Here is a 70,645-nt window from a genome sequence, read left to right as displayed (position 1 = left end):
TGATCCGAGGACTGACACTTAAAGGAGCTTTCAGCGGGATAAAGTTCCTCTTCACACCAGATGTATGTTTCAGATTTCTATTGCATAAAAAACCTCTAAAAACAAACCTTCATAAATACCATCATGCAATGCCATAACATAATATGTATCTCACTTTTCCAGTTGGATGAGTTGATGAAACCAACAACTTGGTTGGATGCAGGTGCCCAAGTCTTTTATGCTTTTAGCTTAGCATGGGGAGGCCTCATCTCCTTCTCAAGCTACAACCCTGTTCAGTAAGAGACATTTAAAATCCTGTTCAACATAATATTGAACTCACTTCCATTATAAAGAAAAGATATGAGTGACTCTCAGACATTACATTTTGTCAATCTTTTTTCTTCCTTCAAGCAACAACTGCCAACAAGATGCTGTCATCCTGTCTGCTATAACTGGCCTCACCTCCATCTATGCTGCCACAGTCACCTACACCATCATTGGCTTCAGGGCCACGGAGAAATATGACACCTGTATCAGTGAGTGAGTAGTCACGGAGCAGTCCTGTATATTTCTCTTTACTTTGCATTTGAGGACATTTTTTTCGCAGTTTGGATCTAAACAAAGAGGAAACGTCAACACCAGACCTCAAAACACAGATTTAAAGAAATATGAAAAGTTTTCTAATCCTGCCTTAGATATGCCAATATCTGTAATAACTTATATTCTCTAACTGTGTGCATATTACCAAAACAATTTATTGGATTTGACTTCATTAATTTAATCTTATATTTTCTCCCCAGTAACATCATGACATTATCAAATGCATTTGGGCTTCCTGAAGAGAGCATCACTGCAAGCAACTACGATGCAGCTTTCAATCATTTGAACAGCTCCTATCCTGATGCTGTTCTTGGACTGGACATCAAAATCTGTGACATGCAGAAGCTTCTCAGTGAGGTGAGGTGGTTTTGATGGAGATGCATCAGTTTCTCGTATTATTCTAGCTTCTCTCTCTAATCAGTGTTGTGTTTGTTCAGGGAGTGGAGGGGACAGGTCTGGCCTTCATTGTTTTCACAGAGGCCATCACCAAGATGCCCGGATCCCCGGCCTGGTCCGTCCTCTTTTTCATTATGCTTCTCTGCTTGGGACTCTCAACCTTGTTTGGTAACATTGAAGGAGTGGTGGTCCCTTTGAAAGACCTAAATTTGTTACCTAAAAAATGGCCCCAAGAAGCACTGACCGGTATTCTTCTTTGTAACTACAGCAACATTCAGATCAGCTTTGCAACCTCGAAAGAATTTATGGATCGTGTTTTAACACATGCTCCTTTGTCTTTGTGCATGTGTGTTTCAGGAGTAACTTGTGCTATTGCATTCGTCATCTCCCTACTGTTTGCACAGCATTCAGGACTTTATTGGGTCACTCTCTTTGACAACTTTGCTGGGTCGGTTCCACTCCTGAGCATTGGATTCTTTGAGATGATAGCTGTTGTTTACATCTATGGCATTGACAGGTTAGTGCACACAGCCTCTGTATTTGCTTAATATGCTATTGTTCGATATTGTGCAGCCTACTGAAAAATCACTCTATAAAGCAGCCACACATCTGTTAATGAGCCGAGTTTGCTATTACAGCCTGCAATAATTGAAATCAAGGGTGCTCACTGTGGCTGCTTCTTTTCCCCCCATTACTCCCTGCAGTATCTCAAACTGATCGGTTGCCAGGAAATACCAAACATTAACAAAACCTTATTTGGTAGACGTTATTGATGAAGGATAGTAGTTAACTGCTATCCTCTCTAACAATACATTGCATGTCCTGTGGATACTTTCATAATAAAGTCAGATCTCAGAAATGATTGGTTTATGGCTTAGTCGCCATCTCACTCTGCAATAGATAGTGACTAAACATTTAATATGTTTTGTAACCGAACCTCTGTGTTCTGTCTTCTGTCTCTGTGCTTCTGCTATTTTAGCCATAACACCTCGCCTCACTGGTACTATGATTAAATAAAGTTTTATGCTATACTTACCATACTTTAAAATCTCTTGCGTGGCAGGTTCAATGAGGACATCAAGTTCATGATCGGACATAAGCCCTCCATCTTCTGGCAGGTTTCATGGAGACTTGTCAGTCCTCTAATCGTCTTCGTTATCTTAGTTTTCTACCTGGTGACTCAAGCCCAACAGAAGCTCACATATTTAGTCTGGGACCCGAACTCTGTAAGCGCCCAAACATATATCAAATGTTATTATAGTAAAAGGTAACTTGTAGGTACTCATTTCACTGTTTTATTGTTTCCAGGAAATGTTCCCGGCTCTGGCATCAGTACCTTACCCTTCATGGATCAATGCAGTCATCTTTCTTTTGGCAGGAGTCCCCAGTTTGGCAGTGCCAGTGTATGCACTATGTAGGCTGATCTTCGTGAGCTGCAAGAAAAAGACAGAAAACAGTGAAAAAATTAGCCAGATTTCTTAAATCTTTTATTATGTAATAAAATGCAGGGTTATTTAATTTGTTGTGCTGTCTAATGTCAATGAAAACACCAGAGTGAAGCAACATTTTTGTAATATGACGGACAGTTCTCTGAAGTCAGTTTGGTGTGTCTGGGTTTTGAATGGTCCTTACTGTAAGTGTTCAGGCAGAAGATATAGAGCATAAATTGATTGCACACTGACAGAACACAGAGTGGTAGTAAGAGCAAGTAAACCACATGCAAGCAAAGAAAAACTACCTGATAGAGGCAAGCAATTACCCAACATGCAAAAAAATAAATGTGTTAAACAAGCAAGATACAACCTATTAACAAGTAAAATATAGTGTCAACTGGAAAGCAACTGGAAAACGATAGCAGGCTTAAAATAAGGCTTTGAGTTCCACAAGTCACAGCCTGACAACTGTATTTGAGATGTTTATTTTTTTTTAACACAATAAAGTAAATTAAAAGTTTTGCATTTGACCACTGGTTCCCAGCTTCCTCTCATTTCCCAGCTCCCCCTCATTCATTTACTGCCAGCAATGAACTGGTGGAGATATGCTTGTGCAGCTGATGCTGAAAGTCAGCCTGCACTGAAGAGTGCTGCTGGTTCACAGCTGGAGCAGCAACAGCAACCCTGAAGACCCAGGGGAAAGTTTCAGGTGTCTCTGTGGATGATTATCTCTGGTTCTTTCCTGTAACACATGGAAGGTTGCTGTGAAATATCCAGCGGAAGAAGCCGCCGGAGAGAAAGAAAATCCCAGTGCTTCTGAGTTTAATCCATTGTCTTATCAAAGAACATGTCTTCACAATATGATGCTCCCACGGCGCTGCCAGTGTTTACCAGTGGCACAAACTCTACATTAAAACTTGAATCTTACATGGCTTTTTATCAGGTATAAGGTGGGAGCCACCATGCAACCATTGTTGTGTTGTATCTTTGGCACTGGTACCATAAATCAGTGTTTTTCAACCTTTTTTGAGCCAAGGTACATTTTTTTCATTGAAAAAATCACAAGGCACACCACCAACCGAAAATGTTCAAAAAATGAAAAATAGTCTGCATTCTTGTGTTTAAGTTTTGTTTGGAGATGGCGTTTAAGCTTACTTGGGACCATAGCACTGTTGGATAGCTTTTCACGACACACCAAGCACAACGGAGTCGGTGTCGTTGCATCCCCGGTGAAAGTAAATCCAAATGAAATATAGCTTTCGCTGTATTGCCTTGCACAAGAGACTTTGCTCGAGGTCACCGTCTTTGCTTTCTTTTGACACCCACTCATACACTAGCCACAATGTCACTGTCACTGCCACCTGTCACATCCACGCATCACTAATTTAAAGTAGCTTTAGCTATGTCGTGTGGGTTTGGCTCTAGCTAGCTAAATTGAACTTGACATTTCTCAGCATGAGGAGACCCTTCAGTAGGCATGTTTTGTTGTTTTGCACAATTATTTATCCATAATGGGATACAGCATCATACTTGCAAGTATGATGCTTACTCAAGTAATATCATCTAACCATGGTTAGATGATATTACTTGAGTCCTTTTTTATTATTCTAACCAGTGAATTTACCCGCTTGTGTTTCTTGTTTAACTACAGTACAGCAAGTGAAAAAAGGAAGGTTCATGATTTTTAGCCTTAAAATATTTGACTGTAAAATGTCGCAGACTTGTAGATACTCATACAGCCCATAAATCTTATAATATATATATATATATATATATATATATATATATATATAGATAGATATATTCTTTAAGGTTAATTCATTTAAATCTATGATTTGTAAGATTGAACTTTGTCTCCAGTAACATGATGACCTCCACTCAGTCTGATCTGTTTGCTGTCAGGATTCTGGACAAGCAGATCATAGCTAGCCAACCAGTTCTCACATTTTGTATTTTATACAATTTATAATCCGCAACATGTAAAACCTTCATAATGACCACTGTTTACATCACAGATATTGGCTACTATAGTAAATTAATATATCTTGAATATATTGATACAAGATGGGCAACATAATTGCTGCTTAACAAGAATATCAAATTTCTGTGATACTGTGAGTGAGTTTCGCACATTTTGCAAACTGTTCAGAAATGTCTTTTAAATGTATTTCTTCTTTTTTTTTCTTTCAAACTGTCAGTATTGTGACTTGTGAAGGGGGGGCTGCCAAAAATGTAAACCTTGTTTTTGAACCAAAGGGTTGATGCTTCCATTCCATTCATGTTTTAAGTGATAGCTGTTCATGGTTAAAAATCACTGGGAGTCACTTCTTAACACTAAGTAGGTTCTTAAGTAGGCTTAAGTAGGTTCAACACTCATTGATTGTGATGATTCCATTTAACACTTACAAAAACTGTTGTCAAATGTAAGTAACACTATGGGTGTTATTTTCTTGAAAATTCAACTGGTCATTATGGTCAGTGTCATTTTTACACTCTGTAAGTTAGGACCATATCTTCACTGACTTAGTGTTGAAATTGATTGACTCTGTAGGTGTTACTAGAACACTGCCAAATTTACTGTCAAAAGAGAACTCACATTGCTGGTGCTAGTCGTTTGGTGCTGGTCTGCAGGAGAGGTGACCACAAGCCAATGAAGGTCTTATCTGCAGAAATTATTGTAGAGGTTGAGGAATAAAAAAAGAAGACCAAGTTGTTCTCTTGTCTGCCAAACTGGCCAGATGGCATAAGTGCACAAACATTAACTCCATGCATCAAGAACATTCTCACATTGCCTTTATTTCTACACATTCCTTGTTGTATGTCATAATAGATTTTTTACTGTAGTGATCCCACACAGGGAAATTATTTTTCTGCATTTGACACATCCATTTTTTTCACACAGTAGTGTATATGCTTTAATAACTCATGTTTGAGTCTTTCCACATTTATCCATAGCATTTCAAAAGTTTATTTTTCATAACAGTGAATCACTGCAATCATTTGAGTACTAGAATGAGTGGGGACGTTGACGTTGGGTATGGCTTTGCAAAAGCATGGTCACACCAGCAGGTGGCAGAAAGGAACTACTTGGAATTGGAATGAGTTACTCCATCTTCAATTTTGATGTTAATGAGCAGGTAGACTTTGCAGTGCCCTTTCCTGTAAAATTAGTTTTGTCTGTCCACTTCAGTTTAATGTTCAGGTGAACAAATAGCATTTGTGTCCACTCATTGGATATTCGCCAATACGGGAAGCAAGTGTTTGACCAGCTCTTTTGTTCTTTTGCTTTCCCTGGCACCTTTCCACAAGGCCACAGATCACCTCTCTGTATGCCTTGACATCCTCATCTGTAGCGGGTGAAAAGGAAGGTAGCCAGGATGTTTCCCTCTGGGGCTCCTGTACAGCAGACACACGAGTCCTCACAAACTGCAGTCGATTGGTGAGGTAGTCCACTATCCATAATGTGAGGTGGTGATCCACTCATTGTGCTCCCAACCATTGTGCTCCAAGTGAGAGAGGCATCTAACCCCAGTGCCAGGTGGGTAGGCAACCTACCTTTATTCTTTAGATGGGACTATCCTGATGTAGCCAGACTAAAATCTTATGAGAATATGAGTCTGATAACACAACATTTGGATTTAATTGTGAGTCATGTTTCAATCTATTCAGAAAAAAAAAAAAAAAAAAAAAGGAACTCAATTTGATAGTTCTATGACCAATCAGAGCCACAGTGCTCAGATGATGTGGATGACTTTCTAACAGGCTAATATGGATCTTTATAAGGTGAGACCACCAGAGCCAACAGGCCGGGTTGGATCTTAGGCACTGGTACCATACATGACGTTTCTCCAGTTTCAGGCTCAGTTTGAAGATGTGCCCAGCAATCTCACAGAGTTGGTCTGTACAGGACTCAGAGCTGATACCATCCAGGCCTGCTACCTTTCTCACTTGAGAGCGAGGAAATCGTTCCTTTAAAGATGAGTTGATAAAAAATATGTATACTCGAAAGGATATTTAAAACACTGAAACTGATTTTAGCTGCTGTAAACTAAACTAAGTTAAAACTACATCATCACTTGAACATCACGAGGTTAGATCCTTTTTTCTCCCCTTCAGATTAAAATATGTATAAATATGCAGAAAGCAAACTCTAGCTAACATAAAGTACTGCAAAGTTTGCTCTTGGATAAAGGTTCAGCCTGGTCTCAATTAAAATACCACAATGTCTCTTTCACACACTGTGTTTGATCGATTCGCTGTAGGTCACACTGAAATGCTGGGTTATCCATTAATTCAAGGCTGAGCACACTCCCATTTTAAACAGGCAGGGAGGTTTGGCCACTAAATCATCACAGTCACTGTTTTCATTTCCTGGTGCCCTGAATTCTCCTTGAGAACTGATAAAATCTATATCCCTGACTCAAAGCTAAAACTGACAGGGCATAAAAAGACAACATACATAGGAGAGTGAAACAGAGGACGAGCGAGAGAGAGGAGCACTGGACATCAATTGGACCAAACAATCTGAGAGAGTATCAGACGGAGAAATCTGGATTAAATATTTATTTTTTCAATTATATTATATACATTCATACTGACTAGGATTAAGAGGTCCACATATTTGTAAGAATTGTATTAAGTCTTTTTCCGCCAGCTAAAGATGGGAAAAACAGAAGACTCTGGAGTGGAGGAGAGACCCAAATGGGACAACAAGGTTCAATATCTGCTGACATGTATCGGCTTTGCAGTAGGACTTGGAAATGTGTGGCGGTTTCCCTACTTATGCCAAATCTACGGAGGAGGTGAGATTGAATTATATTTTCACTTTACACCATAGCCCAGTGCTTACAGTAAGACATGTTAAACACTGTACCACACTTTTTCAGTTTAATAAGTCCTTATTAAATGAACTAGGCCATTCATTGAACACATTATCTGTGTTTGACTGATCGTGGGGTTGTTTCTGCACAGTGCATCAAACATCTGTGTTTACTTCTCCAGTCATCCCTGCGATATGTTTAGCCATAGTATCTTAAAGAACCCAGGTCAGGGTTAAAATGCGTAAACAGCTAATTCCTGAAACAATGTAGAACGGGCCTATCAACTTCACATATTGACTCTGAGATTTGAAGCACCTCAAACTCCACTGAGACTCTATTTGACCTCAGCTCAAAGACTCAAGTCACATTTGATTTTGGTTGCTTTTGCCATAGATTTGCACAGTGCCACTGTTTTTATTACAAACCATGCTCCTGTTTATGGCCACCAATATGTTTTTTGTGATCCCCTTGTGTCGCAGTGCTACCTGATATATCACTTATTTCTGCTCAAGCCAGATAATAATAAGTAATGTCATTACAATGAGATTCTGGCTACTATTCAAAAAACATATTAAAATTCTCTGCACAGTGATAAGTATAATGTAATATTGATATCTAACTGGGAGGTAAATGTTTACTTCAGGTGCATTCCTTATCCCGTACCTGATTGCCCTGGTGTTTGAGGGCATCCCCCTGCTCTACCTGGAGCTGGCTATAGGACAAAGGCTTCGCATGGGCAGCATCGGTGTCTGGAACTCCATCTCCCCACTGCTGGGCGGAGTCGGTGGGTAACCGAAAATAATTAGCAGAATTCTTTCCCATTTTTATATATTATGGAACTATATCTGTTCTGTTTTTGGCTTATTTAACAATTAATATTTAATGTCCTGACATAAATCTTTTTTTTTTTAAACCCAAAAAACCAACAAAACAAAATACAAATAGGAGACAGATTACATAATGTGTTTGGAGAATTATATTGCTGGAACTGGGTTTCAATTAACAATCAGAATCAGGAGAAATAACTGCTATCTCTATAAGTATCTCAAATAAGACGCAAATACAAAAAGCAATAAAAATTAAACAAAGGGAAATCATTCTGGCCCTGTGATGAACTGGAGACCTGTCCAGGGTGTACCCCTGCCTCTCGCCCGATGACAGCTGGGATAGGCTCCAGCAGACCCCCGCAACCCTTAACAGTAATAAGCGGGTATAGAAAATGAATGAATGAACGAAATCATTCTCAGATTTACTTTACTTAGGCAAGTAACCAAAGTAAATCGCTTTTGATCATTTACTTTGGTTAAATATTGCTCATGGTTTTGTTTATTTTGTGGCTTTGAACATTTACTTACAGGCGATTAATTTCCTGTGCATAGGTATCGCCTCCATGTTGGTATCTTTCCTGGTGGGCATTTTCTACAACACCATCCTGGCCTGGGTGCTCTGGTACTTCTTTCACTCTTTCCAAAACCCCCTGCCATGGAGCCAATGCCCACTCAATGATAACCGAACAGGTGAGAAGAAAACTCACCTCTCAGTAATTTTCACTACTGCTGATAGATTAATGTTTATACACTGACAGCGGAAATGCAAAAATGTGTTTTTTGGCATCACCCTGTACTTTACCTTCAACCTTTGATCCTTAAAATCTAACATGTTCATCCAGCCATATTACCTAGAGCCATTTCCTGAAATACAACTTTTACAGGAGTGGGGTGAGCGTGCATGCCTAAGGACAGACACACGGCATTTCGGGATTTAATGGCTAAAAGAATAGGATTGCTTTATTGCACACAGGGATATTGCACCATATTGTAAAATAAAAATACACTCTAGATAAGCAGATACAGAAAATAAATGAATGACTGAATGAATAAATGAAACAGAATGTTTTCCCTTTCGAGGTTTCAAGGTAAGTAATATGTCACAAAGGTCAAAGGGCAGAGATAGTCAGTGAAAATATCCAGTTAGGATGTCAGATGCATATTCTTCACATTTTAAAATGATTACAGACATGAGCAAAATTCCTTAAGAGCTTAGAAAAAACTAAAGCTTGTGTGTACGTCCATATAGGTTTTAATGTGGAGTGTGAGAAGAGCACACCGGTGAATTACTTCTGGTATCGGGAGACCCTCAACATCACACCTGACATAGACATCAGCGGCTCCCTGCAGTGGTGGATGGTCATCTGTCTGGCCACCGCCTGGTGTATCGTCTACATCTGCTTCATCAAAGGCATCGAGTCCGTGGGAAAGGTCCGTGAGCGCGGTGAAAAATATATGAACTTGTGTCAAAATTAGCCACTGCATCTTGCAAAGTTGCCTTCATTTGACCTTCTCAGGCTGTGTACGTGACAGCGACCTTTCCTTACCTGGTGCTGACTATTTTCCTGATCCGTGCCCTCACTCTGCCTGGAGCTACCGATGGACTGTTGTACCTCTTTACGCCTAATGTAAGTTGCTGCTACCATGGCAGAGGAAAGTTTATGTTTTAGATCCCTGTCTCACCTGACTTGTTATTTTTCTGCTTGTTGCAGTGGGACACGCTGAAGAACCCTCAGGTGTGGCTGGACGCTGCCACCCAGATCTTTTTCTCTCTTTCGTTGGCATTTGGAGGTCTCATAGCTTTCTCCAGTTATAATGCAGAGAGGTATATACTAAAACTCTGTTACCCATCCCTAGTAAAGTCACAGTGATCACAAAGTTTTTTCTTATTCTGCATCTTTTAGAAACAACTGTGAGAGAGATGCTGTTCTTGTAGGGGTTATAAACAGTGCTACATCTCTCTACGCCTCCATTCCCATTTTCTCCATCCTGGGATTTAAAGCTACCACTGCCTACAACTCCTGCCTAAAACAGTACGTAGGTACATTCTAAAACAGTGTTTTTCAACCTTTCTTGAGCCAAGGTACATTTTTTTCATTGAAAAAATCACAAGGCACACCACCAACCGAAAATGTTAAAAAAATGAAAGTCTGAGCCTATATTAACAATATAAAGTCATTCTTGTCAAATTGTCTTGAATAGGAATCAAATAAACACAAAGAAAAAAGTCTTATATATATATATATATACACAGACATTTTTATTTGCAGATAATAAGTAATTCGTTTTCAAAAAATGTTTTTTAGACCAATTAGGTGAAATTGGATTATTTCCCACGTCACAACTGACAATCTCTCACGGCACAGTGGTTGAAAAACACTGGTCTAAAACTTAGTTTGCTCGTTTCCCTCTAATGAAGTGAAATCCTGAGAAATTATTTCTTGAATCTCATCTGCAGAAACATCCTGTCTCTGACCAACCAATTTGAGCTTTCAGACCAGAACATGACACTGGAGAACTACAGCGAGTGGTATAAGTATCTTAACCAGACATATCCAACTGAAATCTCCAATTTGCAGCTGAAGGAGTGTCACCTCCAAGACTTCCTTGACCAGGTATTTTTAATTTGAAGACATCCTATCTTTTACATTGCATTATTTTGGTCTTTAATTTCTCTAACCTCCCTTTTCCTTAATTTGCGGTTGTATTCTGCCCATGCATTGCCCATCTTTTCCCCCATGTACAATTCCTAATGTGCCAATACAACATATTCCATTATGTCTTTTGTCTTCCTCCCCCAGAGTGCTTCAGGTACTGGCCTGGCTTTTATTGTGTTCACCGAAGCAGTTATAGAGATGCCGGGCTCGCAGGTATGGGCCATACTGTTCTTCGTCATGCTCTTCAGCTTAGGTCTCTCCTCTATGTTTGGCAACATAGAGGGCGTTCTAACACCCATCAAAGACCTCAAAATTGTGCCCAGCTGGATCCCTAACGAAGTCGTAACAGGTATTTCACATCAGATTAAGCTGTCAAACACTTTTGTTTCTTTGAATTTCCTCCCTGAAACAAATGTGTTCTCACCTCCTCAGGTATCATCTGCTTGATAGCCTTTTTGGTGGCCCTCATCTTCACCCAGGGTTCGGGCAACTACTGGATAGAGGTCTTTAACAACTATGTGGGCTCTGTTCCTCTGCTTATCATCGCCTTCTTTGAGATTATTGGAGTCGTTTATATTCACGGAATAAAAAAGTAATGTTTTCTCAACTTCTTTGAGTCGACCGTGTAATAGTCCAGCACGAATCTCAACATGCTAATGTTTTCTCCTGTCTTCTGTGTCATCCGGCAGTTTCAGTGAAGACATCTACTTTATGACTGGAAGGAAGCCCAACATCTACTGGAAGGCGTGCTGGTTGGTGATCAGTCCTGTAATGCTCCTGGTGGTGCTGGTTGCCTACGTGGTCATCCAAGCACAGACTCACCCCGTGTATCCCACATGGAACCCAGAATATGTAAGGACTCAAGAAAACCTTAAGAATGTACAAATGCTGTATCCAGTCATGAATCAATTATATGGAAACACACCACAAATACACATTACTGTAAATATCTTATGAGTTGTTTTCATTATACCAAGAGCAGGAAATGGAAAAACAACAACTGAACAAATCAATATTTTATTTTGACCCCGTTTTGCCTTAAAAGCACTACAAACACACCAAAATCTATAAACTTAAGTTTGCCATTCTATATGTTACAACGTTAACCTCTGCATTAACACCAGCCAGCACTGGAAGCAGGTGAAGCAGAGCTCTCTCTGTTACAGAAAATGACAACCAGAATCTCAAAATGTTAGTTAACATATTGTATATATTGTGTTACACAACCTGAAGATTAAAAACTCACAGTTTTCCAAGGAGTCACTATAAATTATTTCTCATATGGACCTGCCTTTATGGAAGTAAAGCTACGCTAATCACCAACTTGCTGTAGCTTCATGTAAGTTGCACATAGACAGGGTAGGCCTATAGATGATTTTGTCCAACTAACTAAGCAAGTGAAAGGTTGAGCTAAGCTAAACTAAATGCTAGCTGTCTGTAGCCTAATATGCAGTGCTGTTAATACCGTAGATCTTTTCATCTATGAGAAAATATTTATGTTCTTAACTATTTTGCAAATTAGGTTAAGGTAAGATTTGCTAAACACTTGCTGGCTGGTACGGTACAGATGTTTTGGCATGAAATTAAATTAGCATATTTCACTAAATCTTCTGTACTTTTAAAGCAATATTCTTTGCTTCATTTAAAACTAAACAAATGTCTTCATTTTTCCACATTTTGGTGCATGTGTCTTTCTCTACAGGACAAATTCCCCTTAACTGAAACTAAGCCATATCCAGACTGGGTGTTTGGCATCATCATCCTCCTGTCTGTGCTGCCTGTGGTTTCTATCCCTCTGGTAGCTCTCTACAATCTGATCTGCTGTAGAATCAAAAGGTCATCTGTTAATGTCAACTTAAATCCCTACGCCAATGAGGCCTTTGAGATTGAAACACAGGAACAGAAGATTTAGAGGGTTTAAGGAATGTAGCAAGTAAGCATCAGAACTGAACAAGACGCCCTGATGGTTTTCACCACTTCTCTTGTCGGCTGTCACCGTCACTGATTTATATTGATTCTAATGTTTACACTGTGAGAATTTTTTAAAGCCTGACTTGACAAAAGACAACTCCTGCTTGTTTTCTCAAGAACAAAACCAGATTTTTTCAGAAGTAAAATTATTTCCCTGTAAACAATGTGCAATATTACACACAATACTGAAACATTATGATTCCACATTTACACACCTATACATATTGACATAAATATAACTTATTATAATTCACAAAACATCACTGAAAGATGATTTTTTATTATCGTTGGTGTAACATACTACACTAGAGATGCATCACCCTGTACAAAAATGATTTGACTACACTTGGGTGGGTGAGGATACATATGTGTACTTACACCTAAATTATTTTTAAAGTGACATCATGTCTTCCTTGTGGAAAACTACCACCAAGTGTAAATCAAAGTCCAGAAAGAAACAGCCATGGGATGACAGCAGCTAAAAGCACAGTAGCTGGATGATTTTCAGTTATCCAGCTTTATGGATCTGGTTCTTATTGTTTTATAGGGTGTAGTTATGACTGACATTTATCACCTAAGTGCTTTACACAAGATGACTAAGGCCTGTTTTTCACTTTATGTGACATAAATGATTTGGCACACAGATGTGACGAACCTAAATGACTGATTTCAACACACGGCTCATCTCTAAGAAGTGCCTCCAAATGGATCTTGGAGACCACATATAAAAAAACTAACAAACATTAATGTTTCAGGGGAGCAGGACTGAATGGAGGCATTTTCATACCTTTCTGTATTCTATATTTCTGGTGCTAGAAACTGTTAGGGCTAGTTTACAGTCTATGTCTGGATGGCCAAGAAGTCGACCGGGGTCCTGGGGTTAGTGGCCTGTCGGACCCTGGCCAACCTCAGATCTCCTAGACGGCGTTCCAGACTCCGTTTCCCTGTTAAGAAGATGAAAGTAGAATGTTGTTTTCCCTTCTTTGACAAACAATTCATCCATTGGAACTATAACATCAAATTAAAAATGTCAATAAACTGATTTGTGCAGATGTAAAAATGCATATCTAGCTCTGGCAGACGCACACATAACATTTAATGTTATTATTGCGCATTCAGAGTAAAAAAGGCCTCATGTAACCACCTCAATCAGAACAGACTGGCTCCGGGTGGTGTGACCTGTTCATAATCCATTCAAGAGGTTTACACGAGTGCCTGATAGACACTTAACGCTTGATGTGTTCCACACAGGGTAAACATCAGGTGATGTGATGAGTTTCCAGGAGGTACATAAACAGGGCGGTAGCGAGAAAACAAGCTGTTCAAACAAGCAATGATGAATTAAGTGGTCCATGTAAATGTAGCCACTGAGTAATACATTGATCTGGCATCAATAATTCATCCAGTTTGACCAGTGAGCATCCTCCAGCAACTATTTAATACTGAATACTTTCTGTGTAAATATTGTAATACTTTAAGCTATAACACAACAGTGCGAAAATAAAATATAGGAATGATTACTAAATTAATTTAACTTCTATGCCCAGAAACAGTTTGGACACCAACAAAGTTAAATGTAAGAATTTGCATCTTCTGATTTTATGATTGTAAACCAAATATGTCAGAGTTCTGTATTGTGCTGTTTTTAATGTGTTTTTTTAAATGCTAAATTTAAAGAATAATGAAATTGTTAGATGCCATGCTAATATTAGACTAAACGTCTACTTAATTTATAAAGTTGTATCGTTCTTGTTTCTGTCTTTCTTTTATAATATATGTATATTTTTATGTTTTTGTGAAGCACATTGTAGTGTATTGTAGTATATTTTGTAGCCAAGTGAGCCATTTAAATAAATTTTAAATTCTGATATACCACATCGGCAGTGATCATGATCTTGGATATCCTCTTGGGAATATTATTGTGCGTGTTTCCTGACAGTACATACGTTTGTGCAGGTGTGGGAGCAGATCTTTATAGAGAGCACTGTGTTGTGACAGCACCAGCAAGAAGGAAAGGCAGAAAAGCAGCTCCACTGCTTCATACTGCACAATACCTGGCTGGGTCTTACTGCCTAATATCAGTCCTAGAGAAAAGGGGAAGAGAAGAGAAATTAATTTGGTAAAGTAGGTTTTTGACTTTTATTCAAATGTATGTACGGAGTGTAAATGTTGCCTTTGTTGCTGAGTCTGATGAGCTTATTGGCATATTGCGCCATGTCCCATATCATATCCAGGAAAAACACAGGATTCTTAGCAACTGTTTGACCAAAGGGCAGACTCTGGGCACACACATGGAACCTGCAGAGAAAATCACAAAAGACACAAAGGATATGGAAACAGGCCCCAGTCAGTTATTTACACTCCGAGATAAAAGGTTATTAATCTTCAGCTAATAACAACCTCTGAGCCTTTTTGAAACCAGTTTTATCTTCACAGGCTTATGTATTAGGTCAAGGCCGGAAAGCACATATACAAGTGCAAGGGATTTTATTAAGTTCCTGATTTGTGATAATCACTAGTGTATTTCAACACATCCAGTGCCAACAAATGACTCAGAACAGCCCTCTGTCATATTCAGTCTGACTGAGTAATAATAATACACACCGATATCAGAGACAAATGTAAACTATATATATATATATTTATGTGTGTGTGTGTGTGTGTGTGTGTGTGTGTTGGCCATGTTTATAATCACCGTCTTCACCTGCATGCATGCAGCAGCACCAGCTTGTAGATGTTCTTGTAGACGGCCTCGAGAGAACTGGTCTGAGAAGAAAAGTTAATCTATTATTTTAAGTACAAAATTATGAGAGAAGAAATTAGTCTAAATGAATTATGTTAAGTTTATACATGAAATAAATGTCCTGCTTACTAGCATGTTTTTATATTTATTCTATTTATCAGTTATGTGCGCAAGTCTAACGTCACCACTCATAAACTTAGTCATCGTGGAACTTTTACAGCTGCCAATGAGCATTGTGTTGTTTCAGGTCAACTTCCAGGTTAGAAATTTTTGACTTGTTGTAAAGCCACCCATGGTTTGTTGGAAGAACAGCAGGTTTAGCTCATTAGCTATGTTTCTGTTCATGATATTCATGAATGTCAACATTTAACCCCCTCCTTAACTCCTCAATCCAAATTGGTTGTTTCAACTCAGACCAGACAGTGTGAATCTCTTTGATGCAATATATGTAAATATTTTTTGTACATAACATATTTGTTGGCCGTATTCTATTTTTATTCTATTCTATTTTTTTGTATCTTCTGCATCTGGGGCGGCTGTGGCTCAGTAGGTAGAGCGGGTTGTCCATGAACCAGAGGGTTAGCAGTTCGATCCCAGGAATGTGCCGCATGCCGAAGTGTCCTTGAGCAAGACACTGAACCCCCAGTTGCTCCCAGTGCGTGGCACTGGTGTGTGAATGTGTGTGTGCTTGTGTGAGCGAATGGGTAGATGTGTCTGTGACTGTAAAGCGCTTTGAGCACCAATAGGTAGAAAAGCGCTATATAAAAGCAAGGCCATTTACCATCTCGCATTGTTGTTTCCTGCCGCTGTAACGCCCTAATTTCCCCACGGGGATGAATAAAGTCTTATCTTATCTTATCTTATCAGTCCTCTGATGCGTATCTTTATAGAATGTTTCTTTGCCTCATAATTGGTAGAGATACTGCATGTTTCTCATCATGCTGATCACTTAGCTACATTATATGAACATTCAGCCAAATAGGGTAAATCCAAAACGTGAACCTTGGTACAGAACCTGTTATGTGATTTTCAGTTAAAGGTTTTTTCTTTTCTTTTTTTTATAAAAAAGGTATAGGTTCACACATCCATCAGCCACAACATTAAAACGGTTGAATAACGCTGACCATCTTGTAACAATTTAATGTTCTGCTGAGAAACGTTAGGACCTGGTATTTGTGTGGATGTTACTCAGACATGTACCACCCACCTAGACCAGACCAGGCACCCCCACTCCAGCCTGACACAGGCACACACACAAAAACGCTTTAGGAACAACTAAAAAAAACATGAAAAAGAGCACAAGGTGTTGACCTGGGCTCCAAATTCACTAGATCCCAATCTTATCAAGTATCTGTGGGATGATCCACAGAGGCCCCTCCCCTCAACCCATAGGACCCAAAGGTCCCCACTAACAACATTCTGTTGCCAGACACCACAGGACACCCTCAGAAGGCCCATATCCATTCTCTGGTGAGAGCGTATGGAGAGTGCATGGAGAGCGTCACTTCTAGTGTGATTCAAATATTTTGCACTCAATATAAACATCCTCTTTGCTTATATATTCTTATAATATTGCTTGAGATGTCAAAGATTCCTAACATGTGGGACGGTCTAAAAGAGAGTTCAAAGATTTACAGAGACCACCTACTGAAACAACAAAACATAAAATGTTGAAGTTCTAAGGTTTTGGTAGCTGTGCCTGTCTGTAGCAACTTTCATTCACTGAGGAACCTTTTTCCCCAACCTTCAGGTCCAAGCACACGGCATGACACTTGAGTCTGAGGATAGCCATCAGTTTCCTCTTCATCTGCTGTCCAGCTGAGTGGAAAGAGCCCAGAGTAAGGCTGTAGCGCAGAGACAGGCCTGCATAGCTGTGAAAGGAGGAAAGTAAATAAACACTCCGACTACACAGATAATTAAGCATGAAAAAAAATACGTTAAGTGGTTATGCATTTAAAATATTCTGTGTTTTATGCTACAACAGTAATCATCCGTGCTAGACTGGGAGATGACTCATATTTATGAGAGGGTACAAAGTACAGGGGGCGTTCACTCAACTTACGAGAAAGAACCATAAAGACCAACAAAAAACACAATAACTTCTCATGCAAGACACACACTTCAGGCAATAACCCTTGCAGTAAAATTACCAGATCACCTAGAATAGTCTTTATGGACATCCAGTGAGTGGGTGTCCACCAGCAGTCCACACCAAGGGAAGAGGCAGCGAGGTGGCAGCAAACGAATGTCTGGACAAGAGCACATGTTTACTGGCACTGGAAAGTTGATCATCACCTTTTGGGGGTTGACCACCAGACCATACTGTGGTACTCCAGCCAGCAAGATCCTACACGCAACATACAAATGCGGTTACAGACTACTAAAAACTACAATAATGGAAATACAACAACAAATGTAATCCTAAAATGAATCCTAAAGTGAAATGCAGAACCAATAACAGTAACATAAGATAAAGCAATGTGTTTGAATTTCTTTTATGTTACTGTTATTGGTGCTGTGCTTCGTATTATGAAATCCATTTGATCTAATTTTTAAACTGGACTTTATAAATTGCTGATTTTATATTGTTGCATGTTATACAGTGTAAAAGAATCTGTAACTTGGGTTTTGAAAAATTATTATCATCAAAGCCTACCAATAACGATAATAATTGAATCTCACAGATATTTAAGCCAAGGGAACAGAGGGGAAAGATGGATTACAGGCTTAACTGCAGATACACTTAGGTGGAGATCTGCCAAATTGATTAAATCATACTGATTAAATCATAGTGCTCAAGGCACCTCAGCCATAGACACGGGTGGATGTGAGCCTGTGACCCTTCAGTCCCAAGCTCCTTCTCTAAACACTACGAGACAGCTCCCCCAAAAAAAGTCATGTGTTCATGGCCGGTTTTGATCCTTCACCCAAAGTGAGAGAAAAACCATAATTCTTGAATGCAACCTGCAGAGCTATACCAGCACATTCAATGCACTGTATTAACAACGACTTTGGTTACAGTGATGTGTGTGAAAATGTTGGTGTCCTACTTGAGAAAGGTTTGTGCTTCATGTTGGTCTGGGGTGATCAGTAGGAAGTCATCCACCAGTCTCATCAAACACCTAGAAAGAACCATACAGTCAAGAGCTGCAGTACAGAAAGTCTGCCCTCTTCTGCTGCTGCTGTGTTATGACAAGCTGATTGTGGCTGAAAAATTTCTGGTGTACCCTTTGTTTTTAGCAATGTCTTTGAACAAGACATTTTCCATGTGACCGTAGCACAAACAGCAGAGCAGACTGGACACGACTGATCCCTGAGGAATCCCTCGGCACTGACGGTACGTTCTGAAACACAGAGGGCCAAAGTCACGATAGCTGTACTTGACTAATCTTAAATGAAAATGATCACATTGGGTAATGAGGTATGCACATACTGGTGTGATCAATAGGATATGAACAATGTGGGTAATGCTTGAGCTTACTTCTTCCCATGCTGAACAACACTGTCAGTTAGCATTTGGGTAAAGAACTGCAGCATATCTCTGCACTGAAGATCTGAGCAGAAATACTGTAACAAAGAAAAGCAATGAAATGTGTGTTGAGCACTTTAAGGTGAATAATTTAAATGATCTATACCTAAAAGAAACCACATGTCATTATCACCTGCTCTACCAGGATGGCCTGATGAATTCTGCCTTTCCTCTGCTGTGACATTAAAAACCCCTTCATGTTGGTGGCGTCCATGTTATCCTTCAGGAAATCTCCCTGTATTAGCAGAAATGCAAAATGCAACCAAGTCATTATACACGTACACCCATTGGCCACCATATTAGGTACACCATGCTAGTACTGGTAAGATACCCTTTGGTCTTCAGATTTACCTTAATCCTTTGTGGTACAGGTTTAACCAGGTGCCAGAAATATTCCTTTTGTTTGGTCCATAATAACATTTCATTTCATTTCATTTTATTTGGCACATAAAATACAATAAAAGTACAACAACAATACAAAATACATTAACAATACGTAATTGAAGAAGGTAAGAGCATAAAGGCATGCCAGGGAAACCCCAAAAACCCTCAAGGGGCTTGTATAGGAGGGTTCCCCAAAAGAACATTTAAATTTTAATTAAAGAAAAGCAATCAAACATAGAACAGGCGACAAAACAATAACTAACAGAAAAAGGAAAAAAAAAAGATGAGAAAAGAGAAAAGAGAAAAAAAAAATTGTATAAAATAATGGTGATGATTATTCATAGAGAAGTAAGTTTTTGACAGAATTTTTAAATGACCTTGGAGGAAGTTTAGTCATGTGAGGAGGAAGTGAATTCCATATCCTGGAACCTCTGGATGCTATACTAAATTGTGATGATGCTGTACGTGATTGCGGGGGGCGAAGCTCGAAAGCTGTTCGGGTAGGATAATTATGGAACTGATTATTAGCTATAAAAAATGTGTTAAATAAAGGAGGAAGTATTTTATTTAATGAACCATATACAAATTGAACAATTTGGAGTTTGTTGATTTGATATATATTAAGTATGCCAAGCTTGCGGAACAGAGGTAATGAATGACTTCGTGGAGCTGATGAGGTAATAATTCTCACCGCTCTTTTTTGCAAGCGATAAATTGATTCCAGTTTTGTTTGATGAGTGCTGGCCCAGGCGATATTGGAGTAACTAATAAAAGGATGAATCATTGAATAGTACAGATTCAGTGAAACTTTCATATTTAGAAGATAACGAATTTTTCCAAGTATTCCGATATTTTTGGCAATCTTTGATGTAATGAGTGAAATATGAGGTTTCCAAGATAATTTTTGATCTATAATTACACCAAGGAAACGAGTTGATTTGACATTGGCTATACAGTAATATTGGAACATTATCAATAAACACAGTTATGTTTACAGAATTCTTTTTTAGACTTTGACCAAATAGAATAAAGTTTTTTTTTTTAATGTTTAGTGATAATTTGTTAATTTTAAACCATTTTGCAATTTTTTCCAATTCCTCATTTACAACTTTTGTCACGGGGCAGAAGTGTGGGTTTTAGCATGATTTGAATTGTTTGTTTTACTGAATTTTAACATTGCATGCTTTTACTTGTGTTGGTTTAACCATTTTATTATGTTTTTAATGCATGCGTGTGGTTTTTTACTTACTTCTGCCTGTGAACACACCGCTGTGCACCTGGGAGGCTCCGCCCTCTCCCCTTACCACTGAACCAATCGGCAGCGGGGGAGAGTGGCGGAGGGATATAAAGAAAGGTACGACCGGAAAAGACGGAAGGCACGATGGGAGAAAGACGCGAGAGGTCTGGCGATAACATGTAGGAACAGAAGGAGAACGTGATGGATGGATGGACGGATGGACTGACTGACTGGGGACTGAAAGAGGACACAGAGTCACCATGTGAGAAGAACGCCAGAGGGACGTCGTGGCGGCGTGAGGGGAGGAGAACGAAGAGGAGGCCGTGATCGAGCCGAGAACGGGCGAAGGCAGCGGGTGTCCCAGCAGCGGGTGTGCCGGCCGCACGGATGAAGAGACCGCGGAGCGTTACTACATGAAGTTCTCGCAGCGGCAGGGCAGTGCGCCCTGCCTGGCGGGTAAGTTTCGCCCTATGGGCCGTCAGTAACGCTCTCGTGTGTGGTTGTGCGGCGGCACCGGTACCCGTGCGATGTGTGGACACCCGTACTGGCCATGTTGTTTTATCTTCCAGGTGTCAGCCGGGCAGCCCACTGCCAAGAGAGAAGAAGAGGCGCCTGCGGCACCTGGAGCGGTGGAGGGCCTCCGATCATCTCCCCTCTGAGCCGCCTCGTCCCTGGTTTGGCGGCCATGATGGACTCTTTTTATTTTATTTTAGTAACGGACACTTTTTAATGTTTATTTGTATCTTTTTAACTTTTGGTTTTAAAACCTTTTAAAGTTTTACTGTTTTAAGTTCTTTTAATAAACCTTTTGTTTTTAGTACACCGGCTCTCGTTGGTTTGCCGTCCTCTCTCTCCTCTGGTCGCTGTCAGCGTGCTCTCCCCCGATAAATCACCAGTACCTGTGCTTCCCCCCTTTCCCTTCAATAATAACCTTTTCTTCATTCATCATCATCCACTTCTCATCTCCCCCTCTTTCCCCTTGTGACACTTTCATTAGAGTAAAAAGATTTTTGTGAGAATAGAACAGACTAGTATCATCTGCGAACAATATTTTTGATAAGTGCTTTGATACATTAGCCAAGTCATTGATATATATAAGGAACAATAATGGCCCCAAGACAGATCCCTGGGGTACACCGCATTTGGTCACAAGAGGAGGGGAATTTACTCCTTTGTATACAACAAATTGTAGTCTGTGTTCCAAATAACTAGTAAACCACATTAAAGCCTGTTTATCCATTCCCAAATATTTTAGTTTTTGTAATAAAATATGATGATCCACAGTGTCAAATGCTTTTGATAGGTCTAAAAAAATTCCTATAGTAGACTGGCTCTTGTCCTTTGCTTTGTATAGCTCATTAGTAAGATGTGTAATGGCCATATACGTAGAACGAGATCTCCTGAAACCATATTGGTGTTGGTATAGTATTTCGTTCTCTTCAAGATATCTCAGCAGTCTGTTATAAGCTAGTTTTTCAAGGATCTTAGAAATGGTTGGTAACAGAGAAATGGGCCTGTAGTTGGTAAGGATGGTTGGATCCTCAGCTTTATAAATGGGGATAATTTTGGCTGTTTTCAATTCATGTGGCACAATTCCTTTAATGAATGACAAGTTGAATATATGAGTCAGTGGATTGACAATGGCATCAGACATTACTTTAAGTAACTCTGCAGTAATATTGTCAAACCCAGGAGCAGAGTTCTTCAGTGATCCTAATACGTTACATACTTCAGTGGAGGTAATGGGAGTAAAATGAAATCCAGTAGTAGGCGGTGGTTTTAAAAATTGGAGGGGGCATTCATTTACCACAGGGATTTTGGATGCTAATGTTGGTCCAATTTCAGCAAAAAATGTATTAAAGTTGTGAGCTATAGCAACAGGATCCTTAATAAGTGATCCGTCAACTTTGAATTCATTGAGGAGAGATTTAATTTTCCTTTTGTTAAGAATATGTTTAATGACTTTCCAGAGTGCTCTCATATTGTTTTTACTCTCAGACAGTTTGTTACTAAAGTAGTGCTTCTTGGCCCCTCTAATAATATGATTTAATTTATTTCGATATTTTTTCAACTCACTAAGGTGAAATGGGGAAGGACTTGAAACAAATATTTTGTACAGTTTGTGTTTCTTTCTAAGGGATTTGATAATTCCTGGGGTTACCCAGGGCTGTACTGGCTTTGTATAAGGTTTTGAAAACTTTCTCTTTTCAGGAAAGGCAATGTTATACGCATTACATATTTTATTAGTGAATTCAGTGTAAGCCTTCTGTGGTTCAGAACTGGCCAGAACATGATCCCAAGAGAGATGATCAATTAACTCTTTGAATCTGTTTATTGTGGAAGGTTTAATTATTCTATGGGTAAATGAATTGCAATCAGTGTCCGTAATCCCCTTAACAGAGGTCATGAGAAAAATTGGAAGATGATCTGATATGTCCATACAGAGGATCCCCGAGTTCATCTTTTTATCAAATACATTAGTGAAGATGTTGTCAATCAGTGTGGCTGAAGTTTCAGTCACTCTGGTTGGCTTGGAAATCACAGGATGAAAACAATGCGAGAACATTATATCCAAAAATGAATCAACCTGGTCATTTTTAACAGAATTAATGATATTAATATTAAAATCTCCCATAATATAACAGTTCTTCCTTTCTTTAGATAGTATATCAAGCACCTCTGTCAGATTAGAATTGAAGTCACTTATGCTCAAACTTGGTGGCCTATAGATGCATCCAATTATGACATGGTTACTTTCAATGAAGACACTCTCTCCTGAGGTGACCTCAAAGCATTTTTCTAAGTCATGTCTCTCTTTGTAATCCAGTCTAGTATTAATGTACAGTGATACACCTCCACCCACTTTATCATCTCTACATCTATATACATGGTTAAAATGATCAATACTATAGATTTCAGCATTTTCACTATTCAACCAGGTTTCAGATATCCCAATTGCAGTGAAGGTGTGATTAAGGTTAGAGAGGGAGAGTGTCAATAAGTCAAAGTTTTTCGGGATACTGCGTGCATTAATATGCATAAAGGATATGTCATCTTTCTTTTTAAATTGGTCACTAATAGATTTAAAAGCATCATCTAAGAAATAGCTGCAATCGGACAGAAGTGCTTGCTTCGAAACAGAGAAAAAATTAAGATCTGGGTCATTACTACACAGTATATCATTTGAAGGCGAGTCACCTCTGTTACTAAGCTCATAAGGATCAGGGGTGATTGAATTATTTATTTTTACCTTGTACTCTGACTTAAAGTACTGGTCGAATGTAGTGTTAACTAGCTCAGCATCATCAATGTGACTAAAAGGAAACTAGTCCATGTGTGTCATGATGAAATTGAATAGGCTGACTGCAAACAGACTTTCCTAAGATGATCATGTCTGGCTTTTAGGTTTAATGATGAGACGGTCGTAACTGATGATGGCGTAGTTCCCCTTTGCTCTGGCCTCCTTCATAGCCGGGATGAGCTCTGCCCTTTTCTTGCGGAGAAGGTCAGAGAAATCCTCATTGATGTAGATGTTGGTGTTCTTGAGGTGTGCTCTAGCCTTGGAGAGAATGAGGTCTCTGTCCTTAAATCTCAGTAGTTTTACTACCACTGGTCTTGGTTTGTTAGCATCACAGTAGCTGCAGATTTGTTGGCTGGACATCCATGATGTCAGAATTTCGTTCTGCCTCATTCAACAAATGCTCTATGTTTAGAAACCAGTTGGAGATGATTTTAGTTTTGTGACATGGCACGTTATCTTGCTGGAAGTAGACATCATAAGATAAGTCCACTGTGGTCATAAAGGAAAGGACACGGCCAGCAACATGCTCAGGTAGGCTGTGGCATTTAAATGATACTCAGTTTGTACTAAGGTGCCCAAAGCGAGCCAAGAAAATATCCCCCACACCACTAACCTGAACCGCTGATCCAAGGCTGGATGGACACAGGCCACTGACCCTACCTTTCAAATGTTGCAGCAGAAATCAAGACTCAACACAAAACACAAGGCAACATTTTATAGTCTTCCTTTTCCCATTTTGGTGAGCTCTTGAGAATTGTAGCTTCAGTTTATTGTTCAGGAGAATAGTAGTGCCTCCCAGTGTGGTCTTCTGCTGCTGTAGCTCAGCTTCATAGAAAGTTTCAAGATGGTGGCTTTTAAAGGAGAACTCTGGCGCAAAATGAACCTGGGGTTAATAACACATGTGTACCGAGTTCGACCGTTCTCTGGTATTTGTTTTCATGCATTTGTTTTGTTAGTCAAATGTGACCAGTTTTCTTGCAAACCGCTAATTAGTGTATGACGCTAGCCTTCGGGGCAGACGTACACATAAAAAGAAATCGCTATTTCTATACCACTAACAAGGCTCACAATATCACCACACTTACACGGTAGCATAACTAGGGTCTCTACATGTAAACCGAAGCATTGAGAACTTTGCAAGTATACAGGCAGTTTATTAAAAAAGGAACACAGTACCGTTCATGTCTGGCTCGCATATCCAGGCGGGCGCCATCTTGGGGAAACTGAACTGTCTGTTGCCGGAAGAAAGCACTGAGAGCATAGAGAAGCACTGAACGAAGAGAGTTCAGTTTCCCCAAGATGGCGCCCGCCTGGATATGCGAGCCAGACGCCAACGGTACTGTATTCCTTTTTTAATAAACTGCCTGTATACTTGCAAAGTTCTCAATGCTTCGGTTTACATGTAGAGACCCTAGTTATGCTACCGTGTAAGTGTGGTGATATTGTGAGCCTTGTTAGTGGTATAGAAATAGCGATTTCTTTTTATGTGTACGTGTGCCCCGAAGGCTAGCGTTATACGCTAAATAGCGGTTTGCAAGAAAACTGGTCACATTTGACTAACAAAACAAATACATGAAAACAAATACCAGAGAACGGTCGAACTCGGTACACATGTGTTATTAACCCCAGGTTCATTTTGCGCCGGAGTTCTCCTTTAAGAGATGCTCCTCCACATATTTCGGTTGTAACAAGTGGTTATTTGAGTTGAGTTGCGACAGCTGCGTGTGAAAAGCCCAGCAGATCAACACGTCTGGCACCAACAACCATGCCACGTCCAATTCCCCCTTCTTCCCCATTCTGAGGCTGGGTTTGAGCAGATGGCCTTGACCATGTCTCCCTGTCTAACTGCACACAGTTTGTGACATATGATTGGCTGTTGACATATATGCATTAATGAGAAGTTGAACAGGTGTACCTCATAAGGTGACTTACGAGTGTATATAAGAGGACGTTTGTGGCCATGACGGTACCTGTCTGAGAAATGCTTTTTTCAGGCCTTCGTAGTTATCTGCCCAGACCTTGGCGTAGCGGCGAATGGTAAAGAGCTCGTCCTGTACAGGTGACATGGCCTGGCTGATCACCTCTATGAGTTTGTCATGTGGCAAGCTCTCATAGGCTCCACTCACATCCACCTGTAACACAAAGACTGAATTAATAATTCCAGCTGCAAATAAGGAAAGCTTTTAGTTTGATGAAATGTGTATTATTTGTGAGTTTCTGTGATGTCCATATAATCCAAAAAATGAAATTTTGGTACAGCACTTGCTGAGTTTTTGACGTCATACAAGAACTGTTGCGGATATAAGCAACCCTAACCATTAACTCGGCAGTTTTCTCTCTTGAAAGCTGCGCGTCCAAGCACCTGACTTTTTGCACACTTTTGTGTTTGAATTTAATCATCTGTCGTGGTTCCCCTGCTTCATTTCCTTTGCTCTTCATTGTCAAGCAAACACTGTGTTGGGATCTGAACCTGGTGGTGAGCTATGGAAGCTCACCATGCCTAACCAAGTTGACCACATGTCTTGGAAACAAAGGGAAGCACCAGAACTCTGAATCCCACAATCCTCCAGGTGTGAAAACCGACCAAGCAGTTCACTGGCTGACAGTGGCATGTGACCTCTGAGGTCATCAGGTCATATAAAATGCGCTGTTTTGCCTTTGTTCTCTCTCTTATTCTCTTATCCTCCTACCCTCTACAACTCCACACCTTCACGTGGAGACCCCCAGCCGCTCGGCTGCAGCTGGGTGCCAGGCCTGTTCTCCTTACAGCAGCGAAGCGAGATCCTGCTGAGGAATCTACACCAGGTCTTTTAGCCAACAAACCGAAGGTTTGCAGGCTAAACTCCCAAACAACAGGAGCCACACGGCTAGTTAGCACCGAGCTGCTAACAAGCCACTTCAAAGGACTTCAAGGAGCGGCCAGTTTCCCTCCAACGTCTGCCATCAGGAAAACACAGCAAGGACTACAACTTTTCCCAGTTTGGCCTTCCATCAGGAACTGCCAGCTAAAGGAGCAACACACCAGAAATTGACTTTTCCACCAAATCTGGTAGTATGACCTGGGCCTAGTTAAGCTAAGCAAAGCATAGAACTTAAACTTTGATTTGATGTGATATTTGTTTTATTGAGTGTTTAGTATAGTGATTTGATGTTAGTTTAGATTATGCAACACATAGACTCAGGGTCTCTTGCATGCTAAACTAACCATCCTTTCTCTAATCTGGCACCTCTTATCACATTCCACCAAGGCATTTGGCCAGCACACGGCACATGAGTGTCCCCACTCGGCAGCCATCTTGTTTCCTTTGTGTTCAAGACCTCAAGGCCCCAGCGGCCATCTTGGCACGCCCACAACCAGCGGCCATCTTGGCACGCCCACAACCGGCGGCCATCTTGACACGCCCACAACCGGTGGCCTTCTTGGAACGCCCACAACCGGCGGCCATCTTGGCACACCCACAACCAGCGGCCATTTTGGCTCACACACACACACACACATCTGTATTGAGTACACTGTAGTTAGCTTGTATGTTTAATTTTATTCTTGTCAATAAATGTCTTTTAAACATACCTGTCTGTTTAATGTTGCACAAGAGTGAATATTGCCAACCTCTACACTGCCAAGAACTCCAAATTCCTTCAACTGTAACTAGTTGTTAACATGGTAATTTTGGTTATAGTTATTAAATTAATTATTAATCCGAACTCCAAATTGACAATTTAGTATAATTTATGAGACTGTTTTGATTAATTGGCTATCTTTTCCCTTCCTAGAAGGGTGGTGCCCTGAGGTGATCTAGTAATTCAGATCCAATTATTTAATAATAAATAATTATTTTTGATAATTATTAATTATTCATGATAGCCAAACCCCAATACTGAGTGCCTTAGTACCCAGGCCCAACAACTGGAATCCATCTCTCTCTCTCTCTCTCTCTCTCTCTTCCTATCTATCTATGAGTAACAACTCACCTTAACAAAATAGAGGGGTTGTGGTTTGTCTTTTTGTACTGGTGCTAGAGAGCTCAAGACTTTATGGATATCCCTCATACCCCAAACTGTGGAGCCAAGCAGTGATGGAGTCAAGTGTACACAGGCCCGCAGCATATCCAGCAACTCCCGGACGTGGCGTCGGAAGAGCTATAGTATAAGAAAAATTATAATGTTACAAACATCCTGCACATGCCCACAGCATGTAATAATACACAACGCATGGACATGTCATTGTCAAAGTCTACCCTTGTCTTGGCATCTTCTCCTATGACTCGTGTGACTGGCCTCATGCCATCGGTCTTGGGAATGAAGCGAAGGCGAGAGATGACGGTGCTTTTCGGGAGGGATGCCACCTGAGCTGGAGTCAGCTCCTCCATCTGGCCTTTGGACAGGTGACCCCTATGTCACCAACATGTTTTGTTTTTTTTATTATTGTGAGCTTGTGTGCCATGACTGTATGTAAATAGTCCTCTGTAGGTTAGTCATATTTGAGTGTACCTGAAGGCCAAGTCCTGCAGTTTGGCCCAGACTTCCTGCCTGTAGAACCTAATGGCGTTCTTCTGCCCCACAGTCTCAGTGGCATAGAAACAGGCTTTGACGAGGCTTACGACATATCCGTCCAGAAGCCAAGCCAAGAACTGACCCAAGATCTGCGTCCGATAGGCAAGCTCACTGGGTGGGAAACGACCTGCAGATAAGAACTGTTTGATTATGTAAGGAAAAAAATACATTTACTTTCCGAAAAGAATAACAACATCAATGATAATCTCACCTGTTTTACTGATCTTCAGCCAATCACAGTCGTTCACCTTCATCTTCCACATCAGTTCAGCCAGCGAGAGCCTCTCAAACTTGCCACTGTGCAAGACCTTCCTGACACTGGCAAAGAAATGAACTCGGTTGTGGTCCGAGCCCCACAGCTCCTGTGGGATCACAATGGAGAGGCATTCCCTGACAAACAGGTAGACTCGGTGAGGTGCACAGTGCTGAGGTAAAAGGGAGTTCAGTTCTCCCTGACCTGCGCTGGTCCTCTCAACCACTGGGCACATCCTCTGCAGTATCCTGATATAGGGACATCTCCTGTGTTGTTGTAACAACTGACTAAAGAGGGGCACCATTTTGAAAAAACGTCGAGGCAGTTTTTTTGGCTTCCTTTCCAGCCCGTTCAAATACGGCAGTCCCTCAAAAAAGACTAATCTTACCACATCTTTCCCTTGCAGCCTTGTAGATTCGTCAGCACTCTTTTTCTTCCTGTTGAGAATAATGCCATGCATGCCTCTGCCCCCATACAGGAATCCCAGTGTGCGGATGAAACATTGTGAGGGAGGCAAAGGAGGAAAGATCCCTGATCTCCAACTGGAACCACCATCCAATGGAAGCCGAGTTGTTGGCCTTTCAACAAACTGTTTGACTCCAGTAGTGTTATTTTCCACATTTGTCATAGATGGTGCTGATTCCACAAACATGGGCTCTCCTTCCTCTGCTGGTTTACAGCAAACCTGGCGGATATCCAGTTGGTGATCTTGGTGTGCTACCCGTCTCTTACTTGAAGGAGCCGAAATCTCCTCCTCGGCCCTTTGGTCAGTTGCCCTCTTTCTTTTCCCCTTCTTTAGTCCTACATCCTTTCGCTTCCTCTTCTTGATGAAAGGTGGATTCTCAATTGTGCGTCTCCTCTTCTTGAATGGAGGCTGCAGCTGAAACCCACTGGAATGACTGGTCATGGACACCTTGTCATAGACTGGAACGCCGCACAGCTGGAAAACACACGAAGGAGGAACTGCCACAAACACAGAGCAGCTCTCCAACAGGTACCTTGTGATGTCTGTGCCAAGACGCACTGAGACTTTCTTCCACAGGTCACTGCCATGGATGTAGGCTGCATTTTGAGAGACATTTCCTTGGAACTTGAAGAGGTCTGCATCCCTATCCTCCTGAGCCAGGGAAAAATTATTATAGCCGTGGGCCAAGACGTTTTTTTTCCCTTTTCTTTTCAGACTGTTGAGGACAAAGGCCAGAAGTTCAGACAGCGTGCAGATCTGTGGAAAGCATAAGATACAGCACATCCAAATAAGAAAAGGCCATTTAATGAAATATGTTTCTGCATCAAGAAAACAGCAAAACTTCCTATAAGCCTGAAATTATATTATGACTCACGGCTTAATATTGATATAAACATTTGGCATGTGAAGCCAACTTATTCACTAAAAATGCAACATGCTGATTGGACTCTTAAATATTTTCTTTATATTTTTATTTTACAGTTGTATTTTACTTTGAAGTCATTCGCAATTCCAGCCATCTTATTTATTTTGTCACAATCTTTTAATGACGACATAGAAAGAGAACATGTTCAACAATAACAGTCTGAAATACTCATAACTAAGCATGGCATCTAGCTTCGGCTAAATTAAAAATTCTACAGAAGTCGCAATGTGTCAAATCTAAAAGTGGTTTCACTTAAAGGTTTAGGGTAAAGATACCTGGTTGAAGCTTGGCACTTGCCGTAGTTCTTTGTCAACACACACATAAACACTCCTGACGAATAATTTGAAGCGGTTAGTGTCAGACGGCTCAGTAAGAACTGCTCTCTGTCCATCTCTGAACACGATGCTGTTCGCAAACTCCTCCAAAGTCTGTGTATGTCGATACAGCCGCCGGAGGATGTCAAGCACACCGGACATATCAGTCGTAGACATATTGACTACATTAAGGCACTACAAAGTAAGTGGCTAGTGCCTAGCAAAACCGAGCTTGCATTCTGCTTCCTCAGTTTCTTCTGGGATTTTTTTTTTTTTGGCAGTTTAATGCTAACCTACGCATTAGCAAACTGGCGTTGAGGCACACCACCAACCGAAAATGTTCAAAAAATTTAAAATAGTCCGCATTCTTGTGTTGAAGCGAAGGGTGTTTCGTTTGGAGATGGCGTTTAAGCTTACTTGGGACCATAGCACTGTTGGATAGCTTTTCACCACACACCAAGCACAACGGAGTCGGTGTCATTGCATCACCGGTGAAAGTAAATCCAAATGAAATATAGCTTTCGCTGTATTGCCTCGCACAAGAGACTTTGCTCGAGGTCACCGTCTTTGCTTTCTTTTGACACCCACTCATACTCAGGCCCATGGGTGCAGATCCCGGGGGGGACGGGGGGGACATGTCCCCCCAATTTCTGAAAAACATGAATTGTCCCCCCCAATAAAAATACCCTAAATTATTCAAAATTGAACAAATGTATTTTCAGACTTCCCATTCTTCACATTTTAGATTCACATCTAAAAAGAAATGATTGAAATAGTAAAACAAATAATGTTTGACAAATATTTTTCTGACTCCACATTCCATCTCAGGCAGAAGAGGGCATCAGGGAGAGCGACGTGGTGGAGTGTCAAGCACAGAGTTCAGGTTCAAGCTGCAGCAGTCGACAGGATGTAGAGAGGGAGTCTCTGGTAAGGTTTCACAGTTATAGTAAGTGAAGCCCTGTGATTTTGAGTTAAAAAAGTGTGAAGAGGGAAAGTAGATGTCCTCTAGAAATGAAATTGGTATTTATTTTATTTCTTTAGGCAGAATGTTCTCAGTCAGGGCGAGAGGCAGCAGAGGACATCAGGGAGAGCGGCGTGGTGGAGTGTCAGGCTCTGAGTTCAGATTCAAGCTGCAGACCCAGGGAGAGACCAGTGCCAGGGAACAACCAGACCAGACCAAAGCCCAGATGCAGTACAGGGGTAGAGGGTGGCACAAAACCTTATCAGCCACACCCAAAATACATAGAAACACAAAAGTTGTCAAACAGGGTTTTATCTTTTCAAGAAAAATGGTTTCAAGAGTACACCTGGCTACACTACAATCCGCAGGTCAAAGGGGTCTTGTGCTTTTATTGTAACAAAGTGTTTACTGACAACAGGTCCTCTTTTGGCAAAAAAGTGGACGCTGCTTTTGTAACTGAAGGCTTCCGCAACTGGAAGAAGGCTTTAGAGAAATTTGCAGCTCACCAAAAAACCTACTCTCATTGTCACGCAGTGACAGTAAGTGCACATGACTCTAACCCTGTCAGTGTCCAGCTATCCAGCTCATGGGCTAAACAACAGGAGGAGGCCAGGCATAGCCTCCTGAGAATCGTCAGCTCTGTTCAGTACCTGGCAAGACAGGGTCAAGCCTTGAGAGGTAAATCTGGCAGTGGGAATCTCAAACAACTGTTGAAGCTGAGGTCAGAAGATGATCCTGTGCTGAAAAAGTGGCTGACCCGCACCACTAATTACACCAGCTGTCATGCACAGAATGAGATACTGAATGTAATGGCAAACACTGTCATTCGTGACATAGCAAACACCATCAGGTCTCTTCCCATTCTGCAGTTTTCTATAATTGTAGATGGTACACAAGATATATCTGGTGCAGAGCAGGAGTCTATCTGCCTCCGCTATGTCGATCATGACCTAGTGCCACATGAAGAGTTTATTGGACTCTATGTGGTGTCTGAGACGACTGGTCAGGCCATTGCTGACATGGCCACTGATGTTTTGGTGAGGCTCAACCTACCGATGACTGGTTTGCGGGGGCAAGGCTATGATGGGGCAGCCAACATGGCAGGCAAATACTCTGGTGCGCAGGCTATTCTGAGAAGACAGCAGCCACTAGCGCTGTATGTCCACTGTGGGGCACACTGTTCTAATCTTATTACACAGGCTGCCTGCTCAGCCTCCCCACTGATCCGGGACTCACTTTTTTGGGTCCACCAGCTAGGTGTGCTCTTTGGTCAGTCAGGGAAATTCAAGGCCATGTTTGCAGACATCGCAACAACAGACAACCAGCCTGAGCTAATGACAACCTTGAAACCGCTGTGCCCAACCAGGTGGACTGTCCGGGACACAGCCATCAAGGCTGTGCTTACTCAGTATGACAGAGTTCTCTGCAGCTTGGATAAAATGGCTGGTAGTACATCCAAATCTGCAGCCAGTGCCAGCGGCTTAGCAGAACATTTTAGAAAGGGCAAAACAGTCTTGGGTCTTACACTCGCTTCTGCTGTGGTAGGAGAGCTTGAATGCCTCAACAAATCCCTGCAGAGGAGAACCCAGACTGTCTCTGGTATGCTGGCAGCAGTCGACTGTGTCCGCTCCTCTTTCCATGAGAAACGAAATGACCAATACTATCTGACCCTTTTTGAAAAGGCAAATGCTGCAGTGGTTGAATCTGCACAGATACAACCCATTGAGGTGCCAAACGCCAGACACTTTCCTGGTGAAGCAGTTGACTACTACCGTGTGGAGTTCTTCAAGGTCTTAGATACTGTGGATGCTCAATTTGCTGAACGCTTTGATCAGGAGAGTTTTAAGGATCTGCAGAAACTGGAGAATATGCTCCTCACTGGGCAGGTGGATGATGTGGTAGACCAGTACCCTGAGCTGAAAAGAGGTGCTCTTGCTGTTCAGTTGCCTTTATTTAAGAGTAAATATGAGTTCAGCTGCAGTAAGGAAGCAGCAGAGGTACTCAGGGAACTGCCTGTAGAGCTGCAGGGACTGTTTGAACAAGTGGAGGCTCTGGTTAGACTTTTATTGGTAGTGCCAGCATCTTCCTGTGAAGCAGAGAGGAGTTTTAGCGCCCTGAGAAGGCTTAAAACCTGGCTTAGAGCCACCATGTCTCAGGAACGACTGAACAGTGTTGTCGTGTGTCATGTACACAGAGACAAGGTTGATGAGCTAGATAGACCAAATCTCTGTCAGCAATTTATTGCTGGTAGTGAAACTCGCAAACACACCTTTGGCTCATTTGCGTAGTTATGATAGTTTGTGAGTGTAGTGATCAGACTTACATACTCAGTGGTCAATACCCACATGATTGTATAATGAATGGATATGAATTCATGATGTTGTTGAGTCTACTTGTTGATGATATTGATGAAATTTGTGACAACTGGGGTTGGAAATATATAAATATAAAATAAATATAATAAATATATCCCCATTTCAAACCAAGGTGGTTGTTCTGTTTGGTGTTTTTGTTTGTTGTTGGTTGGTATTTGTTTCATCTGATTGGTTTGAAATAAACTATTTGAATTGAATTGAATTGAATATTTTTCATGATTTTGTTGAGTCTACTGGTAAGATTGATGATAAAAAAGGGCAACATAGGTACATTTTGTTATAAGGACTTTTTTTTTTTACTGTAAAACATGACTGTATAAATGAATGGATATGAATTAATTGTCAAGTTGTAAAATTATTTATCCTTTATTTTATCCAGGAGTTGTCCAGATACAGATAAGAAGAGTTATACAGATGAGAAGAGTTATACAGATACAGGATCTCTTCTTCCAGGGAGTCCTGGGGGGTATTGCACAAAACCAAGATAAGGGATTAAGCCGGGATATGTCGGTTATCCTGGCTGAATTTAGCCTGAAGTCGGTTGCATGAAAGCAGGTCAAATTTAACCCGGTCAAGTTACTATGGTGATTTATTCTCTGCAGCTAGCCTGACAATAGCGGACTGGCTTGATGCGTAAGTTAATTTTGTGTCCCCCCCAATCCTGACATCGGATCTGCACCCCTGCTCAGGCCTTCATCTGGGTCTGAATTTGGTCCAGGGCCTAGTTCGGAGTTAGCATTTTTCCTTTTCAGAAACTTCTCCATCACTGTCACCGTAGCCTAACTAGCCACAATACCACTGTCACTGCCACTGCCACCTGTCACATCCACGCATCACTAATTCTCTTGTCTCAAAGTATGAGGCAAATAGCTACCTGCTGCCACCTATAGGTACACAGATATATACAGGGCTCTCAAGTCTCACGCATTGGGCGTGAGACACACGCAGAGCCGCCCCGCCCTATACGCAGAACACGCGCAGCGCGTGGGGCCCCGCGATCCATGGGGGGCCCCATGTCGCACAAGATGACGCATTTTCTAAAAATGCGCAAAGGACGCGCAGCGCTCCGGCGGCGGAGAGACCAGCGCGAGCGCTCCGCTGGTCCTCCCAATCCAATAAAAACAGCCCAAACCACGAAGTTGCCACCTATGGAAACCTGTCACACTCCCCCGCCGGACATAAACCAAGTAGCCCAATTTTGTGGAAAAACCGCCCAATCTGGCAACCGTGAGTACCATAAAGAGTCAGCCCGAGGCAGGAAGAAACGGTGCTCGTCATTTCTTTACACGTGTGTGTGTGTGCGCGTGTGTGTGCGCGTGTCTGGTGGGGGGGCCCCAAAAGACATTTCTGCTTAGGGCCCCAGTTTGGCCAGGGGCGGCCCTGGACACACGCATTTCAACCCGTTCACACGCTCACACGTCACACTTTGTATTTCTCACGCAGAGAAATTACCACGATAATGCGCACCAAGGTGCGCCGCTAATCAAGCGCGTTCCCGTAGAGTTCGGAGGCGCCTTTCACGCACCAGCCAATCAAATAAAAAGAATATAGCTACTGAACTGCCAATCAAAAAATAGCATTGCTGTATCCGGGAAAGATTTAGATTTTCCCGGTTTGGACGCTCGCTGAGAAAAGGACCGTCACATCGCTCGAGTCACATCTCACTCATTACAAAACCTCCGGGTCACGTAAACCCGACCAATTAAATATTAAAATCAGTCCTGTGTCCCGTTTTTCTGGTTCATATTTTTGATCTGAGCCTAAAATTAAAAAAAAAAAAAATTTCGTTTTGTGTTATTTGTATTAAAAAACAAATAACAAATAATCTGAGTTGTATAAATCAACGCTCAACTTTGACTCAGAGGACTGTAAGCAATTTCTGAGCAATCAGGATTTGCCCACGTTAGGGGAACAGGAAGCAACAGATCTGGGTCGTCCCATATCCTTAAAGGAGCTGGAGATTGCGCTTAAGATGACTAACAAAGGGAAATCGCCGGGCCCAGACGGCATACCGCCAGAGCTCTTGTTACACTTCTGGGATATTTTGGGGCCAGTTTTGTTGGGGTCGATCCAGTCAGCGGTTGAAAAAGGCTCTTTCCCTGCTCACACTAACGCCGCTCTGATTTCGCTGATCCCTAAAAAAGGGAAAGACAAAACTGATTGCTCCAATTACAGGCCGATTTCGTTAATTGACTCAGACAAAAAGCTGTACTCTAAGGTGCTGGCGTTACGTTTGGAGAGATACATGGACAAACTAATTCATAAGGATCAGACTGGCTTCATGAAAGGGCGACGAGCAGCGGACAATATCCGACGCCTAACACACATAATTCATGAAACTCAACAATTAAAGACTCCATGCGCGATACTGTCACTCGACGCTGAAAAGGCCTTTGACAGGCTCGAGTGGCAATATCTGTGGGCGGTCCTGGAGAGATTTGGTCTAGGGAAAGGGTTTGTCGACATGATTCGTGTTTTATATGCTAATCCCACCACCATGGTTTCCACGAACGGCTTACACTCGAGCCCCTTTCCCATCTTTCGGGGGACTCAACAGGGATGCGGCCTTTCGCCAAGTTTATTTATTCTCTCGTTAGAACCGCTAGCCCAACATCTGAGGGAGAACCAGGTCATTGCTCCTATTCGGATTAAAACCTCGTTGCATTTCATATCGGCCTTCGCTGATGATGTACTTATCTACTTATCGGATATCGAAAAGTCAATACCCTCTCTGTTAGCCACTTTTGAAGAGTTCAGGAAGTTGTCCAGCTATAAGATCAACTGGACGAAGTCAGCTCTGATGTACCTGAATGAACCCGCAAAAGCGGTAGTTATGCCTTATGATATTCCCGTTAAAACAGAGATCACGTACTTGGGCATCCAGATTCAGCCTTCACTGCATAATACAGTCAAAACGAATTATGAAAATATCTTTAAAGAGGTGGAACGTGACATATCTGTATGGACTAAACTACCAGCCTCACTGCAAACAAGGATTGCCTCCGTCAAAATGAACGTGTTGCCTCGCCTCAACTTTGTTAGCATGATGATTCCGCTCCCTCCTCCGGCTGGATATTGGAAGAGAGTTGACTCCCTGTTACGAAAATATATCTGGAATAGTGGGCATCCCAAAATTAAACTCTCCACCTTACAGCGATCAAAGCGAGAGGGTGGGTTGGCCTTCCCAAATTTTATGAGGTACCATCAGGACTTTCAGCTACGCCCTCTTAAGACATGGCTTGACTGCTCTTCTCAGGTAGCCTGGAGAGATAGAGAAGATGTGCTGGTGCTTCCATATAAACTCGAAGGGGTCTTATTTTCTGGACTAACTATCAACCACTGCATGTTACACTTCGGGCCTGTTATTACAAATTCGATACGAATTTTCAAGGCGGTCGAGAAAAGCCTGGGGGGGGAATTGGAAATGGCATCTGAACACTCCACTGTGGGGGAACAAGAATATTATCTTGGGGAATAAGCCGTTTGAATCAACATTATGGTTCTCAAAGGGAGTATACAATCTCGGAGATGTATTTGACCCAGGGGGTATGCTTAGCTTCCAGACATTGTGTTCTCGTTTCAATCTGCCAATGACATCTCACTTTCTGTACCTCCGACTACGGTCAGCTCTTCGCGCCTATGGTGTGCGGACGAACTCTAAGCTGCAGACACATCCTGTCGTAGACTGGCTATCCACAACGAACACTAGAGGACTTGTATCAGTTGTGTATTCACATCTTCAAACACACATACAGAAAGAGCTACCCCTGGCCAAGGCATGGTCTAGAGACTTGGCGGTTGCGGAGGAGGACATAAACTGGGAAACTGTCTGGGAGAACACGTTTCACGCGTCCAAGAACCCCAACCACCAGTTGATTCACTATAAGTTGTGTCAGAAGGCTTATCTGACACCACTTCTGAGATTTCATATGAAGCTGTCAACCAGCCCGAACTGTGACTTGTGCTCCCTGAACACACCGGGAACATTTAAGCATATGGTATGGGACTGCCCAGAGGTTTATGGCTTTTGGAGGAAGGTAACAGTGACTTTATCTAATATGACTGACAAGCCTGTACCTCTGGAGCCGACTCTCCTTTTGCTCAATGACGATTCACATCTGGGGCTGAATGAGAAACAACGCAAGGTTTGGTTGGCCGGCTTGACGGCTGCCAAAAAACTGATAGTACAACGCTGGCTACCCCCTCACAAACTGTATGCTAGGAAATGGCTGGAATACTTTCAGGATGTGGTCATGTTAGAGCTGTCTACAGCACGGGTGAACAAAGCCAAAGGATCTACAATGGACTCATGGAAGAGAGCCGCTTCGGCTATAACGGGCCTGCTCAGTTCGGAATAAAAGCGCTCAATAGGATGGTAAGACACTAGACCGAGAGGGGAGGTGGGAGGGAGGGGGGAAGCCGCCAGGGGGAGGGAGGGAGGGAGGGAGGGAGGGATATGTTAAAAATGTTTGCACTATTTGAAACTGTCATGTGAAAGTATATGTTCAATAAAACAGTTGTTCACAAAAAAAAACAAATAATCAGTCACTTTTTAATTTTTTGATTTTTGATTGCCATTCGAAAATGGAAAGAACGACTGATACACAGATTGTAAGTCATCTCATCATTTGATTTTTGTTCCTGGGGAATATTGTGTCCAGGCAGCTGATAATCAGTAATGTTAGCTAACAGTTGACCAGTGTGTGGACTAGCCTAGCTAGCCAGTTGAATCCCGGCTAGTTTCAGCAGCTATACTGTCACTTGTTTTTTAGTCTTAGTTCAGGACACATTATTCACAGAGCTTTTCTCTGAGGCCACCGCTTAGTTTTTTCTTTAACGTTATTCACAAAGCAGTTGAGACCAACTTCTAGGAAGGACATTACCAATTTAAGATGAGATTTAAAAAAAAAAAAAAAAGCTCTGCATTGCTTGAAGGCTCATGCAGGAGCTAGCTTACATTCACCTCGGTCCATGATTGAGAGTGAGGAGTTGTCGTCATGGTACAGAGCCCCTCCCCTCTCCGCCATGTTGGCAGGATTCGAGCGGCAAAACAAGATTGTTTACGTGTGTATTAACTCGGTAGTAGAGGAGGTCCTCGCAATTCCGCACTGTAATACCATGCCTGGAACTCACTGCTGCGTTAAAAACTGCACCAGTACCTCACACGATAATCATGGAAAACGTAGGAACAATGGAAGACAATTTTTTAGGTTACCGAAATGGACACAGCATCAGGGAGAGCAAGCTTCTCCAAATACCGCTGTTTTGCGATAGGTGTAAGTTTGTCCCTGTAAGGTCCATTTTCTTTCGCCTTATCTTTCTCCATTGCTTTACTCCATTGTTTTACTTTCTTACTCTGTCCCGCCGAAATAATAAACGCGCAAATATTATAGAGCTCTGGAATGTTTAGTAGCGCCTCCGTTAAGTTCTGAAGGCGTTGCCCCTGGCAACCGATAGCGTCTCCTACCATCATGGCCGACCGGCTCAGACCCCGCCCAAATCAACCCAAATCGGCACGTGATAAGAAATATCTTTCCCAGGGGGCTAAATTATGTAATACCATATTATTGATAAGCTCAGACATTATCACACATACACACATGCACTAAGAAATGCTGAATTAAATACATATTTTTATTTGTGTGAATTTATGTGTTATTTATCAGATCTAAGCCCCGTCCCCACCCCAACCAAACTCCTGCCGTCACCGCCAAAATCTCACTCTGAACTCAGTTCAAAACTTGAGAGCCCTGTATATATACACACAGACACTTGACAATGGCATATTATTTGCAGATAATAATTAATTCGTTTTCACACAGCTAGCTTAAATGTGCAACTGACATTACTATTTAGTCAGAAGAGACAATGTCAGCAACCAGGTCAGTTTTGTATGAATTAATTACAATAAATAGTTTATTTAGGGGTAGTTACACAAAATGAGGCGTTGTAGAGTTTTAAAGTAGCTTTAGCTATGTCGTGTGGGTTTGGCTCTAGCTAGCTAAATTGAACTTGACATTGTTTCTCAGCATGAGGAGACCCTTCAGTAGGCATTTTTTGTTGTTTTGCACAATTATTTATCCATAATGGGATACAGCATCATACTTGCAAGTATGATGCTTACTCAAGTAATATCATCTAACCATGGTTATTCTAACCAGTGAATTTACCCGCTTGTGTTTCCTGTTTAACTACAGTACAGCAAGTGAAAAAAGGAAGGTTCATGATTTTTAGCCTTAAAATAGTTGACTGTAAAATGTCGCAGACTTGTAGATACTCATACAGCCCATAAATCTTATAATATATATATTCTTTAAGGTTAATTAATTTAAATCTTTGATTTGTAAGATTGAACTTTGTCTCCAGTAACATGATGACCACCACTCAATCTGATCTGTTTGCTGTCAGGATTCTGGACAAGCAGATCATAGCTAGCCAACCAGTTCTCACATTTTGTATTTTATACAATTTATAATCCGCCACATGTAAAACCTTCATAATGACCACTGTTTACATCACAGATATTGGCTACTACACTAGTAAATTAATATATCTTGAATATACTGATACAAGATGGGCAACATAATTGCTGCTTAACAAGAATATCAAATTTCTGTGATACTGTGAGTTTCGCACATTTCGCAAACTGTTAAGAAATGTCTTTTAAATGTATTTTTTTCTTTTTTTCTTTCAAACTGTCAATATTGTGACTTGTGAAGGGGGGGCTGCCAAAAATGTAAACCTTGTTTTTGAACCAAAGGGTTGATGCTTCCATTCCATTCATGTTTTAAGTGATAGCTGTTCATGGTTAAAAATCACTGGGAGTCACTTCTTAACACTAAGTAGGTTCTTAAGTAGGCTTAAGTAGGTTTAACACTCATTGATTGTGATGATTCCATTTAACACTTACAAAAACTGTTGTCAAATGTAAGTAACACTATGGGTGTTATTTTCTTAAAAATCCAACTGGTCATTATGGTCAGTGTCATTTTTACACTCTGTAAGTTAGGACCATATCTTCACTGACTTAGTGTTAAAATTGAATGACTCTGTAGGTGTTACTAGAACACTGCCAAATTTACTGTCAACAGAGAACTCACATTGCTGGTGCTAGTTGTTTGGTGCTGGTCTGCAGAAGGTGAACACAAGCCAATGAAGGTCTTATCTGCTGAAATTATTGTAGAGGTTGAGGAATAAAAAAAGAAGACCAAGTTGTTCTCTTGTCTGCCAAACTGGCCAGATGGCATAAGTGCACAAACATTAACTCCATGCATCAAGAACATTCTCACATTGCCTTTATTTCTACACATTCCTTGTTGTATGTCATAATAGATTTTTTACTATAGTGATCCCATTCATTCATTCATCTTCTATACCCGTTTAGTCCTGTTAAGGGTCATGGGGGTCTGCTGGAGCCTATCCCAGCTGTCATCGGGCGAGAGGCAGGGGTACACCCTGGACAGGTCACTGTAGTGATCCCACACAGGGAAATTATTTTTCTGCATTTGACACATCCATTTTTTTTCACACAGTAGTGTATAATGCTTTAATAACTCATGTTTGTGTGTTTCCACATTTATCCATAGCATTTCAAAAGTTTATTTTTCATAACAGTGAATCATTTGAGTACTAGAATGAGTGGGGACATTGACGTTGGGTATGGCTTTGCAAAAGCATGGTCACACCAGCAGGTGGCAGAAAGGAACTACTTGGAATTGGAATGAGTTACACCATCTTCAATTTTGATGTTAATGAGCCAGTAGACTTTGTAGTGCCCTTTCTTGTAAAGTTAGTTTTGTCTGTCCAGTTCAGTTTAATTTTCAGGTGAACACATAAGCATTTGTGTCCACTCCCTGGATGTTCGCCAATACGGGAGGCAAGTGTTTGACCAGCTCTTTTGTTTTCCCTGCATTGATCCAGAGGTGCCTTCGCTGGCACCTGTCCACAAGGCCACAGATCACCTCTCTGTATGCCTTGATATCCTCATCTGTAGCGAGTGAAAAGGAAGGTAGCCAGGATATTTCCCTCTAGGGCTCCTTTGCAGCAGACATGAGTCCTCACAAACAGTCGATTGGTGAGGTAGTCCACTATCCTTAATGTGAGGTGGTGATCCACTCATTGTGCTCCCAACCATTGTGCTCCAAGTGAGAGAGGCATCTAACCCCAGTGCCAGGTGGGTAGGCAGCCTACCTTTATTCTTTAGATGGGACTATCCTGATGTAGCCAGACTCAGATCTTATGAGAATATGAGTCTGATAACACGACATTTGGATTTAATTGTGAGTTGTGTTTCAATCTATTCAGAAAAATAAAAATAAAAAAAATGGAACTCAATTTGATAGTTCTATGACCAATCAGAGCCACAGTGCTCAGATGATGTGGACGACTTTCTAACAAGCTAATGTGGATCTTTATAAGGTGAGACCACCAGAGCCAACAGGCCGGGTTGGATCTTAGGCACTGGTACCATACATGACGTTTCTCCAGTTTTAGGCTCAGTTTGAAGATGTGCAGAACAATCTGTACAGGACTCAGAGCTGATACCATCCAGGCCTGCTGCCTTTCTCACTTGAGAGCGAGGAAATCGTTCCTTTAAAGATGAGTTGATAAAAAATATGTATACTCAAATGGATATTTAAAACACTGAAACTGATCTTAGCTGCTGTAAACTAAACTAAGTTAAAACTACATCATCACTTGAACATCACTAGGTTAGATCCTTTTTTCTCCCCTTCAGATTAAAATGTGTATAAATATGCAGAAAGCAAACTCTAGCTAACAAAGTACTGCAAAGTTTGCTCTTGGATAAAGGTTCAGCCTGGTCTCAATTAAAATATCATAATGTCTCTTTCACACACTGTGTCGGATCGATTCGCTGTAGGTCACACTGAAATGCTGGGTTATCCATTAATTCAAGGCTAAGCACACTCCCATTTTAAACAGGCAGGGAGGTTTGGCCACTAAATCGTCACAGTCACTGTTTTCATTTCCTGGTCACCTGAATTCTCCTTGAGAACTGATAAAATCTATATCCCTGACTCAAGGCTAAAACTGACAGGGCATAAGAAGACAACACACATAGGAGAGTGAAACAGAGGACGAGAGAGAGAGAGGAGCACTGGACAGCACTTGGACCAAACAATTTGAAAGAGTATCAGATGGAGAAATCTGGATAAAATATTTTTTTTTTTAATTATATTATATACATTCATACTGACTAGGATTAAGAGAGCCACATATTTGTAAGAACTGTATTAAGTCTTTTTCTGCCAGCTTAAGATGGGCAAAACAAAAGACTCTGGAGCGGAGGAGAGACCCAAATGGGACAACAAGGTTCAATATCTGCTGACATGTATTGGCTTTGCAGTAGGAATTGGAAATGTGTGGCGGTTTCCCTACTTATGCCAAATCTACGGAGGAGGTGAGATTGAATTATATTTTTACTTTACACCATAGCCCAATGCTTAGAGTATGACATGTTAAGCACTGTACCACACTTTTTAAGTTTAATAAGTCCTTATTAAATGAACTAAGCCATTCATTGACTGATCGTGGGGTTGTTTCTGCACAGTGCATCAAACATCTGTGTTTATTTCTCCAGTCATCCCTGCGATATGTTTAGCCGTAGTATCTTAAAGAACCCAGGTCAGGGTTAAAATGCGTAAACAGCTAATTCCTGAAACAATGTAGAACGGTCCTATCAACTTCACATATTGACTCTGAGATTTGAAGCACCTCAAACTCTGCTGAGACTCTATTTGAACTCAGCTCAAAGACTCAAGTCACATTTGATTTTGGTTGCTTTTGCCATAGATTTGCACAGTGCCACTGTTTTTATTACAAACCATGCTCCTGTTTATGGCCACCAATATGTTTTTTGTGATCCCTTTGTATTGCAGTGCTACCTGATATGTCACTTATTTCTGCTCAAGCCAGATAATAATAAGTAATGTCATTACAATGAGATTCTGGCTACTATTGATCAAAAAACATATTAAAACTGCACATTGAAAAGTATAATGTAATATTGATATCTAACTGGGAGGTAAATGTTTACTTCAGGTGCATTCCTTATCCCGTACCTGATTGCCCTGGTGTTTGAGGGCATCCCCCTGCTCTACCTGGAGCTGGCTATAGGACAAAGGCTTCGCATGGGCAGCATCGGTGTCTGGAACTCCATCTCCCCACTGCTGGGCGGAGTCGGTGGGTAACCTAAAATAATTAGCAGAATTCTTTCCCATTTTTATATATTATGGAACTATATCTGTTCTGTTTTTGGCTTATTTAACAATAATTTATTTAAACCCAAAAAAACAACAAAACAAAATAAAAATAGGAGACAGATTCCATAATGTGTTTGGAGAATTATATTGCTGGAACTGGGTTTCAATTAACAATCAGAATCAGGAGAAATAACTGCTATTTCTATAAGTATCTCAAATAAGACGCAAATACAAAAAGCAATAAAAATTAAACAAAGGGAAATCATTCTGGCCCTGTGATGAACTGGCGACCTGTCCAGGGTGTACCCCCACCTCTCGCCCGATGACAGCTGGGATAGGCTCCAGCAGACCCCCGCTACCCTTGACAGGAATAAGCGGGTACAGAAGATGAATGAATGAATGAAATCATTCTCAGATTTACTTTACTTAGGCAAGTAGCCAAAGTAAATCACTTTGGATCATTTACTTTGGTTAAATATTGCTCATTGTTTTGTTTATTTTGTGGCTTTGAACATTTACTTACAGGCGATTAATTTCCTGTGCATAGGTATCGCCTCCATGTTGGTATCTTTCCTGGTGAGCATTTTCTACAACACCCTCATGGCCTGGGTGCTCTGGTACTTCTTTCACTCTTTCCAAAACCCCCTGCCATGGAGCCAATGCCCACTCAATGATAACCGAACAGGTGAGAAGAAAACTCACCTCTCAGTAATTCTCACTACTGCTGATAGATTAATGTTTATACACTGTGACAGTGGAATGAAAAAATGTGTTTTTTGGCATCACCCTGTACTTTACCTTCAACCTTTGATCCTTAAAATCTAACATGTTCATCCAGCCATATATAGTATTACCTAGAGCCTTTTTGGGGTGGGCGTGCATGCCTAAGGACAGACACACGGCATTTCAGGATTTAATGGTTAAAAGAATAGGATTGCTTTATTGCACACAGGGATATTACACCGTATTGTAAAATGAAATTAGAACGCACCCCCCCCCCCCCCCCCCCCCCACCCCAACACTCTAGACAAGCAGATACAGAAAATAAATGAATGACTGAATGATTAAATGAAACAGAATGTTTTCTCTTTCGAGGTTTCAAGGTAAGTAATATGTAACAAAGGTCAAAGGGCAGAGATTGTTTTGATCATTTTAAATCAGTGAAAATATCCAGTTAGGACGTGTACGTCCATATAGGTTTTAATGTGGAGTGTGAGAAGAGCACACCGGTGAATTACTTCTGGTATCGGGAGACCCTCAACATCACACCTGACATAGACATCAGCGGCTCCCTGCAGTGGTGGATGGTCATCTGTCTGGCCACCGCCTGGTGTATCGTCTTCATCTGCTTCATCAAAGGCATCGAGTCCGTGGGAAAGGTCCTTGAGCGCAGTGAAAAATATATGAACTTGTCTCAAAATCAGCCGCTGCATCTTGCAAAGTTGCCTTCATTTGACCTTCTCAGGCTGTGTACGTGACAGCGACCTTTCCTTACCTGGTGCTGACTATTTTCCTGATCCGTGCCCTCACTCTGCCTGGAGCTACCGATGGACTGTTGTACCTCTTCACGCCTAATGTAAGTTGCTGCTACCATGGCAGAGGAAAGTTTATGTTTTAGATCCCTGTCTCACCTGACTTGTTATTTTTCTGCTTGTTGCAGTGGGACACGCTGAAGAACCCTCAGGTGTGGCTGGACGCTGCCACCCAGATCTTTTTCTCTCTTTCGGTGGCATTTGGAGGTCTCATAGCTTTCTCCAGTTATAATGCAGAGAGGTATATACTACAACTCCATTACCCATCCCTAGTAAAGTCACAGTGATCACAAAGTTTTTTCTTATTCTGCATCTTTTAGAAACAACTGTGAGAGAGATGCTGTTATTGTAGGGGTTATAAACAGTGCTACATCTCTCTACGCCTCCATTTCCATTTTCTCCATCCTGGGATTTAAAGCTACCACTGCCTACAACTCCTGCCTAAAACAGTACGTAGGTACATTCTAAAACTTAGTTTGCTCGTTGCCCTCTGATGAAGTAAAATCCTGAGAAATTATTTCTTGAATCTCATCTGCAGAAACATCCTGTCTCTGACCAACCAGTTTGAGCTTTCAGACCAGAACATGACACTGGAGAACTACAATGAGTGGTATAATTATCTTAACCAGACATATCCAACTGAAATCTCCAGTTTGCAGCTGGAGGAGTGTAACCTCCAAACCTTCCTTGACCAGGTATTTTAAATTTGAAGACATCCTATCTTTTACATTGCATTATTTTGGTCTTTAATTTCTCTAACCTCTCTCTTCCTTAATTTGCGGTTGTATTCTGCCCATGCATTGCCCATCTTTTGCCCCATGTACAATTCCTAATGTGCCGATACAACATATTCCATTATGTCGTTTGTCTTCCTCCCCTAGAGTGCTTCAGGTACTGGCCTGGCTTTTATTGTGTTCACCGAAGCAGTCATAGAGATGCCGGGCTCGCAGGTATGGGCCATACTGTTCTTCGTCATGCTCTTCAGCTTAGGTCTCTCCTCTATGTTTGGCAACATAGAGGGCGTTCTAACACCCATCAAAGACCTCAAAATTGTGCCCAGCTGGATCCCTAACGAAGTCGTAACAGGTATTTCACATCAGATTAAGCTGTTAAACACTTTTGTTTCTTTGAATTTCCTTACTGAAACAAATGTGTTCTCACCTCCTCAGGTATCATCTGCTTGATAGCCTTTTTGGTGGCCCTCATCTTCACCCAGGGTTCGGGCAACTACTGGGTAGAGGTCTTTAACAACTATGTGGGCTCTGTTCCTCTGCTTATCATCGCCTTCTTTGAGATTATTGGAGTCGTTTATGTCCGCGGAATGAAAACGTAACATTTTCTCAACTTCTTTGATTTGACTCTGTAACCCCGATATGAATCTTAAAATGCTAATGTTTTCTCCTGTCTTCTGTGTCATCCGGCAGTTTCAGTGAAGACATCTACTTTATGACTGGAAGGAAGCCCAACATCTTCTGGAAGGCGTGCTGGTTGGTGATCAGTCCTGTAATGCTCCTGGTGGTGCTGGTTGCCTTCGTGGTCGTCCAAGCACAGACTCACCCCGTGTATCACTCATGGAACCCAGAATATGTAAGGACTCAAGAAAACCTTAAGAATGTACAAATGCTGTATCCAGTCATGAATCAATTATATGGAAACACACCACAAATACACATTACTGTAAATATCCTATGAGTTGTTTTCATTATACCAAGAGCAGGAAATGGAAAAACAACAATTGAACAAATCAATATTTTATTTTGACCCCATTTTGCCTTAAAAACTATACAATGCGTTCAACAAACAGTCCAAAATCTATAAACGTAAGTTTGCCATTCTATATGTTACAACATTAACCTCTGCATTAACACCAACCAGCACTGGAAGCAGGTGAAGCAGAGCTCTCTCTGTTACAGAAAATGACAACCAGAATCTCAAAATGTTAGTTAACATATTGTATATATTGTGTTACACAACCTGAAGATTAAAAACTCACGGTTTTACGAGGAGTCACTTACTATAAATTGTTTCTCGTATGGACCTGCCTTTATGGAAGTAAAGCTACACTAATCACCAACTTGCTGTAGCTTCATGTAAGTTGCACATAGACAGGGTAGGCCTATAGATGATTTTGTCCAACTAACTAAGATTAGATTAGATAGATTCAACTTTATTGTCATTACACATGTACATGTACAGAGCAACGAAATGCAGTTTAGCATCTAACCAGAAGTGCAATAGGCAGTAAGTGCACGTGACATAAATATTATGGTAAATAAGTATGGTACAGTTTGTTTTTTACAGCATATGGACAATATTTACAGATTAGAACCTATGTACAGGTGAGACCATATATACAGGTTAATGAGCAAGATATACATAACGATTGAGTGAGGTACTATGAACATATTATACAGATGGATTTGTTCGTTAATTGTGAGTAGACTATAAACAGGAACTAGCATAACATAATTTACAATAGAGGAGATGGCAGATGATAAATTAGGCGATACAAAAACAGATGACGTGAGCAACTTACAGTGCAAAAATAAATAATAAGCAGTGGTAATCTAAGTTACTAGACTAGTGCAATATTCGTTACATAGTACTGTGCAAACAGATTGTATAAAGTGAGCATGTGCAGAGTAGTCCAATAGTGCAGTGGTGATGGTGTAAAAGTCTTTGGTCAGTGATTGAATGATGAGTTAAGGGGTGTGAATTGGTGTGTAGGGGTCAGCAGGGGTCAGCGGGGGTTCGAGTTCAGTAAGATCACAGCTCTGGGGAAAAAGCTATTCCTCAGTCTGCTGGTCCTTGTCCGGAGGCTTCTGAAACGCCTGCCTGAGGGCAGGAGGGAAAATAGTCCATGTGCCGGGTGGGAGGAGTCCTTCAGAATGCTGCGGGCACGACGCAGACAGCGCCTCTTCTGGACGTCCTCAATGGCAGGGAGTGGAGTTCCTGTGATGCGCTGGGCAGTTTTCACTACGCGCTGCAGGTGTTTGCGCTCCGCAACAGAGCAGCTTCCGTACCAGACTGTGACACAGTTGGTTAGGATGCTCTCAATCACGCAGTGGTAGAAGTTCACCAGGATGGCTGAAGACAGATGGTTCTTCTTCAGTGTCCTCAGGAAGAAGAGGCGCTGGTGAGCTTTCTTGACCAGGCTGGAGGTGTTGGTGGTCCAGGACAGGTCCTCCGAGATGTGGGTCCCCAGGAACTTGAAGCTGGAGACACGTTCGACGGCCATTCCGTTCATGTGAATGGGGTCATGCGTGCTTCTTCTCTCCTTCCTGAAGTCTACAATGAGCTCCTTGGTCTTGCTGGTGTTAAGGAGCAGGTTATTGTCGGCACACTATGTGGCCAGGTGCTGTACCTCTTCTCTGTAGGCTGTCTCAACGTTGTTAGTGATGAGACCAATCACGGTGGTGTCGTCTGCGAACTTGATGATGGAGTTGGATCCATGCACAGGTCTGCAGTCGTGGGTGAAGAGGGAGTACAGAAAGGGGCTCAGCACACAGCCTTGTGGCACACCTGTGTTGAGTGTAACAGTGGTGGAGCAGGTGTGGCCTGACCTCACGTGTTGTGGTCTGTTGGTAAGAAAGTCCATGATCCAGTTGCAGAGGGCGGTGTTGGTGCCCAGGGCTCCAAGTTTGGTGATTAACTTGGAGGGGATGACAGTGTTGAATGCTGAGCTGAAGTCAACAAACAGCAATCGTGCATAGGTGTGGTTATTGTCCAGGTGTGAGAGCACAGAGTGCAGAGCTGTGGAGACTGCATCATCTATGCTCCTGTTGCTGCGGTAGGCGAACTGGTGTGGGTCCAGTGTGGGAGGGAGGGAGTCCTTCAGGTGCGCCAGGACCAGTCGTTCAAAGCACTTCATAATGATGGGTGTGAGTGCTACAGGGCGGTAGTCGTTGAGGCACGTCGGCTTGGAGCGTTTTGGCACTGGCACGATGGATGTCGCTTTAAAACATGTTGGCACAGCTGCTTGGGCGAGGGACAGGTTGAAAATGTCCGTGAAGATCCCTGTGAGCTGCTCCGCACATGCTCTGAGCACACGTCCTGGGATGCCGTCTGGTCCAGCAGCCTTGCGTGCGTTGATTCTGCTCAGTGCCGTGTGGACATCAGTGGGGGAGAGTGAGAGGGGCTGGTGGTCTGCAGGGAGTGTTGTCTTGGTGGCGGTGTCTCCGTTGTCCCTCTCAAAGCGAGCGTAGACTTTAGCTCGTTCAGGAAGGAGACGTCCGTGGCTGCGGGGGTGGGGTTGCTGACTGACTGACTGAAAGTCTTGATCCTTGTAGGAACTGTTCAGGGCAACCGCCCTCTTCAGTTCCGGTTTCTCCGTGGGGGTGGGGGCAAAGGGAAAGAAACAAACCAATAGGATTAGTCACCGTGACACAATCACCAACTGTTCACTCTGCTCACTCTAAATATGCGCACATACATACGCGTACCTATATATGCATACACGCATGCATATACACACACATACACATATATTCACGCACCCCCCCCCCCCCCCCTTTTTTTTTTTCCCCTCATTTTTAGGACATTTTAGGACATCATGGTAAAAGAAAGAAAGGAAGAATCAGATTCTAAAAACAAAGTGGTATAATATATAATAATAGATAAAATCCAGTAACATAAAATACTATAAGTAACTCTATTCGTGTGATCTAAAGTGAGTAAAATGTATTGAGGTTATATTAAGATAGATTTCTTTATCAATATTGCAGTAAGACCGACAGCGGTGTGGTACAGAAGGACCGGAGTGGGTTGGTTCTTTCCTCCTGAATGATAGGTTGGAGTGATGGATTATTTCGGACCCTGTGCAAATATTTTTTCCCCAGAAAGGCCATTCTATCTTTTAGAGTCATGAAACCTGAGAGTTCATGCGTGTATTTATTGCTCGTGTATTTGGGGAGTCTGTAGCACATCTTTATTGCAGCGTTTTGAATGACCTGAAGTTTGTTGAGTTCTGTGCTTCTTATATTGCACCAGGCAGGAGCTGCGTACTCAAACAAAGGCCGAATGTAAGACTGGTACACCCTTGAGGCTGTTCCTGGGGTTGCTCCTCCCTTTCTTCTGCACAGCACTTTTAGATGGTTAAGTCTGCGCTTGGCCTCTTTTTCCACTTCTGCTATGTGGTCTGTCTATTTCATATTCTGCTGGAACGTCACTCCTAAAAATTTTGCTGTTGGGGTTATTTGAAGGGTATTGTCATTGAGTTTGAGACTGGGGATTGTTCTGTCTTTTTTGCGAGGATATCTGGAGAATAGTAGGCATTGTGTTTTTGCAGGGTTTAATTTTACTCTCCACATATTTGCCCATTCTTCCATTTCAGTGATGCACACTTGAAGTTTTTTTGCAGCGTGTTTTATGTTTTTTGAAGAAGTCCAGTAGCAGATGTCATCTGCAAACTGCGAAACTTGTCCCTGTCCTCTTGGTGGGTAATATATGTCACTGATATAAAGGAGGAATAGTAATGGACTAAGGGCTGATCCTTGGGGTACACCTGCTTCTGGGCAAAATCTGTTAGAAATGGATGTGCCGACCTTGACTGCAATTGCTCTATCTTTTAAAAAACTGTTTAAAAGCACTACTAGTTGGTGTGGAAGTCTGAGATTTTGGTCCTGAAGCCTGTATATGAGTCCCTCATGCCACATTTTATCGAAGGCTTTTTCGATATCGAAGAAGACCGCAATTGTTATTTCTTTTTTGTTGAATCCTCGTTGCACATCTTCTGCTAGTCGTAGGATATTATCAGTGGTACTTCTTTCTTTTCTGAAGCCAGCCTGGTGGACTCCCAGGATTCCAAGGTCATCGAGGGGGGGGGGTTGCTGGGCTTGTAGTCGGTGATGGCCTGGATGCCTTGCCACATGCGTCGGGGGTCAGAGTTGGAAAAGTGACCCTCTATCTTCCGCTTGTAGCAGTGCTTGGCCTTCTTGATGCCCCTCCTCAGGTTTGCCCTGGATGTGCTGTAGGCCTGTGCATCCCCTGATCTGAAGGCAGTGTTACGGGCCTTCAGCAGGAGCTGCACCTCCTTGTTCATCCATGGCTTCTGGTTGGGGTACGTGGTGATCTGCTTCTCTGTCGTGACGTCATCGATGATGGTGGTGATGTAGTCCATAACAGAGGAGGCATAATTGTCAATGTCCAAGTGTGAGCCACAGGTGGCTTGAGAAGCAAAAGTACTCCAGTCCGTGTGTTGAAACCTGTCCTGGAGTACAGAGTCTGTCTCTGCTGGCCACACCTTGATGGTCCTCACTGATGGCCTGACACGGTTGATGAGGAAGTGAAAGGTTGAGTTAAGCTAAACTAAATGCTAGCTGTCTGTAGCCTAATATGCAGTGCTGTTAATACCGTAGATCTTTTCATCTATGAGAAAATATTTATGTTCTTAACTATTTTGCAAATTAGGTTAAGGTTAGATATGCTAAACACTTGCTGGCTGGTACGGTACAGATGTTTTGGCATGAAATTAAATTAGCATATTTCACTAAATCTTCTGTACTTTTAAAGCAATATTCTTTGCTTCATTTAAAACGAAACAAATGCCTTAATTTTTCCACATTTTGGTGCATGTGTCTTTCTCTACAGGACAAATTCCCCGCAAGTGAAACTAAGCCATATCCAGACTGGGTGTTTGGCATCATCATCCTCCTGTCTGTGCTGCCTGTGGTTTCTATCCCTCTGGTGGCTCTCTACTATCTGATCTGCTGTAGAATCAAAAGGTCATCTGCTAATGTCAACTTAAATCCCTACGCCAATGAGGCCTTTGAGATTGAAACACAGGAACAGAAGATTTAGAGGGTTTAAGGAATGTAGCAAGGAAGCATCAGAACTGAACAAGACGCCCTGATGGTTTTCACCACTTCTCTTGTCGGCTGTCACCGTCACTGATTTATATTGATTCTAATGTTTACACTGTGAGAATTTTTTGAAGCCTGACTTGACAAAAGACAACACCTGCTTGTTTTCTCAAGAACAAAACCAGATTTATTTAAAAGTAAAATTATTTCCCTGTAAATAACGTGCAATATTACACACAATACTGAAACATTATGATTCCACATTTACACACCTGTACATATTGACATAAATATAACTTATTATAATTCACAAAACATCACTGAAAGAGATGTTAAGCCTTCTCTGCGATTTTTTATCATTGGTGTAACATACTACACTAGAGATGCATCACTCTGTATAAAAGTTATTTGACTACACTTGGGTGGGTGATAATACATGTGTACTTACACCTAAATTATTTTTAAAGTGACATCATGTCTTCCTTGTGGAAAACTACCACCAAGTGTAAATCAAAGTCCAGAAAGAAACAGCCATGGGATGACAGCAGCTAAAAGCACAGTAGCTGGATGATTTTCAGTTATCCAGCTTTATGGATCTGGTTCTTATTGTTTTATAGGGTGTAGTTATGACTGACATTTATCACCTAAGTGCTTAACACGAGATGACTAAGGCCTGTTTTTCACTTTATGTGACATAAATGATTTGGCACACAGATGTGACGAACCTAAATGACTGATTTCAACACACGGCTCATCTCTAAGAAGTGCCTCCAAATGGATCTTGGAGACCACATATAAAAAAACTAACAAACATTAATGTTTCAGGGGAGCAGGACTGAATGGAGGCATTTTCATACCTTTCTGTATTCTATATTTCTGGTGCTAGAAACTGTTAGGGCTAGTTTACAGTCTATGTCTGGATGGCCAAGAAGTCGACCGGGGTCCTGGGGTTAGTGGCCTGTCGGACCCTGGCCAACCTCAGATCTCCTAGACGGCGTTCCAGACTCCGTTTCCCTGTTAAGAAGATGAAAGTAGAATGTTGTTTTCCCTTCTTTGACAAACAATTCATCCATTGGAACTATAACATCAAATTAAAAATGTCAATAAACTGATTTGTGCAGATGTAAAAATGCATATCCAGCTCTGGCAGACGCACACATAACATTTAATGTTATTATTGCGCATTCAGAGTAAAAAAGTCCTCATGTAACCACCTCAATCAGAACAGACTGGCTCCGGGTGGTGTGACCTGTTCATAATCCATTCAAGAGGTTTACACGAGTGCCTGATAGACACTTAACGCTTGATGTGTTCCACACAGGGTAAACATCAGGTGATGTGATGAGTTTCCAGGAGGTACATAAACAGGGCGGTAGCGAGAAAACAAGCTGTTCAAACAAGCAATGATGAATTAAGTGGTCCATGTAAATGTAGCCACTGAGTAATACATTGATCTGGCATCAATAATTCATCCAGTTTGACCAGCAACTATTTAATACTGAATACTTTCTGTGTAAATATTGTAATACTTTAAGCTATAACACAACAGTGCAAAAATGAAATATAGGAATGATTACTAAACTAATTTAACTTCTATGCCCAGAAACAGTTTGGACACCAACACTACAGATTGTTCATTTTTGACAGAAATCTGCTAAAAACCTCTCCCTTCTACTCTTCCTATAAAAATGACTTTTGCACAAAGTTAAATGTAAGAATTTGCATCTTCTGATTTTATGATTGTAAACCAAATATGTCAGAGTTCTGAATTGTGCCGTTTTTAATGTGTTTTTTTAAATGCTTAATTTACAGAATAATGAAATTGTTAGATGCCATGCTAATATTAGACTAAATGTCTACCTAATTTATAAAGTTGTATCGTTCTTGTTTCTGTCTTTCTATTATAATATATGTATATTTTTATGTTTTTGTGAAGCACATTGTAGTGTATTTTGTAGCCAAGTGAGCCATTTAAATAAATTTTAAATTCTGATATACCACATCGGCAGTGATCATGATCTTGGATATCCTCTTGGGAATATTATTGTGCGTGTTTCCTGACAGTACATACGTTTGTGCAGGTGTGGGAGCAGATCTTTATAGAGAGCACTGTGTTGTGACAGCACCAGCAAGAAGGAAAGGCAGAAAAGCAGCTCCACTGCTTCATACTGCACAATGCCTGGCTGGGTCTTACTGCCTAATATCAGTCCTAGAGAAAAGGGGAAGAGAAGAGAAATTAATTTGGTAAAGTAGGTTTTTGACTTTTATTCAAATATATGTACGGAGTGTAAATGTTGCCTTTGTTGCTGAGTCTGATGAGCTTATTGGCATATTGCGCCATGTCCCATATCATATCCAGGAAAAACACAGGATTCTTAGCAACTGTTTGACCAAAGGGCAGACTCTGGGCACACACATGGAACCTGCAGAGAAAAATCACAAAAGACACAAATGATACGGAAACAGGCCCCAGTCAGATATTTACACTCCGAGATAAATCTTCAGCTAATAACAACCTCTGAGCCTTTTTAAAACCAGTTTTATCTTCACAGGCTTATGTATTAGGTCAAGGCTGGAAAGCACACGAGTGCAAGGGATTTTATTAAGTTCCTGATTTGTGATAATAAGTAATAATAATATACACCGATATCTGAGACAAATGTAAACTATATATATATATATATATATATATATATATATATATATATATATATATATATATATTTTTTTTTTTTTTTTGTTTTGTTTTGGCAAAAAAAAAAAATGGCCATGTTCATAATCACTGTCTTCACCTGCATGCATGCAGGAGCACCAGCTTGTAGATGTTCTTGTAGACGGCCTCGAGAGAATTGGTCTGAGAAGAAAAGTTAATCTATTATTTTAAGTACAAACGTAGTAGAAGAAGTAGTAGAGAAGAAATTAGTCTAAATAAATTATATGTATATGCTTTTTATGAGTTTATACATGAAATAAATGCCCTGCTTACTAGCATGTTTTTATATTTATTCTATTTATCAGTTATGTGAGCAAGTCTAAAGTCACCACTCATAAACTTAGTTATCGTGGAACTTTTACAGCTGCCAATGAGCATTATGTTGTTTCAGGTCAACTTCCAGGTTAGAAATTTTTGGCTTGATGTCAAAGATTCCTAACATGTGGGACGGTCTAAAAGAGAGTTCAAAGATTTACAGAGACCACCTACTGAAACAACAAAACATAAAATGTTGAAGTTCTAAGGTTTTGGTAGCTGTGCCTGTCTGTAGCAACTTTCATTCACTGAGGAACCTTTTTCCCCAACCTTCAGGTCCAAGAACACGGCATGACACTTGAGTCTGAGGATAGCCATCAGTTTCCTCTTCATCTGCTGTCCAGCTGAGTGGAAAGAGCCCAGAGTAAGGCTGTAGCGCAGAGACAGGCCTGCATAGCTGTGAAAGGAGGAAAGTAAATAAACACTCCGACTACACAGATAATTAAGCATGAAAAAAAATACGTTAAGTGGTTATGCATTTAAAATATTCTGTGTTTTATGCTACAACAGTAATCATCCGTGCTAGACTGGGAGATGACTCATATTTATGAGAGGGTACAAAGTACAGGGGGCGTTCACTCAACTTACGAGAAAGAACCATAAAGACCAACAAAAAGCACAATAACTTCTCATGCAAGACACACACTTCAGGCAATAACCCTTGCAGTAAAATTACCAGATCACCTAGAATAGTCTTTATGGACATCCAGTGAGTGGGTGTCCACCAGCAGTCCACACCAAGGGAAGAGGCAGCGAGGTGGCAGCGAACGGATGTCTGGACAAGAGCACATGTTTACTGGCACTGGAAAGTTGATCATCACCTTTTGGGGGTTGACCACCAGACCATACTGTGGTACTCCAGCCAGCAAGATCCTACACGCAACATACAAATGCTGTTACAGACTACTAAAAACTACAATAATGGAAATACAACAACAAATGTAATCCTAAAGTGAATCCTAAAGTGAAATGCAGAACCAATAACAGTAACATAAGATAAAGCAATGTGTTTGAATTTCTTTTATGTTACTGTTATTGGTGCTGTGCTTCGTATTATGAAATCCATTTGATTTAATTTTTAAACTGGACTTTATAAATTGCTGATTTTATATTGTTGCATGTTATACAGCGTAAAAGAATCTGTAACTTGGGTTTTGAAAAATTATTATCATCAAAGCCTACCAATAACGATAATAATTGAATCTCACAGATATTTAAGCCAAGGGAACAGAGGGGAAAGATGGATTACAGGCTTAACTGCAGATACACTTAGGTGGAGATCTGCCAAATTGATTAAATCATACTGATTAAATCATAGTGCTCAAGGCACCTCAGCCATAGACACGGGTGGATGTGAGCCTGTGACCCTTCAGTCCCAAGCTCCTTCTCTAAACACTATGAGACAGCTCCCCCAAAAAAAGTCATGTGTTCATGGCCGGTTTTGATCCTTCACCCAAAGTGAGAGAAAAACCATAATTCTTGAATGCAACCTGCAGAGCTATACCAGCACATTCAATGCACTGTATTAACAACGACTTTGGTTACAGTGATGTGTGTGAAAATGTTGGTGTCCTACTTGAGAAAGGTTTGTGCTTCATGTTGGTCTGGGGTGATCAGTAGGAAGTCATCCACCAGTCTCATCAAACACCTAGAAAGAACCATACAGTCAAGAGCTGCAGTACAGAAAGTCTGCCCTCTTCTGCTGCTGCTGTGTTATGACAAGCTGATTGTGGCTGAAAAATTTCTGGTGTACCCTTTGTTTTTAGCAATGTCTTTGAACAAGACATTTTCCATGTGACCGTAGCACAAACAGCAGAGCAGACTGGACACGACTGATCCCTGAGGAATCCCTCGGCACTGACGGTACGTTCTGAAACACAGAGGGCCAAAGTCACGATAGCTGTACTTGACTAATCTTAAATGAAAATGATCACATTGGGTAATGAGGTATGCACATACTGGTGTGATCAATAGGATATGAACAATGTGGGTAATGCTTGAGCTTACTTCTTCCCATGCTGAACAACACTGTCAGTTAGCATTTGGGTAAAGAACTGCAGCATATCTCTGCACTGAAGATCTGAGCAGAAATACTGTAACAAAGAAAAGCAATGAAATGTGTGTTGAGCACTTTAAGGTGAATAATATAAATGATCTATACCTAAAAGAAACCACATGTCATTATCACCTGCTCTACCAGGATGGCCTGATGAATTCTGCCTTTCCTCTGCTGTGACATTAAAAACCCCTTCATGTTGGTGGCGTCCATGTTATCCTTCAGGAAATCTCCCTGTATTAGCAGAAATGAAAAATGCAACCAAGTCATTATACACGTACACCCATTGGCCACCATATTAGGTACACCATGCTAGTACTGGTAAGATACCCTTTGGTCTTCAGATTTACCTTAATCCTTTGTGGCACAGGTTTAACCAGGTGCCAGAAATATTCCTTTTGTTTGGTCCATAATAACATGCTAGCATCACAGTAGCTGCAGATTTGTTGGCTGGACATCCATGATGTCAGAATTTCGTTCTGCCTCATTCAACAAATGCTCTATGTTTAGAAACCAGTTGGAGATGATTTTAGTTTTGTGACATGGCACGTTATCTTGCTGGAAGTAGCCATCATAAGATAATTTTAGCTTCAGTTTATTGTTCAGGAGAATAGTAGTGCCACCCAGTGTGGTCTTCTGGTCTTCAGTTTCAAGATGGTGGCTTTTAAGAGATGCTCCTCCACATGTTTTGTTTGTAACAAGTGGTTATTTGAGTTGAGTTGCGACAGCTGTGTGTGAAAAGCCCAGCAAATCAACACGTCTGGCACCAACAACCATGCCACGTCCAATTCCCCTTTCTTCCCCATTCTGAGGCTGGGTTTGAGCAGATGGCCTTGACCATGTCTCCCTGTCTAACTGCACACAGTTTGTGACATATGATTGGCTGTTGACATATATGCATTAATGAGAAGTTGAACAGGTGTACCTCATAAGGTGACTTACGAGTGTATATAAGAGGACATTTGTGGCCATGACGGTACCTGTCTGAGAAATGCTTTTTTCAGGCCTTCGTAGTTATCTGCCCAGACCTTGGCGTAGCGGCGAATGGTAAAGAGCTCGTCCTGTACAGGTGACATGGCCTGGCTGATCACCTCTATGAGTTTGTCATGTGGCAAGCTCTCATAGGCTCCACTCACATCCACCTGTAACACAAAGACTGAATTAATAATTCCAGCTGCAAATAAGGAAAGCTTTTAGTTTGATGAAATGTGTATTATTTGTGAGTTTCTGTGAAGTCCATATAATCCAAAAAATGAAATTTTGGTACAGCACTTGCTGAGTTTTTGACGTCATACAAGACGTTGCGGATATAAGCAACCCTAACCATTAACTCTGCAGTTTTCTCTCTTGAAAGCTGCGCGTCCAAGCACCTGACTTTTTGCACACTTTTGTGTTTGAATTTAATCATCTGTCGTGGCTCCCCTGCTTCGTTTCCTTTGCTCTTCATTGTCAAGCAAACACTGGAATCTATCTATCTCTCTCTCTCGCTCTAGCTATCTATCTATCTATGAGTAACAACTCACCTTAACAAAATAGAGGGGCTGTGGTTTGTCTTTTTGTACTGGTGCTAGAGAGCTCAAGACTTTATGGATATCCCTCATACCCCAAACTGTGGAGCCAAGCAGTGATGGAGTCAAGTGTACACAGGCCCGCAGCATATCCAGCAACTCCCGGACGTGGCGTCGGAAGAGCTATAGAAAAAGAAAAATTATAATGTTACAAACATCCTGCACATGCCCACAGCATGTAATAATACACAACACATGGACATGTCATTGTCAAAGTCTACCCTTGTCTTGGCATCTTCTCCTATGACTCGTGTGACTGGCCTCATGCCATCAGTCTTGGGAATGAAGCGAAGGCGAGAGATGACGGTGCTTTTCGGGAGGGATGCCACCTGAGCTGGAGTCAGCTCCTCCATCTGGCCTTTGGACAGGTGACCCCTATGTCACCAACATGTTTTTTTTTTTTTATTATTGTGAGCTTGTGTGCCATGACTGTATGTAAATAGTCCTCTGTAGGTTAGTCATATTTGAGTGTACCTGAAGGCCAAGTCCTGCAGTTTGGCCCAGACTTCCTGCCTGTAGAACCTAATGGCGTTCTTCTGCCCCACAGTCTCAGTGGCATAGAAACAGGCTTTGACGAGGCTTACGACATATCCGTCCAGAAGCCAAGCCAAGAACTGACCCAAGATCTGCGTCCGATAGGCAAGCTCACTGGGTGGGAAACGACCTGCAGATAAGAACTGTTTGATTATGTAAGGAAAAAAATACATTTACTTTCTGAAAAGAATAACAACATCAATGATATTCTCACCTGTTTTACTGATCTTCAGCCAATCGCAGTCGTTCACCTTCATCTTCCACATCAGTTCAGCCAGTGAGAGCCTCTCAAACTTGCCACTGTGCAAGACCTTCCTGACACTGACAAAGAAATGAACTCGGTTGTGGTCCGAGCCCCACAGCTCCTGTGGGATCACAATGGAGAGGCATTCCCTGACAAACAGGTAGACTCGGTGAGGTGCACAGTGCTGAGGTAAAAGGGAGTTCAGTTCTCCCTGACCTGCGCTGGTCCTCTCAACCACTGGGCACATCCTCTGCAGTATCCTGATGTAGGGACATCTCCTGTGTTGTTGTAACAACTGACTAAAGAGGGGCACCATTTTGAAAAAACGTCGAGGCAGTTTTTTTGGCTTCCTTTCCAGCCCGTTCAAATACGGCAGTCCCTCAAAAAAGACTAATCTTACCACATCTTTCCCTTGCAGCCTTTTAGATCCGTCAGCACTCTTTTTCTTCCTGTTGAGAATAATGCCATGCATGCCTCTGCCCCCATACAGGAATCCCAGTGTGCGGATGAAACATTGTGAGGGAGGCAAAGGAGGAAAGATCCCTGATCTCCAACTGGAACCACCATCCAATGGAAGCCGAGTTGTTGGCCTTTCAACAAACTGTTTGACTCCAGTAGTGTTATTTTCCACATTTGTCATAGATGGTGCTGATTCCACAAACATGGGCTCTCCTTCCTCTGCTGGTTTACAGCAAACCTGGCGGATATCCAGTTGGTGATCTTGGTGTGCTACCCGTCTCTTACTTGAAGGAGCCGAAATCTCCTCCTCGGCCCTTTGGTCAGTTGCCCTCTTTCTTTTCCCCTTCCTTAGTCCTACATCCTTTCGCTTCCTCTTCTTGATGAAAGGTGGATTCTCAATTGTGCGTCTCCTCTTCTTGAATGGAGGCTGCAGCTGAAACCCACTGGAATGACTGGTCATGGACACCTTGTCATAGACTGGAACGCCGCACAGCTGGAAAACACACGAAGGAGGAACTGCCACAAACACAGAGCAGCTCTCCAACAGGTACCTTGTGATGTCTGTGCCAAGACGTACTGAGACTTTCTTCCACAGGTCACTGCCATGGATGTAGGCCGCATTTTGAGAGACATTTCCTTGGAACTTGAAGAGGTCTGCATCCCTATCCTCCTGAGCCAGGGAAAAATTATTATAGCCGTGGGCCAAGACGTTTTTTTTCCCTTTTCTTTTCAGACTGTTGAGGACAAAGGCCAGAAGTTCAGACAGCGTGCAGATCTGTGGAAAGCATAAGATACAGCACATCCAAATAAGAAAAGGCCATTTAATGAAATATTTTTCTGCATCAAGAAAACAGCAAAACTTCCTATAAGCCTCAAATGATATTATGTCTCAAGGCTAAATATTGATATAAACATTTGGCATGTGAAGCCAACGTAATTCACTAAAAATGCAACATGCTGATTGGACTCTTAAATATTTTCTTTATATTTTTATTTTACAGTTGTACTTTACTTTGAAGTCATTCGCAATTCCTGTGTCACAACCTTTTAATGACGACACAGAAAGATAACATGTTCAACAATAACAGTCTGAAATACTCATAACTATTAGCAATCTAGCTTCGGCTAAATTAAAAAGTCTACAGAAATAGCATGTGTCAACTCTAAAAGGGGTTTAGGTTAAGGGTTTAGGGTAAAGATACCTGGTTGAAGCTTGGCACTTGCTGTAGCTCTTTGTCAACACATACATAAACACTCCTGACGAATAATATGAAGCGGTTAGTGTCAGACGGCTCAGTAAGAACTGCTCTCTGTCCATCTCTGAACACGATGCTGTTCGCAAACTCCTCCAAAGTCTGTGTATGTCGATACAGCAGCCGGAGGATGTCAAGCACACCGGACATATCAGTCGTAGACATACTGACTACATTAAGGCACTACAAAGTAAGTGGCTACTGCCTAGCAAAAGCGAGCTTGCATTCTGCTTCCTCGGTTTCTTCTGGGATTTTTTTGGGCAGTTTAACGCTAACCTGCGCATTAGCCAACTGGCGTTGAGCTGTTTTTAACGTTTTAAGAGCCCGCGCCATCCTTATCCAATGAGAGGCCAGTTTCTTGCAAATGTCCAATCAAATAGCTCCATACTGCAGCGTTGATATCACAGATGACCAATCGTGATCAAGAAAAATCATGTTGTCTTTCTCTTTAATGACCACAATAAAATTTTATGTTCCAAGTGGAAAAAAATGCATGGAAATAAAAACACAAAGGGAAATTACATACTTATACAAGACAGGATAGGTTTATGTGACTTTTCTTAAAATTTCAGTCTATAGTGAACATTGTATTGGCATTTTTATTTTATTAAACACTGTAAAATCAGTATAAGAAAAATAAATAGACCACATTCAACGCAAAACATAATTAGTATTAATATAACAGTCCTGCACTAAATCCCCCTTCATGACTGTTATAATGTTAATTTTACGTTGGAACAGCATCAGAAAGGTGGTAATTCAACTGTATGGTCATTTTGGAGGATGCAGTCTGTCGTGCTGTTGAACTGTGTTGAATTAAACTAAAAGGTGTTGTTATTTATTAAGTCTAGCCAGCTGACTAAAATTTAGTTATCAAAACAGAAAAATGTGTCTGTACAGCACAATACACAGTTATTGGCAATAACACAGGTGAATCTACTGCTCTTTCAAATGTTTTAAACAAATGCTGAATACCTATTCTCCATGAAGATAAGATTTAGTGCAGTGTATCTAATGAACTGGCAAGGGAGTGTACTCTACTGTAATTGTTGGATTGCATGGACTCACTCTTAAATGTGTACAGCAGGGGTCTTCAACGTTTTCCAGGCCAAGGACCCCCAATCTGATGGAGAGATGGAGCGGGGACCCCCTACTTATATATATATATTGTATAAAATTGTGTTTTATATTAAACCGGTCCTATAGTATGGCACAGCAGCATAGATCGTTTATTTACATCAAGATGGTTGACTCTGTTGCCGTTTATGATCACTACTATCAGGAAATCGCCCATAAATATATGTTATATAATAGTTAGAGCCTTGATTCTTTTCCCCATAATCCCCAAGCTGTATAACATTTAAAAAGAACTTCATGTGTGTTTAAAAAAAATTGTGGAGGTGAATATAAAAAAATGTCTAATAAATCAAAACATTTTCGCGACCCCCCTGCAGTACCTCCGCGGACCCCCTAGGGGTCGCGGACCCCCTGTTGAAGACCTCTGGTGTACAGAACACATTTATTATGTCGATTAACGAAAAAGATTGCAATCCATTCAATTTACCTGAAACATACAGTCAATGGTTTCTACATCATTAACGCACCGTCACCAGGATCACACGGTCTAACACTGCCCTCTGTTGGTCAAAAGACACACAGCTGCCGCGTTGTGATTGGCGGAAAGACGCTTGTGCTGAGCGCGCGAAGGCACCCCCGTGTCTCTCACACTCGGCTGCTCGGTTAGCTCTCTGTTAGCTTAGCTACCTTCACACAATGGTTTAAACAGCACCTGCACACGACCCGGGACGAAGCTCGTTGTATCTGCATCTTAACTGCAATCTAACGTCTGTGTTCATTCGGCTACTTCGGATATACGCAATGGCGGACAAGGAAGGTAACGTAAATGTCTTTATTGAACCGAAAAATATGTTTGACGAGTCTTAGCTAGCTACCCGGCTAGCTTGCGTAGGAGCTAACGCGAGCCGACGCAGCCCTTAAGCTAGCCTTTATCAGTCAGGTTGGGTAGAATTCGAACTGTAACACTCGGGTCTTCAATGTTAATGTCTTGTTTGTTTCTCATTGGTTGTCTGAATATATGTGTAGTGTGCGAGTTTGCAAATGACTGTCTTTTAATTTGTAGTATTATGGTTATGCTAATGCTAAAGCGATAGCCTTTAATTTACATCAAGGCAGTTTAACGGTGATGTGTTTCTTAAAACGCGTATCATGCTACGAACTGTAGAGTAGGTGTTGGGAGTTCATTTATGGACATTTGTCAACTTCAGAGACAATTTTTGTTGGTAAATCGCCGTAGCATAAACGTTAGCGTTAATGCCTCAACTGCTACTGAGATATACAAGCAGGCTTCCTCAATATCGTACTGATAGTCGTATTTGTTGAGTGAAAGCCATAGACCTATCAAATGAAAGCAATCGTTAATCTCTGGTTCTGTCGTCCGTTTGTCCACTCCAGCTGGCGCATTTGATGATGCTGTGGAAGAGAGGGTGATCAATGAGGAGTACAAGATCTGGAAGAAAAACACTCCTTTTCTGTATGACCTGGTTATGACCCATGCTTTAGAGTGGCCCAGCCTCACTGCTCAGTGGCTGCCTGACGTGTCCAGGTAGAGACTTTTACCCATCTTCATGCCAGCATGCATGCACCTTTTCACTAACAACATTAATAATACAACCTACTTTTTTCATTATACCAGGCCAGAGGGGAAGGATTACAGTGTGCACCGACTGGTGTTGGGCACCCACACGTCTGATGAGCAGAATCACCTGGTCATCGCCAGTGTCCAGCTGCCCAATGATGATGCCCAGTTGGACACCTCACATTATGACAGCGAAAAAGGAGGTTGGTGACTTTTTTATTTTATTTTTTACATGCTAAGTAAGTGTGACTATTCAGGAAGGTCTTCTCATTGTATTTCTTATTAATGTGATCATTTTACTTCTTAATGGCATTTGCTTAGAGCAAAGTAAAGAACTGTTACCTTCTTAACCCATTTTTTTTTTTTTGTATTCCTTGAAGAGTTTGGAGGCTTTGGCTCAGTGAGTGGCAAGATTGAGATAGAAATCAAAATCAACCACGAAGGAGAGGTGAACCGTGCCCGCTATATGCCCCAGAACCCCTGCATCATTGCCACAAAGACCCCCACCTCAGATGTGCTGGTGTTTGACTACACCAAGCACCCCTCCAAGCCAGGTACATAGATCACAGACTCTGTTGAAAGTGGAATGATTCTCGGCATGTTTTGTAAATAAGTGGTCTAATTAGTACCTTTGTAAAATATTGTAATGTAATGTGTAAAGAGTGTGAAATAATTTCGTTGTCCACAGATGTTTCTGGAGAGTGTCGCCCTGATCTGCGTCTCAGAGGCCATCAGAAGGAAGGCTATGGACTTTCCTGGAACTCGAATCAGTCAGGTTATCTCCTCAGTGCATCAGATGACCATGTAAGATAAAGTTTCAATATTAAGTACAAATATTTATATATTATATTAATATCATTTATAATATGATATTCCATTTATCAAGTGTTCAGGCATAGCATCTGAAGAATTAAAGTTGTTTTCTTTGCGTCATTCCTGTAGACGATCTGTCTGTGGGACATCAGTGCAGTACCCAAGGAGGGCAAGATAGTCGATGCAAAGACAATCTTCACCGGTCATAGTGCTGTAGTGGAAGACGTCTCCTGGCACCTGCTTCATGAGTCACTCTTTGGCTCTGTAGCAGATGATCAAAGGCTTATGATGTAAGAATTTCAATAATTGGCTAAATCTGAAGAAGTTTGCCTGAAAGGTCCTGTGCTCTCACAGAGTTATCTCTCAAGTTTTTTGAAAAGATGACCCCTCTCTGCTTTTTTTTCTCTTTAGCTGGGATACCCGTTCTAACAACACCTCCAAACCCAGCCATGCAGTAGATGCCCACACAGCTGAGGTCAACTGTTTGTCATTTAACCCATACAGTGAGTTTATCCTTGCCACTGGCTCAGCGGACAAGGTGAGACAACAATCCACCAATCTTAACACTTTTTAATTTAATTGACAGCACAGGTTTAAACTCTGTTATTGTGTGCAACTGACTAAAAGAACACTGATTAGAATGTAGCTGTTTTGTAACCGCACTCTTAATGAAGATGGCCTGGCAGCTGTGTGTAATATCTCTCTTTTACCCGTAGACTGTGGCTCTTTGGGATTTGAGAAACCTGAAACTGAAGCTGCATTCCTTTGAGTCACACAAGGATGAGATCTTCCAGGTAAGATGTTTATCATGAATCAAGTTATCCTAAAATAAAGAGAGCAGATTCTATTGTGTCAAATTCTGTGTAGTGTATTCCTTTCCTTACCTGAGAAATTGTGATGACACTTACAATGTATGTTTTCTATGAATGGCTGTCTCAGGTTCAGTGGTCTCCTCATAATGAAACCATTCTGGCTTCCAGTGGAACAGACCGTCGCCTCAATGTCTGGGACCTCAGGTAACAAATTAACCCCATTTAGAATGTACAAAGTCTGAAAATGACTTGATGCACTACACTGCAGCCACACTGCATCCCCATCCAAAAGGCATGTTGGGTTAGCCATGTTGTAACAGTGCTGATTGCCAAGTTTAACTGTTATGTCTGCTTTTTAGTAAAATTGGAGAGGAGCAGTCACCAGAAGATGCTGAGGATGGCCCACCAGAGCTACTGGTGAGTCTCTCTGTACTGTCTGTGAAGGTTCTCAGTCATCCAGGTCATGGTTTATCCAAAAAGTGTTTTTAAAAAAAGGCAAAACTCTACAAATCTAGTTGCCTTTTTTAAACACTTTTTGGATCTCTCTGTACTCTGAATGTCTCTGTTATTGGAAACATCGCCCTGGACTGATATATTAACAGAAATTTTGCATTTTTCTTCTTTGTGCTAGTTTATCCATGGAGGCCACACAGCCAAGATTTCTGACTTCTCCTGGAACCCCAACGAGCCCTGGGTCATCTGTTCAGTGTCCGAAGACAACATTATGCAAGTCTGGCAAATGGTAAGATATCTGAGAGCACTTTTTACTAAATCATGTTAGCAGAGAGGGTGAGAGAACAGGACTCCTTCTTTGTACTAGATCATCTTTAAGGGATTATTTTTACTTTTAAGAACATATAGCAGAGAAAACGTTTTGTAACATCATATTAAGATCACAGACAGCAGGGGACTTGGTTCTCAAGATGTCTCTTACCAAAACAAAAAGTCATGTGATGGGAGGTTCCTGACAATTTAGCAAACCACTACAAAATATTAGTCAAGACCGTTTTTTCATTTATTAATTTGGAGTGATTCATTAAGGGCAGCGCAAGATTGAACACAAAATGTTGATACATGTACTCATTCATTTGTGTGTTAGTGTTATACTCAAAAAATGACTTGTTTATGTGTCATATCTGATGATATGAGGCTGAATGACTGACTCACTGATTCTCCTTTCAGGCTGAGAACATCTACAATGATGAAGATCCTGAGGGTACAACAGACCCTGAAGCTACAGCATAACACTCCTGCCCGCTGTGCGAATTTACCTACAGCCACATCACAAACCATCACCTCAGTAGTTCAGTGCAGCTACTTCTTAAATGGGTTCTGCTTTGCCAGTGGGACACTGTATGCCACAAACAACTAAATACTGGAGGGCGAGTGTCATCGTGTATGCCTGGTTCATTTTTGATTACTCAGTGACGGACACTCCTTATAGTAACTTACTGTCTGAAGAATCTCCCCTGTTTTTTGCAGTGCATCAACAAATATATTTTTGTAATCAGGTTGGCTCTTCCTTGTACACTGAAAAGTTTTACACAAGGCTTTTCCAATAAAATTTTAAAAAAAATTCTAGAACCTAAGGTTGTGATCATACTGACATCCCACGCTAGGTTTTAATAAATAATCTTATGTTAAGGTATTCCTGCACTTGTGAGAAATTTTGCTGAAAAAACGTCATAGTGGTAGTTGCGCTGTCTTTGATGGAGAGGTTGTTTGAAGCTCACGGTTCCAGAAATGTATCATTCTTATTGCGTCAGTGTGATCACCACTGAATTGTTCTGATTTCTACACAAACCGTTTCTATGGAAGTAGGGAAAATTTGTGTTTGTAGTGTGTATTTGTGGCTCTACTTTTTCTTACCTCGCTCGTACCTAAATCATTTACATGTTGTCATATAGACTAGATTTTTTTTTTTTTTATGTGTTCAGTATTTTGCAGTTGTACAATGAGTGCATTCTTAATAAAGTGTGTCTAACGTCCACGTCATGTACCGTCCTGCTGATCTTTTTTAAACAAGTATTTTTAAACAACCTTTAATAATGCTTTTAGAGAGAGTTGGTAACACCTCACCACACTTGACTCAGACCTTTTTTGTGTGTCTGATGTTATTTCCCCGTCTCCTGAGCTTACTCCTGCTTTATTACTCCACGGCCAACGGTTTACTTCTTCAGACAGGGTGTCCTTATAAGTACACAAAAGACTCTGCTATTTAGAGACAGACATTAACTCATCAGTCGCACTCAGATTACTGGAACACCAGGCCTTTATTCATAACAAAAACCTTTCTACAAGCATCAAACTGTTCTAAAGACATTTGCTGATCTCAGTTGGGAAAAAAAATGCGGTGATGTTAAATTGCATCTATTGAACCTTTTGAGTTCACTACATCTTGGATTAAAAAAAAAAAAAGTTAAAATTATGTTATTCAGTCACAGAGCTCTCATCACTGTTTTTTTCCTCACGGTCACATTGGTTATGGTTGTCAATGGCTGCCCTGTAAGAAAAAAGTTCTGTTGTAGTTCTTGTCGTCAGGGTTTTATAGTATGGTACAGACGAGATAAACAGTTTACCTGTAAAGCAGGAGTTGCTTGGTAAGGCTGTCTCTCAGCTCCTCAATCTCTTTGGTTTTTCTCTTCTGAATGTTTAACTCGGTCTTCAGCTCTCTGCTACTCTCCTCCAGACAATACACAGTCTCCTGTCAGGCAGGCAGAACTTCAGTGTTTCATGCAACTGTCATTTTCCCGATTCACAGTAGAGAAAGTTTGTCTACTTACCTTATACTGACCAACATCCTCTCTTCTCTGTGTGTAAATAAGGTTGAGTTTCTCCTCCAAACAAGCCCTCTGCAGCTTCAGTTTTTGCATCTCCTCCCTTAGAGGCATCAGCTGGGTCCTCAGCTCCTGAGCCTGCTCTTTGGCTTTCACTAATGCACTGGCTGCTGCCTCTCTCCTCTTGAGCAATGCCAGTAAGACTGGTTCGTATCTGAAAAAGCAAAAATACATTTATTTGCGGACAAATCCTATATTTTTTTTTTATGGCTAAGATGCTATACTACCAGTTGTTGTGTATGTATGTATCAGGTGTGAAAAATAAGGTAGATCTGTCATTAATAAATTCTTTGAAAACAGAATTTTAGGTAAAGCAAAGTGACTTCACCTTTCCTCCAGTGCTCTGAGCCCACTCTCCAGATACTGCTGGATGTCCCCACATGAATTCCTCCTGCACTCAGTCAGCTCCTCCTGAGTGTTGGAGTTCTGACTGGAGCTCTGGGCATGAAGCTTTGCTCTAATGTCTAAGAGCTGTTGTTGGTGGGCTGACCTGAGCTGGCAGCCCTCTTCTGTCAGCTGGAGCACCAGGGAGTTCAGCATCTCCTTAAAGAAGGCAGAGATGTATATGTTTTATATTTTTTTTGTTTGAAACATTATGCACATATGAGGATTGTTTTTACCTCCTCTCTCTTTAGCAGCTCCACCTCACGTCGCTGGTTGTTCAGAGCAGCCTGATTTTGGGCACAGTCCCGAGCCATTGCGAACAGCTTCCTCTTCAGCTTTCTGAACTCCTCTTGCAGACCCTGCCTCTCCAGGTTCACCTTCCACATCCTTCTCTCCTCCTCTGCCCTCTCCTCCCTGAGGCTCTGTACCTCCCTCTTCCTTTCCTCCCTTCTTCCATCTCTTTCCCTCTCGAGTACGTTCATGAGCTCAGCCACTTTGCTATCAATCTGCTCCTCTGTTTTCACTTCCTCTTCACTTCCCCCTTCTGCCTCATCTTGGCCTTTAAACTGTCTCAGCTGTAGCACCTCCATCAGCAGCTCCTTCCTCCTTGTCTCTAACCGCTGTACCTCCTCTATGCATTCCTCCATCTTAGCCCCCAATACCCCTATTTCATTGCCAGATCCCAGTTCAGCCGTGTCCCTCTTCAGTTCAGGTCTCTCCTCAGCTGGTAATTCATCAATCCCAGTTACATGATCCTTTCTTTCTGTACTTTCATTAAACATGTGTTCCGTCTTTGTGCTCTCGTAGTACATTGGATCCTGTTCTGTACCATCAAATGGCATTGGTGCCTCTGAAGCCCTGAAATGTGTATTAAGAACCCCCTGATCTGCTATGAAATTACCTTGCCTTTCTAGTCTCTCTACTGAGGAGCCAGTCAAATGATTTGTTTCCGAAACTGTGGTCCTTCTGTTCCTGTTATCTTTTAAAACCTCATCTCCTCCTGAGTGTTCACCAATCCAGGATTCTAACTGCATTGGTTGGCTCTCTAACTTCAGGGGCCCTCTTTGAATGGGCACCAGTGTTGTACCCCTATAAAGTGGGGCATTCTTATTGATGTGTACATATTCGTGACTTGCATCTGTAGCCCAGTCTTGGGGGTCAAAGTCCATGCCAGCCTCTTCCATACAACTCTCCAGCATGGCCAACATCCCCAACAGCTGGGATTCATACGCCACCATGGTTTCACTCAGCTTGTTACCTGCCGAGGTGAGAGGCATTTCAGCCTGGCGAGAAACCTCTGTGGCCCCTCCACACTTGTTGATGATGGTGCCCAGGCTTTGCGAAAGCCCTTGTGCCGGCCGCTCTTCATTTCCAGCCCCGTCCATGTGTGTGTCAATGTAGTTGGTGGAAATATACTCTTGGGGAGATATACGAGTTTCCCCATGGCTGTCCATTGCAAATTGCTCTTTGCGCTGACTTGATTCACTCAGACTTGTTTCACTGTAATTTGTCGAGTACGATCGAGAGCCAAAGGGAATACCAGTAAGCTCCTCACAACCTTTCAGTAGCTCATCCATCTCCTGTAGGTATGGCTTTATTAAAGCTGACTGTTTCATCTGTGTTTCTGTGAAGGTGAGTCCAGACAGGTTTGTGTTGCACTCCCTTTGTTCCGTGAGGGATACGTCTGGATCCCCTTCCTCTTCTTTGATAAAGAGCATCTC

At 41.6% G+C, this 70,645-nt stretch overlaps 6 protein-coding genes across 6 annotated transcripts in view; 4 read left to right on the top strand and 2 right to left on the bottom strand.

Moving 5' to 3' along the window:
• LOC311501028 (sodium-dependent neutral amino acid transporter B(0)AT1-like) overlaps window positions 1-2,879 on the top strand; it is a 5,306-nt gene extending 2,427 nt beyond the window's left edge. Inside the window, exons 5-12 of the mRNA XM_084562677.1 lie at window positions 1-62; window positions 163-275; window positions 391-519; window positions 780-936; window positions 1,017-1,221; window positions 1,333-1,492; window positions 2,039-2,201; window positions 2,284-2,879. The exon at window positions 1-62 is cut by the window's left edge and continues 49 nt beyond it. Of these exons, the coding sequence (XP_084418803.1) occupies window positions 1-62; window positions 163-275; window positions 391-519; window positions 780-936; window positions 1,017-1,221; window positions 1,333-1,492; window positions 2,039-2,201; window positions 2,284-2,457 (1,163 nt within the window). The 3' untranslated portion in view covers window positions 2,458-2,879. The remainder of the gene's footprint in view (window positions 63-162; window positions 276-390; window positions 520-779; window positions 937-1,016; window positions 1,222-1,332; window positions 1,493-2,038; window positions 2,202-2,283) is intronic.
• A 4,188-nt stretch (window positions 2,880-7,067) lies between these two features.
• LOC311501135 (sodium-dependent neutral amino acid transporter B(0)AT3-like) lies at window positions 7,068-12,718 on the top strand. Its single transcript, XM_084562806.1, has 12 exons — window positions 7,068-7,210; window positions 7,872-8,012; window positions 8,608-8,745; window positions 9,305-9,486; window positions 9,573-9,683; window positions 9,768-9,880; window positions 9,960-10,088; window positions 10,514-10,670; window positions 10,857-11,061; window positions 11,145-11,304; window positions 11,402-11,564; window positions 12,415-12,718. Exons 1-12 carry the CDS (start codon window positions 7,069-7,071, stop codon window positions 12,622-12,624), a joined length of 1,851 nt encoding a protein of 616 aa, XP_084418932.1. The 5' UTR covers window position 7,068; the 3' UTR covers window positions 12,625-12,718.
• A 357-nt stretch (window positions 12,719-13,075) lies between these two features.
• On the bottom strand, window positions 13,076-30,617 carry LOC311501520 (telomerase reverse transcriptase-like). The gene is given in 16 exon segments (XM_084563399.1): window positions 13,076-13,627; window positions 14,630-14,821; window positions 14,824-14,981; window positions 15,388-15,449; window positions 17,171-17,297; window positions 17,585-17,773; window positions 18,477-18,548; window positions 18,654-18,770; window positions 18,908-18,993; window positions 19,089-19,190; window positions 25,848-26,009; window positions 27,850-28,017; window positions 28,116-28,269; window positions 28,369-28,558; window positions 28,643-29,906; window positions 30,351-30,617. Coding segments are annotated over 16 exon segments (3,363 nt in total). The 5' UTR covers window positions 30,567-30,617; the 3' UTR covers window positions 13,076-13,523.
• A 12,335-nt stretch (window positions 30,618-42,952) lies between these two features.
• LOC311501578 (sodium-dependent neutral amino acid transporter B(0)AT3-like) lies at window positions 42,953-52,311 on the top strand. Its single transcript, XM_084563479.1, has 12 exons — window positions 42,953-43,146; window positions 43,788-43,928; window positions 44,496-44,633; window positions 45,146-45,327; window positions 45,414-45,524; window positions 45,609-45,721; window positions 45,801-45,929; window positions 46,019-46,175; window positions 46,362-46,566; window positions 46,650-46,809; window positions 46,905-47,067; window positions 52,069-52,311. Exons 1-12 carry the CDS (start codon window positions 43,005-43,007, stop codon window positions 52,276-52,278), a joined length of 1,851 nt encoding a protein of 616 aa, XP_084419605.1. The 5' UTR covers window positions 42,953-43,004; the 3' UTR covers window positions 52,279-52,311.
• A 200-nt stretch (window positions 52,312-52,511) lies between these two features.
• LOC311501459 (telomerase reverse transcriptase-like) lies at window positions 52,512-62,138 on the bottom strand. The gene is given in 16 exon segments (XM_084563300.1): window positions 52,512-53,294; window positions 54,352-54,543; window positions 54,546-54,703; window positions 55,073-55,134; window positions 55,579-55,705; window positions 55,993-56,181; window positions 56,885-56,956; window positions 57,062-57,178; window positions 57,316-57,401; window positions 57,497-57,598; window positions 58,345-58,506; window positions 58,888-59,055; window positions 59,154-59,307; window positions 59,407-59,596; window positions 59,681-60,944; window positions 61,372-62,138. Coding segments are annotated over 16 exon segments (3,363 nt in total). The 5' UTR covers window positions 61,588-62,138; the 3' UTR covers window positions 52,512-53,190.
• A 961-nt stretch (window positions 62,139-63,099) lies between these two features.
• On the top strand, window positions 63,100-67,693 carry rbbp4 (retinoblastoma binding protein 4). Its single transcript, XM_084563028.1, has 12 exons — window positions 63,100-63,316; window positions 63,895-64,045; window positions 64,136-64,281; window positions 64,459-64,632; window positions 64,767-64,882; window positions 65,021-65,181; window positions 65,303-65,429; window positions 65,608-65,685; window positions 65,831-65,907; window positions 66,063-66,120; window positions 66,335-66,445; window positions 66,886-67,693. Exons 1-12 carry the CDS (start codon window positions 63,301-63,303, stop codon window positions 66,946-66,948), a joined length of 1,278 nt encoding a protein of 425 aa, XP_084419154.1. The 5' UTR covers window positions 63,100-63,300; the 3' UTR covers window positions 66,949-67,693.
• The last annotated feature ends 2,952 nt before the right edge of the window (window positions 67,694-70,645 follow it).

The sequence above is a fragment of the Chelon labrosus genome (assembly GCF_963514085.1).
Source record: "Chelon labrosus genome assembly, chromosome: 16".
Taxonomy (NCBI): Eukaryota; Metazoa; Chordata; class Actinopteri; order Mugiliformes; family Mugilidae; genus Chelon; species Chelon labrosus.
Note: the sequence above shows the minus strand (reverse complement) of the source record. Positions and strands in the feature narration are given on the sequence as shown.

Excerpts from the sequence above, each read along its gene's own strand:
- LOC311501578 (XM_084563479.1), top strand. The coding sequence starts at position 43,005 with ATGGGCAAAACAAAAGACTCTGGAGCGGAGGAGAGACCCAAATGGGAC. Across the intron at positions 45,930-46,018 it reads TACAACTCCTGCCTAAAACA|AAACATCCTGTCTCTGACCA; the intron begins GTACGTAGGTAC and ends TCTCATCTGCAG. Across the intron at positions 46,567-46,649 it reads CCCTAACGAAGTCGTAACAG|GTATCATCTGCTTGATAGCC; the intron begins GTATTTCACATC and ends TCACCTCCTCAG.
- LOC311501135 (XM_084562806.1), top strand. The coding sequence starts at position 7,069 with ATGGGAAAAACAGAAGACTCTGGAGTGGAGGAGAGACCCAAATGGGAC. Across the intron at positions 7,211-7,871 it reads ATGCCAAATCTACGGAGGAG|GTGCATTCCTTATCCCGTAC; the intron begins GTGAGATTGAAT and ends TGTTTACTTCAG. Across the intron at positions 10,089-10,513 it reads TACAACTCCTGCCTAAAACA|AAACATCCTGTCTCTGACCA; the intron begins GTACGTAGGTAC and ends TCTCATCTGCAG.
- rbbp4 (XM_084563028.1), top strand. Across the intron at positions 64,046-64,135 it reads TGGCTGCCTGACGTGTCCAG|GCCAGAGGGGAAGGATTACA; the intron begins GTAGAGACTTTT and ends TCATTATACCAG. Across the intron at positions 65,686-65,830 it reads ACAAGGATGAGATCTTCCAG|GTTCAGTGGTCTCCTCATAA; the intron begins GTAAGATGTTTA and ends TGGCTGTCTCAG.